Raw genomic sequence first — 60326 nt, 5'->3', positions numbered from 1 at the left:
ATTAACTCTTAGTATAAGGGATTCTATGATACTTTTACTAGGGAGAAATCCATTTACAAAAAGGGTCAAAATGACAAAAGATATAAATGTTGAGGATTAATTTTGATATTATATCGACTACCCTAGTTTAGCTTGCCTAAATGACCCGTTTTACTACTAAAAGAAATGCTAAAATAAATTTTTAAATAGTAAAACGAACCAACTCAGATCAAAATTAACCCAGCCCAGGCCATCAACACCCCTAATATTAAGGTGGATGACGAGATTAGGAATCAGCAACAGCATCGGTCCACTGATGAGTTCACGATTTGACAGATGAGACTGTGTATTGTTTTAGTTAAGGACATGTGTCCTCTCTGCCGATATTGGCACTATAACCTTTGTTTTTTTCTTTCCCTCCACACATCGTATCTATGCAGGTTTGCTTACCTTTACCGATTTCCCCATAAGCCTAAGGATATATAGATTTAATTAAGTGAAATATTTTATGAGCCTGCTACTTGTTCAAAGTAACCCTTAAAAAAAATATATATATATAATTTCATCAAATATTCTTTAAAACTCTGACTCTAGTTGATTGAGTCTTAACTCGATTAATATGGATATTGTTATTAATGGAGGAGGATGTGGATTTGAATGTATTGAAGCGCATTATCCTCCTATTTATGAGTTGAGAGAGGGGTTATAGGTAATTCTAAACACTGTGTCAAAAGAGTTGATATGATAATAACCTATAATGAAATTATTAATAAAAAATCTCATTATAAAATTATTAATTTAATAGTTAAATTGAAGGTTAGATTTTAATTTTGAAGTTTTTATAAAATTTATCGTTTATTTTATTTTTAATTTTAAAAATTATGCAATAACATTTTACTTTTAATATAAAAATTTTCTAAAATTTAAGTCAATTTGTTAGTTTTTCGATGGTTTAATTATAGATCTCATTTTTTTATCTGTTCGTACATTTAAAATTTAGTTTATTTACTTTTAATTTTAGGAATATAATTGTGTTATCCTTTTATTTCATAAATAGAGTTCAATTAATAATGAATTCTATCAAATTGAATTATGTGGCATTTTCAAAATAGGATCTTTTGTTAGCACTATTTTATAGAAATAAAAATAAATGTCAATAATTTTTTATATAATTTTACGGGGATTTAATTTGATTGTACGAGCATATTTTTTAATAGTGTTATAAGTTAGAATTTAATTGTTAAATTAATTGGACCATCAGTAATCCTAATGGGCCAAAGTTAAAATCCAGAATAAGTATCCCATAGTCGGCCTTCCTCTAACCAACGGTGCTATTCGATACACTGGGCCTTGATTTTCTCTTTTAATAGGTAACCAAAAAAATAAAGAAAGAGATAATATAATTTTTGTTACATAGTATATAGGGGGTGGGGACTAAATGTAAATAGTCGAAGCGGAAGGTTGTTTTTTTTTTTTTTTAATGAATAAAATTTTACTCTTTTAAAAAAAATAAATTTTGGGTAAATAGATTTATTTTAGACTCTAAACTTGGAAAATATATAAATTTAATGATGTAATATTTTGAGATTGTACCACACCATCACTTGAAAAATAAAAAGTTCATATAAATTTTCAAGTGACGACGTGGTACAGTCTTACGGTGTCACATACAGTATTCTAATAACTAAATTAGTGATTGAACTGGTCAGACCATTGGTTCCCGCTTCAATTGGTTTGATCAGTTTAACTGCTAGACTAACAATAATTAATTAATTAATTAATTAAAATTCATAAAATAAAAAAATTATTAAACAAGTTCAACTACTAGTTCTCGTCCTAGTTTTCGGCTTTTCTAGTTTTGAGCAATTTTTGATTCAATTTGTTCAACCATTTTGTTTGGACCAATATACCAATCAGTTCTTAGTCTAATCAATCCAACCCACCCAATCCAACCATGTTCCAAATGGTCACGTAATCAAAATTTGACGGAATTTAAATTTAGGGACCGAAATAGATTTAGTTTCCAAGTTAAGTTCTGAAATGAACCAAAAAAAGTATCGATACTAAAGTGAACTTAATTGCCAAGCTCAGGGCCAAAAATTATATTATCTAAAGAAAAATAATTTTAAAGACATTGGGTATTCCCAATTCAAATTCAAATCTCTGAGTTATCTCACCGTCTCATGAAAATACACTATTGTGGTAACTTATCTAACCATTTCACGGAAATAACAATCCATTCGTAAAAACATATGGGGGGACTAGGAAAAAAATTGGGCATAATAAATTGCATTTGGTTTGTTATACCACCATCTGTGTAAGGATACGTGACAAGCCAAAATGATACCTGAATAGTAAGCCAATTGGCAGCAAATCGAGAAGTCACCCACATGTCTTTCCTTCCGAAGATACCACCTGGTACCTAGGTCTTCAAGCTTTCATTGGGAATATGAAGTCATTAGTCACCAAACACCACGTGGACTCAACTACTCTATACCATCAAGTTAAAGTGAATGTTAGGGTTTATCCCATCATAGACATCATCATCCCATCGATGACATCTACCCCACACATCCTATAATCATAACTAGATGGAAAATTCAACATGTTAACATCATCTTACATGGGACCCTCACCTATAAATACCTCAAAGAACGATGAAGAAATGATCGACTCTTCTGTGATACTGAACCAATACTCTATCAACTCACCTTCAACTCTCAGCTTTAGCACTCTCTTCGCCTTCAATCCTTTCTACCTCCAACTTTCTGCCTAGACTAGGTGAATCGGTATTCGCAACAACTACCACTCTTTCCTTCATATTTCCTTGTTGTACCACTGTATCGACATGGTTAAATTATGTTATTAGTTTTTGTACTATATGCAAATCATAGATTTAGTTTGTACTCTAAATTACTTAATTTTAGTTTCTCTAATGTTAGGCCCGAAAATACCAAGAAGGGTGAATTGGTATTTTAAAAATCTTTACAAACTTTTCAAAATGATAAGAAAATGAAATAAAAGCTCGGACACTTTAGTTTATAGTGGTTCGTCCCAATTGTGTCCTTTACTACTTTAGCTTTCCACCACTAAGGATTTCTCAATTCATTATTAAAATTAATATATTTCAAGGAGAAGATATAACACTTACAACACTATCTTTTTCTTAAGGCCTAGATTGAACCTTTCCCCCTAGCTTTTATGGTTAAACTAGAACCCTTCTTAGTTTTTATGCTTCAACTAAAACCCTCCCAATTTAAAATTAGTGATATGAAAGAGAGTAAACAAAGAGACCTCTACAATGTCTATGTTTACAGAAAATTAAGTTCTCAAAGAAATGAATTGGGAATGATAAATGATCTAACAATAAGCTTCTAGAGAATATTTACAAGAGAAATGAATGAATAAAGGTTTGAATACTTTTCTCTTGATCTTGATGCTTGGATATCTCTCTTAAGTCTTGAAGTGTTATTGAAGTGTATTTATATCAATGAACAAGTTTGTGAATGTTTATGGCCATTGAGGTTGGATTCTAGAAGTTAAAAGCATTAATTTCAAGCTTAAAATTTGCCTCTGCCACGTATGTCTAGAGCTTGCCTGAAAAATGGTGATTATATAACCATTGGCAAGTCATGTCTCGAGACATGAAAAGTATCTTTCGAGACAATTTGTCAATTGTCTCTAAACATACTGAACAATGTCTCAAGACATATTGTTATATAACCATTGGCAAGCAATTTAAAACATATTTTTGAGTATTTTACAAGCCTTTGAAAATGCTTTAAAAATGTTTGATAAAAATTTTAATCACATTCTTACCAAATGATTTAGAACATATAATACATATAAAAATTGTCTTAAATGTTGTTATAACAAAACCTCGAGACATCAAAGCTAAAATCTAATTTTTATATTTTTAAATTTCAGTCTTAACCTAAAAAAATAGCAGTTAAATATGTCGATCAAATCTTAAATTATTCTCAGTATTATCGTAAGTTATGAACTTAATTTTCTCCAAATTGATAATTTTTTTTATTTCTTACACTTTTGAAATTTAAAGTCTCGATCTAGCATTAATTAAATTCATTAAGTAAAATGATATGGTTTTATTTGTAAACATTATGTGGAAATAACAAATTAGTATAACATTCCATGTGTCTGATATATTTATTATATAATATTTAGAAAATAATAAAATTTAACATAATAAGATTAATGAATGTCATTTATGTTAGGATTATAATTTCAAGATATAAAAATCATAAAATTTAAAAATAATTAAATTAAAATATATGAATTAAATCCACTTATAAAGCAATAGCTAATTCGCTATTAATTTTCTTGTACACAATTTAATTATAATGAAAGTAACTTATTTATTATTTTATTTATTTGTTTGGTGAATAAAGGACGTGGCTAAAGGCATAGAGAAAAACCTCATTTACCGACCTTCTAGAACTGTTAGTACATTTTGCAATTTACACACTCAATAAATAAATAAGTTTGCTCAAAGTCCTAACCCTTTAGCTATTGCGTTGAAAATGATAAAAGGGTTAATATACCATTTGATACCCGAATTTGATTTTAATATTTAATTTGATACTTAAGTCTTTTTTATTTCAATTCGGTACATAAGTTTAACTTCAATGTTCAATTTGATACCAAAACCAAACAAAAACATGTGGTCAGGTGAATATTTGACATGTGTGCCCTAAGTAAAAAAAAATATGTACTTAATTCGTAAAAAAGAATCTCAAGTATCAAATTAAACATAGAAGCCAAACTCATATGCTTAATTAGGGAAAGAAACTCTTGTATCAAATTGAAAAGAAATAGAAACCAAATTGAATATTGAAGCCAAACTTAGGTACTGAATTGGGACAAAAAATCCAAGTACCAAATTGAAGATTGAAGTCAAATTTATGTACCAAATAGTATATTAACCCAATAATAAACAACGTGGAGCCCATCACATCTTCCGGTTTGGTCTAAAATCTTAATTATTATGGGATTCAAGGTCTCCGCTTCTAGTTGCCTTATAAATTCAACAGGACGAAAAATAATTTTAATATTTTATTATTCTAATATAATTATTTTACTATTAAAGTTTTGGCTAATCAAATCAACATGACATATGTGGTGTGTTTATCGATAAATATTAATATGAAAATGATACTTCAACGAGTACAATAAAAAAATTAAAATAAGTTTCAAGGTTCTATAACTTTGGTATATTTAAAATTTAGCCCTCTAACTTTTTATTTTCGATATTTAATCTTTTTAAATGTACCTTCACCATTTTTTTAACAGGCTAATCAACCGTTCAATTCAGCTCCATCATTACTTAAGGGAAAATTGCACCCAATGTCATTAAAGTATTACTAAATTTACGTTTTGGTCACTTAACTTCACTAGGTTACAAAATGTTCATCGAACTATTCAAAAGCTTTCATTTAAGTCACTGAACTATTTGAAAATTTTTTATTTAAGTCACTGAGTTGTTAAGGTTTTTTTTTAAAGTTCGGCTAGCGAGCTCTAAATGATGATTCGATAATCGGTACGTTAGACCAGTATTAATTGACGAGTAGGATACCTTAGATCCAAGTCGAAGATCAGAGAAGAAAGTTATTTGGGTATTGGTTTGCAGATTTGTGACGTTCAAAATTATTTTATTAAAAAGCTAAAAAAGCTTAACTATAGAAGAAAAAGGAAGAAGAACTTTCTATTGATACAAGTGCTGTAAATAAAGAAGGTCATATAATAATGATTTTAATAATCCGATCACTTAATGAAAACTTTCAAATAATTCAGTAACCATTTTGTAACTTTTGAAACTGAGTAATCAAAACATAAACTTAATAATAATTTAATGATCTCGAGTGAAGTTTATCTTACTTTAAATATGATGACTTGACATGAATAATAAATACATATTAATATTAATATAATTATTAAACCATTTTCATATATTTTAAATAGTAAAATTACAAAACAAGCTCCCAAATAATAATATTTAATTCAAATGGAGATAAGTCATAAAATATTTATGATTTACATTTGGGTTTTATTATTTTGACTAATTCAAAGGAAATTAAATCCAAAAACATTTGAAATTAATATTTTAAAGATTCATATATCATTAAAGCATTAATTTATGCATTCTTTGAATCTTTTGACAGTGTGAGCTTGAAGACTTTTTGTTTACCAAGAAATAAAATTCAATAAAAATCAATTTTCTTCTAGGTTTTCTAGAAACTTAAATGGGGGAATGTCAAACCTAAAAAAGAATAGGTTTGGTGCAATATCATGAAAGCTTTTAAGATTTAGGCAGCAAATTAGGAAGTGCAACATACTTTATGACTATGATAATAATGGATTAATCAGTTAAATCAATTACATTGAGAATTAATTAGTATATTAATATGGATAAATGGAATTAAATCGACCTCTAAGTGAATTATTTGAAATTGATAAAAACTAGAAATTAAGACAAAATTAACGATTATTATTGAACCGATTGAATTGTGAACTAGTAGTTTGACTAATTCAACTACTAGATAATTTTTAAAATATTAAGACTCGAATATTCTAATTACTATCTATAATATTTTCATTCCGATTGAATGCTATCTACAATACATCGAGTGAATGTATATATTAACTCTAAAATATACATTATTAAAATTCATTTTAATTTTTTATTTTAAAATATTTACATATCCCATGAATAATGATATTTTTAAATTCAAATATTCAACTAATAATTTAATTAATACGAATTTATAATAATAGGCTTATTTAAATTTTAAAATAAATTTAGGAATTCAAATTTAAATTTTATAAAAATTGCATAAATCTAACTTGTTGAGATGTTTATTTATTGGCATTGATTGAAAGCTTTTAAAAAGGCTATAGAACCAGGGGGCAGCTTTAATTACTAGCTTTAATGCCAACTTCATGAAGTTGGGTTAATTTGAATTTGTCTTAACTAAAAAAAATTATTAAAAATTCAACAGATAAATATTTAAAGGGTAAATTTCACCAATGGTTATGTTTGTTTACTTCATGTTATATTTTAGTCATTTATGTTTGTTATGTTTTAGTCACTTACATTATCGTGTTGTAACATTTTAGTCACTGAGCCGTTAATTGTCGTTAACGATATAACGGTAAGCTGACGTGGTACGTTAAATTATCACTTTAAACAAAAAAATTAGGTTAAATTATACAATTGGTCCCCATATATTTTCATTTTGAGCAATTTAACTTTTTTTTTGTTCTTTTAACTTTTTTTTTTAATTCTTTATTTTCCATTCTCTTTAGTTTCTTCCTTTGTTTTTCTACCTTCTCCATTTCTTTTAACATATTAGGAAGTCGAGTTGGCAATGAAGAAAGAAGCATTGTATGGGTTTTTGGATTTTGATTATAGGCAATGATGGCTGTCGACTTCTTGCTTCTTTTTTCCCTACCAATTCGACTTCTTGATATGTTAAAAGAAATGGTAGGAAAATAAAAGAAAATGTAAAATAAAGAAAAGTTTAAAGAACATAAAAGAAAAAAAATAAAATTGCTCAAAATGAAAAAAATATGGAGAGCGATTGTATAATTTAACCTAAATTTTTTGTTTAAAATAATGATTTAATATGCCACGTCAGCTTACCGTTACACCATTAACGACAATTAACGGTTCAGTAACTAATATGTTACAACACGATAATGTAAGTGACTAAAACATAATATTTCAAACATAAGTGACTAAAATGTAACGTGAGGTAAACAAAAGTGACCATGGGTGTAGTTTACCCATATTTAAATTATACATTAACTTGGATCTAATCAGCAATGTTACACATGAATTTTGATCTCGGGTGAATATATATAATTTTAATTTAATTAAAATAAAAAACACTAATAACATTATTGAATTAACACTATTAATATTACATATACAAACACAATTATATTAATCAAATATGAAAATAAATATATGTATTTATTTATTTAAATATTTACAATTGAACCCAAATCAAAATTTTGTGTATACATATGAATAATAATATAAATTTCATGTGTATAATTACACAAAATAAAAAATTATGTATCAAATTATACATTAAAATAAAATTAATGTATAAATTTGATATTAATCCTAAAATTTAATGAAACATGTTTTTTATAATTAAAAACGCATTTATAAACAGATTTGTACAAAAATTAATACATTTCAAAAATCTGACTGGATACACCTTTTCTTTGTCCCGTCAGCTTCATGCAAAATACGTTTGGTGGACCAAGTTTTCCAACTCTCACAAAACTCGCCACTTTTAGAAATAATTGCACCGAACATCTCAAACTATCACTTAAATTCTAATTTGGTCCCTATGTTTTAAAAAGTTCTAATTATATCATTACAATATTTATATTATATCAATAAAGTTTTTCATTTGTGTAGTTGTCTGTTTAGACATTAGATGTCAGTTCAAATTTAATGTGAAGTATTCTTAAAAGTGTAGATAATATTATAAACACTATGTAACTATTGTATTGACAATTAGATCGGACATGTTAAAAAGTAGACATTTTCATTAATATATTGGGGATTCACATGTATTTGTATTTTGGCCAATGTGTTTCAAAAAAATCCGTAAATAGGGCATTGGTTCCATTCCAAGCCATGTGCAATTAAACATAGTTCGCCTTCTTAGACACTCAACCTAGGTGTTCATGTTTTGTGAACCCACCATCTCTTTAAAAGAAAATTTGTGTCTTTTCAAAATACACATAGGTACCTATTGGTACCTTATATTTAGATACAAAAAATGAGAATTGGTATAGAATTGAGTTCAATTTCGAGTGAATATTTGTTTCTTTATTTTTTAGTATCTCTCTAGATTCATTCTAATTTGTTAGAATAATTCGAATGCAACCACATTGTTTTAACCTGAGATAAATGCATTAAATTTTAAGAATAGCACTTCATCTTGCATGATAGAGGGGAAATAAACTATTCTTAAGATAGTTTCTACAATATGCCTTACATTTATAACTTTATAATTTTTTATGATTTCCGAATCCACAAAATTTTTATACAACAATAATCCCCAATAGGGATGATATTGAACTTCGACTGAGCAGATGACACTTTGTATATTTCTCTCGAAAAAGTAAAAAATCCCTCAATAGCTTCACTCAAGATTTGAGTTAACATTTAATACCCATAGGGAGGTTGACGGAAGGACCTGAGTGATATCATAACAATAATTTGAATATTCAATTAAAACATTTTTTGAAGTTCAAGGATTAATTTAAAATCTAAGCCATACTTTAGGGATGTCTGGTGAACTTAACCCATAAACAAAAGAAAACGAAAAATATTTGGCGTAGTTTTCCCGGGTCAGGTTCCCCATTTTTGACGTTTTGCGCTTAAAATATACAAAACAAATAAATAAAATAAAACCAGCACTCTGGTCTCTCCTCTCGTCTCTTATATAGCGAAGATATCCCCCGCCTTCTCTCTCTCTCTCTCTCTTTCTCTCTGCCTCGCGTGAATTGAATGACGCTTTCATAGACTTGTAATCTTCTTCACTTTCTCGCTTCTCAGCACAAAATCTGTTCATTTCCCCCCTCCGAAATCCTCGATATTATTAGGTAACCCTTTAAACATGTTGTGAAGTAGATCTATCTGTTTTGACTGAATTTTATTTTTTTTTAAAAAAATTATGTTGATCAAAATTCAAAATAGTTCAAAGAAAATATTGTTTTTATCGAAAATTCATGCAGAGAGAGATTTGTTTTTAAATCTATGTTTATTGAATTTTTCAAACTATGAAAAACGCTGCAGTTTTTGTTGCCTGTTGAGTTGATAAGTAATTTTAGTTTTTTGTTAGGTAAGAACTTAGCTGATACGCTGCTATAACTTGCAAGTAGGTGTCATTAATAATCAGCGTTTTTGTATTTATTCTGCAAAACGTAACAATTCTTTGTTTTTCGTTTTAATTTAAATTTTTTCCTTCTTTCAGATTGTAAGATTGTGTTTTGATATCTGTTTGCAGTTGAAATGTTTCTTCGGAGAAAACATTCACAGAAGGATGATTCCGATCAACGAGATTCAAAGGTAACATTTTTTTTTCTTCATATTTTATTTTAATGGTTGATAGCTTTATCATTGTTTGTTTGATCAAAAGATTGGAAAAGACTAGGAATTATCGAGTGGTAAAGAGCTCGATGCTGCTTAAGCAAGGTTCGAGCTTGTTCGGGGAGTTTTGCTTCCTGTTTAGGGTCTGTTCCAGTTTGACTTTGGATTTAATCGGTGCTTAACGTGATTAACGAATACTAAGAGACTTGCACCAATTTTTGTTAACTAATGTTGTTGTGACTAAAAAGTGCATGTGAACCCTAAATTATTCGGTTGATATGCAGGTCAGTGAACTCAGGACTGCTATAGGACCCTTGTCTGGTCGCAGTGCAAAGTACTGCACTGATGCATGTTTGAGGAGATATTTGGAAGCTCGGAATTGGAATGTTGACAAAGCAAAGAAAATGTTGGAAGAGACGTTAAAGTGGCGATTGACTTATAAGCCTGAAGAAATCCGTTGGGTATGTTAGATGAATCCCTGCCTTAAAAGATTTTTCCATTTTGGTACTGTGTAACGAGTTTTTGATATTTCAAAGCTTTTTATAGTTCTAGAAACTTTATGGATTAGGTTGAGTTTGAGACTTCTTAAAACAGTTTCGGCATCTTTAATTTTGATGATTCTGAAACTTGGTCATTGTCCCTGCATTCTACCTTGCTCAGAGGCCATGTGCTTTATTGTGTATTTGCATATGATTTACGTTACTTAAATGCAACTCAAGTGTGAGTGACGGATACGAGTATGTATCCGACATGGATATGTTCAGTTTTATCTAAATTATATTTGGAGGATCCCTTCAAGTTCATAACTGGGAATCTGGGGCAGCTTTTGGTGATAATTGCTTTATTTTTGGTCGCTTTAACTCACCTTATGACATATTCTTCTCCAGCACGAAGTGGCACATGAAGGTGAGACCGGAAAAGTTTCCAGGGCAAATTTTCATGACCATCAAGGAAGGACCGTGCTTATAATGAGGCCTGGAATGCAGGTTTTGTACTCATGTTTCCTTTCCCTCTGTTTGTAACCAAGCTTTTCTGAATTTGCTTTTTTTAACTTTTCCACCTATATTTCTCGGCAGAACACGAAATCAGCTGAAAACAATATCCGACATTTGGTCTATCTTTTAGAAAATGCTATCATGAATCTTGCTGAGGGCCAGGAACAAATGTCCTGGTTGATAGACTTCACCGGGTTTTCGTTGAACACCAGCATTCCCATCAAAGTAGCTCGTGATATTGTTTACATTCTACAAGGCCATTATCCGGAAAGACTTGCTGTTGCTTTCTTGTGTAATCCACCAAAGATTTTTGAAGCATTCTATAAGGTTTGTTCTCCTACCTTTTCTAGTCTAGCTATATGGAGTCCAATTCACTGATCATTCTTATTTTTAATCTTTGATAGATTCATCACTAGACCTGTTATGAATCAGTACCAACTTTAGATGTTGAATCTCGTCCGAGTAGTTTGTTCATTGAGTTGTAATATGTTGGTCTTATGTTACATATATTTTTTTCCGTAGGCTGTCAAGTATTTTCTTGATCCGAAAACAGCTCAGAAGGTGAAGTTTGTGTACCCTAAAAACAAAGACAGCATGGAGCTCATGAAATCATACTTTGACGTCGAGGACCTCCCCGGTGAATTTGGTGGAAATGGAACGCTGAAGTACGACCATGAAGAGTTCTCACGATTAATGGCTGAGGATGATGTAAAAACCGCTAAATTCTGGGGAATTGACGACAAGCCTTACCACATTGCCAATGGCAATGGGCATTCAGCAGCCGAAGTGGCACCTGAGCCAGCAGCACCCATTGCGCAACGAGTAAGCTAAGCAAGCTGATCCTGCCTGCCTGCCTACTTGGCTAGAGGGGCCGGACTTCAATATTTAACGGATTAGCATCAAATATGAATCAACTAATGGGCATTGCATATTAATATTGCCTTCCTTGCTTAGAGGAAAAAACTTCATAACTTCATTTGAGTTTTTAAAATTAACTGATTATATTAATTCTGGGATCGAGATATTTTGAATTAGATCATTTTTGGGTTTGGGTTGTTTGGATATTGATTGTATGGGTTTGAGGATCAAATTTTTTGGGTGCTAAGTTGTTATAAGTTCGGCTTTTTTTTAAGTTTTAGTCGGTTTAGATTCAAATTATCTTAGATTATTTATTTAAGTTTAAATTCAACAGATTTAAATTAATAGAAATGGTTGAAAATTAGTGTTTAAAATTGATTATAAAAAAAGAAGAAGATTGAACCAATCAAATGAATCAAGTTATGTTGATTTATCAATTTATTTGGGATTTAGAATTAATTCTTTCAAAATAAAACAAATTAATTTTTAATTCTTTTAACGGTAATTGAATCAATTATTACTAAATACTCAATACTAGAATTAGTATTTATAATTTTACTTCATAATTTAAAATATATTATTATTATATCCGGTTCTATCATGGGCAGATTTTGCCTTGTTTGATTCTTTATCTACTTATTTTTATATTAGTTTAATTCTATTATATAATTTTTGAAGGTATATTTATAATTGTTTTGCACCAATCCACTAAGTCATCAATTAAGTAAATAGTTTGATTTTCCCGTGTGATTATTTGTAAAGTCTACTTGTATCGTAATAGTTTGATACTTATGATTTACTCGATTGTATATTTTATTTTTATTTTGATTATATTATATTTGTAACACTTTAAAAAAATATTTTATCCATCGTTATTGAGTTAAAATTAAAAGGTCCTTGTTTATAATATTTCGAGGTCACAAAATAAAGTAACTGATCATATGATCAAGTGCATAGCGACTAATTCCACATAAATTCATTGGTTTAAAAAACCACCTCAATTAGCTAGAAGTTTAGCTGAGACGGATTATATTCTTACTTTAAGTTACTAGAGTAATTTTTTGAGTATTTCGCTTTAGGTTATTTTTTCTACTAAAAAAGTATTTTATATATTTTATTGTGATAAAATGAGTTATTTAGGCGTATAATACTTAAGTTTAAATTTTTAAACTCAAATAATAATTTGACACGACTCATGTACACATTTAATATGAAAAAAAATTCTTATATAGAATATTTTAAATTTTTACTGTAAACTTTCTTCTAACTTACGTAATTCAGTTTAATACGTCCAAAATATATTTCAGACATTAAACAATACCCAGTGTCAGTTTTGGTAAACTATACCCAAATGTTTAGTAAATTTATGTTTTAATAATTTAATTTTAAAAAGTTATAAAATAATCATTAAACTTTTTGAAAATTTTCAATTGAGTTACCGGTAGAGTCGAAGTTAGGAGGCTGGCAGGGGGCCCAACTCTCTTAAAATGTAAAATTATTATTTAGACCCTTTAAAAATTTTTAAAATTTTAAATTAATAAAGGTAAAATTACACTTTAACCCCCTAAATTTATAAAAATTTGATTTAATCTTTTAAAAATTATAAAGATATAGACTATAAAAAAATAAAATTTCATTCGGCCCCCTTAAAAAGTTGTTCTGGCTTCGCCCTTGGTTACCATGTTGTTATTGTATATCTTTCTTTATTCACATCGTCTATACCAAACGAAGCTCTCCTTCCCTTTCTTATCTACAATTCAAGTTTTTTTCATGAAATACCTTTGAACATTAAGAATTTATGAATCAAAGTCCAAACAATTTTCTTATCTGATCTTCGATATTGATCGTTAGATCGACTTAAATCTAAAATATGTTATTCTACTTGTCGATGTATTGATCCAGTGTACTAATAGTCGAATCATTGCTTGGAGATGGCTAGCTTAAAAAAACTTAACAGCCAAGTGATTTAAATAAAATATTTCGAATAGTTCAATGATTTAAATAAAAACTTTCAAATAGTTCAAGGACTAATTTGTAACATTTTAAAGTTAAGTGACCAAAACATAAATTTACTAATAATTTAATATCCTTGCGTATAATTTACCTTTTTTGTTTTAATCAGTCAGTAATCAACGCCTTCGATAACTAGTCAACTTCGAATCACTTTCCCCTGTATTCCACCGAAAAAAACCAGAGTGCAAACTACGTCAGAAACCCCCACCCCCAAAAAAAAAAAAGCCGTACAAAAGAAGAAGAAGAAGAACAAGCAATTATGACTTTGGGCTTGATCAATGCGAACCCAGTAGTTCACGCCAAGAAAGAACGAGTCGTTCGTAACGAAGATCCTCACGGTGACGACGCCGTTGATCCACTCGAAATCTATGATATCCTTCTTTTACTGTTACTACAAATATAGAGCTACTTTTTTTTTTCTTTTTTTTTAATTTTGTTTAATTAGCTTCGCTCGAATTTGAATTTGAATCTCATTTTTGTTTATTTCAGCAGTTAAATAGAGTGATTCCGTTTTTGCTTTTTCTCTTCCTCTTGATTTCTTAATAATGAATAATCGAAAAACGAAGTAACAAAAAATATATAAATGTTGTGATCTTTGACTGGAAGTGCAAATTTCGTGAGGGATATTAGAGATCCTGAACATCCTTATTCATTGGAGCAGCTTAGTGTTCTTTCCGAGGAATCAATCACCGTTGATGAGAAGCTCGGCCGTATTCTGTGAGTAATTTTTTCTCACTTTGATTTTGGTCTAAAATTAGTCAGAATTGAGCTTGACGTTAGTAAATTTTGGTTTTTTTAAGTTCAATTTCTGAAATTTTGGTGTTAGATTTATCGTTTAATTTAAGCTTTTTTTTTAGTCTGTTCTTTGGTATTTTCTTTACTATGTGGTGATGTGGTTGATCAATTGTTTTTAGGATAACTTTCACTCCCACAATTCAGCATTGCAGCATGGCGACTGTAATCGGTTTATGCCTAAGGGTTAAATTAAAAGAATGTTTTCCTCCGCATTTTAAGGTCAGTTTTCTTTTTGGTGCTATGATCAAAGTTTATGATACTTTATTTGATTTTTCTGTCAATTAATTATCAGAAAATGGAATTCTATTGCATTGTTGTCATGGAAAAAAGTACTAGTAGGGATCAAATTCAGATCCCTCTTTTCTTAAGCTATAAACCGCTGAAAATAAGCTGTTTGATCTTGGAATCTTCTATTTTCTTCTTCCTTTTATGAAAAATTGAAGTGAAATTTTAGAATATGAGTTATGCTTAATGATTTATCTTTATAGGTTGACATTAAAGTCGCCCTGGGATCTCATGCTGATGAAGAATCAGGTGATGATGTTCGAAAACCAACGCTTGTAAAGTTTACTTATCATTTTTGTGAAAATGAATGTGTCATGTTTGAAGTATTCAGGACTCTTTGGTTATGTTCATGTTTGAAGTATGTTCGAAACAACAAGTCTTGATAATACATGCAATGCCTATGCTGAAGTGAAAACTCACTATATTAGTATATTTTATCTGCAATTCTTACCACTCATTTTTCATTTTCTTTTTGGTTCTAAATGGATTTCATTTACCTGGCATTGCAGCAATTACCGATAAAATGTACCGCTAAAAAGATGTTTATAGATTCATATAGGTGGTCTTCCTTTAATGGAATTTCTTTGATATGAATTAGACATACGGGATTTCGATGTTTTAGCTTCTTCTTTCTTAACAAAAGTTCAGGGATTTTCTTTCGTGGAAAGACGAGAGATATAATAGACTAAGAGAATATGTTATTGGGATTTTGGTGTGAGTGTTGGATATGAGTATGGATTTGGAACAGATACCTTCAATTTGTTTGAAGGGTCTTTAGAGGGTTATATTTTTCTATCTATGTCAAGGTATTTTTTTTTTTTGGGGGCATATGTTCAATTTAGTTGCTTTATTTAACTATTGTAGTAGTTTTTTCTTCATTGCTATAGTAAGTTTTTGTATATTAAAACTAGTGGTAAAAGTATCATAGAGGTCCCTGTACTAGGAGTTAGATTGCATTTTGCCCTTCTACTAAAAAATGAGCAAATTAGCCCCTGTAAGTTAAATCAAATAGTAAATTGTTCCTTTATTTAAAAAATTTCAACCATTTGTACGGTTAAAAATTAACGTAACTGATGGAATAACCAAATAACCACGTGTACCTCGTGCTGATGTATAAGAACCGGTTTTTAACAATAGAAATAGATAAAATTTTTAATAGAAGGATTAATTTGCTCTTTGATTTAATGTACGGGGACTAATTTGTTCATTTTTAGAGTAGAGGGGGCAAAATGCAATCCGACTCTTGGGACAGGGGCTTTCATGGTACTTCTACCTAAAACTAGCATATTATGCGATGGATTTCTAGCATGTAATATGTTTTCTTACCATTCTATCTCTTAGTCTTCTTGATCTAATCATTAAGAAGTTCACTTTGTTCATTCCTCAGTTAATAAGCTGTTGAATGATAAAGAACGAGTCGCCGCTGCCTTAGAGAATCCTAACCTTCGCCAACTTGTGGACGAGTGCCTTTATTCCAATGAACTTTGAAGCCAAGTACTAATCTTCTAAAGCTTATTGTACAGGTCAAAAAACATCAGCATCTCTAATTCAATAAGAAATAACATGGCTGCAATGTTTCTTCTCATTTGCAGAATGTATATGCTTGTGTGTTGTCGTTTTACTTTGCAGAAGAGTGCATGTGCGTCTAGGATATCTCTATGTTTTTTTTAATTATTATTTGTCTGCAATGGCGTTTTTTCATGTGGCTATTCGAAACTCTCTTCCTCTTGATTTCTTAATAATGAATAATCGAAAACGAAGTAACAAAAATATATAAATGTTGTGATCTTTGACTGGAAGTGCAAATTTCGTGAGGGATATTAGAGATCCTGAACATCCTTATTCATTGGAGCAGCTTAGTGTTCTTTCCGAGGAATCAATCACCGTTGATGAGAAGCTCGGCCGTATTCTGTGAGTAATTTTTTTTCTCACTTTGATTTTGGTCTAAAATTAGTCAGAATTGAGCTTGACGTTAGTAAATTTTGGTTTTTTTAAGTTCAATTTCTGAAATTTTGGTGTTAGATTTATCGTTTAATTTAAGCTTTTTTTTTAGTCTGTTCTTTGGTATTTTCTTTACTATGTGGTGATGTGGTTGATCAATTGTTTTTAGGATAACTTTCACTCCCACAATTCAGCATTGCAGCATGGCGACTGTAATCGGTTTATGCCTAAGGGTTAAATTAAAAGAATGTTTTCCTCCGCATTTTAAGGTCAGTTTTCTTTTTGGTGCTATGATCAAAGTTTATGATACTTTATTTGATTTTTCTGTCAATTAATTATCAGAAAAATGGAATTCTATTGCATTGTTGTCATGGAAAAAAAGTACTAGTAGGGATCAAATTCAGATCCCTCTTTTCTTAAGCTATAAACCGCTGAAAATAAGCTGTTTGATCTTGGAATCTTCTATTTTTCTTCTTCCTTTTATGAAAAATTGAAGTGAAATTTTAGAATATGAGTTATGCTTAATGATTTATCTTTATAGGTTGACATTAAAGTCGCCCCGGGATCTCATGCTGATGAAGAATCAGGTGATGATGTTCGAAAAACCAACGCTTGTAAAAGTTTACTTATCATTTTTTGTGAAAATGAATGTGTCATGTTTGAAGTATTCAGGACTCTTTGGTTATGTTCATGTTTGAAGTATGTTCGAAACAACAAGTCTTGATAATACATGCAATGCCTATGCTGAAGTGAAAACTCACTATATTAGTATATTTTATCTGCAATTCTTACCACTCATTTTTTCATTTTCTTTTTTGGTTCTAAATGGATTTCATTTACCTGGCATTGCAGCAATTACCGATAAAAATGTACCGCTAAAAAGATGTTTATAGATTCATATAGGTGGTCTTCCTTTAATGGAATTTCTTTGATATGAATTAGACATACGGGATTTCGATGTTTTAGCTTCTTCTTTCTTAACAAAAGTTCAGGGATTTTCTTTCGTGGAAAGACGAGAGATATAATAGACTAAGAGAATATGTTATTGGGATTTTGGTGTGAGTGTTGGATATGAGTATGGATTTGGAACAGATACCTTCAATTTGTTTGAAGGGTCTTTAGAGGGTTATATTTTTCTATCTATGTCAAGGTATTTTTTTTTTTTTGGGGGCATATGTTCAATTTAGTTGCTTTATTTAACTATTGTAGTAGTTTTTCTTCATTGCTATAGTAAGTTTTTGTATATTAAAACTAGTGGTAAAAGTATCATAGAGGTCCTGTACTAGAGTTAGATTGCATTTGCCCTTCTACTAAAAATGAGCAAATTAGCCTGTAAGTTAAATCAAATAGTAAATTGTTCCTTTATTTAAAAATTTCAACCATTTGTACGGTTAAAATTAACGTAACTGATGGAATAACCAAATAACCACGTGTACCTCGTGCTGATGTATAAGAACCGGTTTTTAACAATAGAAATAGATAAAATTTTTAATAGAAGGATTAATTTGCTCTTTGATTTAATGTACGGGGACTAATTTGTTCATTTTTAGAGTAGAGGGGGCAAAATGCAATCCGACTCTTGGGACAGGGGCTTTCATGGTACTTCTACCTAAAACTAGCATATTATGCGATGGATTTCTAGCATGTAATATGTTTTCTTACCATTCTATCTCTTAGTCTTCTTGATCTAATCATTAAGAAGTTCACTTTGTTCATTCCTCAGTTAATAAGCTGTTGAATGATAAAGAACGAGTCGCCGCTGCCTTAGAGAATCCTAACCTTCGCCAACTTGTGGACGAGTGCCTTTATTCCAATGAACTTTGAAGCCAAGTACTAATCTTCTAAAGCTTATTGTACAGGTCAAAAAACATCAGCATCTCTAATTCAATAAGAAATAACATGGCTGCAATGTTTCTTCTCATTTGCAGAATGTATATGCTTGTGTGTTGTCGTTTTACTTTGCAGAAGAGTGCATGTGCGTCTAGGATATCTCTATGTTTTTTTTTTTAATTATTATTTGTCTGCAATGGCGTTTTTTCATGTGGCTATTCGAAACAATGAAGAGGATGGGAAACTTTGGTTTTTTCTTTTTTGTTTGTAACAATGAAGAGATGTTCCAGTAATGGTTCCGTCGTGCAATATTTTTCTTTTGGTTAAAATATGTCATAAGTCCTTGTACTCTTTGTAAATTTAGAATTTAGTCACAATCTTTTTAATTTTAGGAATTTAGTTTCCTTACTTTTTCAAATTTCAAAATTCAGGTGCAATTCTTAATATCGTAAAAGTTATTTTGTTAAATTCAAGTTCATTACTGCATTTTTAATTACATTTTTACCAAATGGATTTTCTTTTTAATGTCACACTAATAAATTTAATTAAAAAAGTAATTTTACAAGTACATATGACATATTTTACATTTCCTTTTTAGTTGTAAACGTTCATAAAGATTTATCTAGTTAATATTTATCTTTTGTCCTAAATTTTACAGCTATCGATAATTTCTGTAAAATCGAATTTGAATATGTAAAATTTACTTTAAAATCCGAATATGTTTATCTATATTAAATTCGAGTATTTTATTTGAATTTGATTTAATTAAATTATAATTTTATTCAAATTTTAATACATATATTTAGTATCAGTAAAAATTAAGAGGGTAAACTATGCTCAATGTTATTAGTTTATTAGTAAATTTATATTTTAGTCACTCAAAAAGTTATAAAATGGTTTTGAAAATTTTCAATCAAGTTATTGACATATTTAGAAATTTTTATTTAAGTTATTGGTTATTAATTTTTTTAAAAAATTCTTTAGTTCTGATTTACGATGTTTAAAGTTGTTTTATAAAAACTAAATTATAGAAGAGAAGGGAGGAAATGAAAGCTTTTGATTGGTATAGACAATACGAATAGGGAAGATCACACAACAACGATTTTAACATTTTAGTGAGTTAGATGAAAACTTTCGAATAATTCAGTGACCATTTTATAACTTTTTAAAATTAAATAACCAAAACATAAACTTAGTAATAGTTTGATGACTTGAATATAATTTACCCAAAGTAGAAAAAAAAACGCGGTTATTAAATTTGGATATTTGAATCCATTACCAGTGAAATAAATTAAATTAAATATGGCTTAAAATAATAATCAGAATATCTAAATTCAATCAATACTTATTAGAGCAAGTATTGAATTGTAAAGAGTTTAACGTATTGCAAGTTATTAACTTTGTGTTTTATGAACGGAGAGAGCATCGAAAAGAATTATCCACTCATTTTTGGTTGACTTTGAATTTCAAATATAAAAGAGTTTTGAATTAATTTTAAAATTTTAAATACTATTAATTAGGTAATATTTGTGAATTATTTATTAATAAGTGAAATTATTATATTCAGGAGTAAAATTAAAATTTTTTATGGAATTTATAATTTTATTATAATAAAAATATAATTTTACTATTTTAATAAGATATATTTTATAATTTTTAAAAATTAAATTAAATTTTTAATTTTACTGTTACTATTTTAAAATTCTTAAACAAAACTGAAAATTTTTCATTTTAGTTCGCAGGGTATTTTCTGTAGTTTTTGAGACTGTTTTTAAATCCGCCGCTTATTGAATGTGACGTGGCGGGATATAAATTAGATTCTATTACAGAAAAACGCGGGACCCCGCGCCAACGCATCGCATAGGCCCCAAATGTACGCTTGAATTTTAACGATGTCGTTTAGTTACTCATTCCATACTAAAGCGAAACTGCAGTGATTTGAGAAAAGGCCATAAGCAAAAACCGAGGAAAAAAAAAATGGTGCATAATGCCTATGATTCCTTCAAGCTTATTAACAATTGTCCCACTAAAATCGACGCCGTCGAATCCTACGGTTCCAAGCTCCTCGTTGGCTGTTCCGATGGTTCCCTTCGAATATACGGTCCTGATTCCTCAATCGCCGACCAATCTCCACCGTTCGATCCTCTCACGTTACGGAAAAAACCTTACGCACTGGAGAGAACCGTTGAATGGTTTTCAAAGAAAGCTCTGCTTTCAATGAAGGTATTGGAATCGAGAGGGCTACTTTTGTCGCTCTCTGAATCAATCGCTTTTCATAGGCTTCCGAATTTTGAAACTATTGTTGTGATCGCTAAAGCTAAAGGCGCTAATGTCTACTCTTGGGACGATCGTAGAGGCTTGCTTTGCTTTGCTAGGCAAAAAAGAGTTTGCATTTTCAGGCATGACGGTAATCTCTTTGATTTTCCTTCTTTTATTTTTTTTTCAATTTTCAGTCACCAGTAAATCTATGTTTCTATCTAACCGTAATTTTTTTTGAGAATTTTCTGTTTAAAATGGTTAAAAGAAGAAAAAAGTGAAGTCTGTTTGAATAACTAAGAAAATAGCATTTTTAAAGTGTACTATTTCTGTTGCATAAATGCATGATTTAACTGTGATATTGAATAATCAATTTGAATCACTGTGCCATTCGAATCATAGTTTTTTGGGTTACTATACTATTTGGTACCTGTACTTGAGTTTTTTTTGTCAATTTGGTATTTGAGTTTGATTTCAATGTTTATTTTGGCACCCAGTCCAAATGATATCACGTGGCTTGACGGTGTTTTCTAGTTGAAAAAATATAAGTAGTTAATTGGAAAAAAAATGCTAAAGTAACGAATTGAACATTAAAGTACTCGTGTACTTAATTGGGACCAAAACAAACTCTAAGTACCAAATGGGAAAAAAAACTCGGGTTCCAAATTGAACATGGAAGGAAAACTCAAGTATCAAATTGGGAAAATAATATTGAGGCCAAACTCAAGTACCAAATTAAAAAAAAAACACTCGGTACCAAATTAAACATTGAAGTCAAACAACTTAAACATGGAAGTAAAATTCAGGTACCAAAATGGAAAAAAGCTCAGGTACTAAATTAGAAAAAAATTTATCACATCATCAAATTTTGAAGCCATTAAATTATTATTATGCACCCATTCATATTCAATCTACTCTCCTATTTAGTTAAATTACTTAAAACATAAGTAATTAAAATAAAAATAATTTATAAGTAATTTATATGATTTTGAAATTAAGGTTTTTGTTTTTACAAATTTTTATCCCACAGTTTGCCTTATCATTTATAAAATTTTGATATTATTAAAAGAATTTCTCAATCAACAACTTCATTCACAATAAAACTAGAATACAATCATATTATTAAGAAAGTCAAATTTCATATTTTAAAATTCGATGATGTGACCAAAACTTTTTGGCGCCTAAACCTTAGTTTTCAGTATCATCCTAATATGAATTATTCCTTTTTAATAATTTATTTATAGTTAATCAGTTCTTTTTTTTTGTGAAAAAAAATGCAAATAGCAAAAGTAACTATGTAACAAGCCTTATTGATGTGAATTATTTTGAGATTTTGGATTTGATGATTGGATTTAAATTTTGAGGAATTAATGGTTATTGCCTGCCTTACCGTTGAATGAAATTGATTTGGAAAGTAATATGCATAGGACATGGATTCTTGGAGGTGAAAGAGTTTGGTGTACCAGATACAGTGAAGTCGATATCATGGTCTGGTGAGAACATATGTGTAGGTGTTAGAAAGGACTACATGATATTAAACGCCACGAATGGCGCATTGTCAGAGGTTTTCTCTTCGGGGAAGATAGCGCCACCATTAGTTGTTCCTCTTCCTTCTGGGGAACTTATTCTCGGGAAGGTACTGACCTTAATGATTTATAGGTAGCATTAGAGTTCGTCCGGTTAAGACTAATGTGAAGTGCTGTTTATAGGAAAATATTGGAGTCCTTGTGGATCAAAATGTTAAGCTTGTTCAAGCTGGTAGGATATGTTGGTCAGAAGCTCCTATTGCTGTTGTTATCCAGAAGCCATATGCAATAGCTCTGTCTCCCAGGCGTGTTGAGGTCGTATGACTAAATGTGAAAGAAGACTGGTTTTTGCCTATCATAATGTTTATGCACTTTCACTTTTTTATTCTTTGCAGATTCACTCCCTCCGAGTTCCATATCCTTTAATACAGACGATTGTCCTCCATGATGCTTGTCATCTTATAAAAAGTAACAATGCCATTGTTGTAGCATCAAACAATTCAGTTTATGGGCTTTTCCCTGTTCCTCTTGGTGCACAGGTACTTTTACCAAGTTTAATGCTTTGCATCATAGTTTGCCTTTGTAACTATATATATTATTGTTACATGCAAATGCTAACACCGAAGAAGTGCTTCGGTTATTACATTAAGAGATTCATACTTGCATTGCAGATTGTCCAATTAACAGCATCTGGAGAATTTGAGGAAGCGTTGGCTTTGTGTAAGCTGCTTCCACCTAAAGATGCAGACCTTAGAGTTGCAAGGGAGCGTTCGATTCATACAAGGTGGATATTTCTCCATTAACGGTTATTATTTTGGTCAACTATATCAAGTTAAGTGGCTTGTATTATGTTTATTAAGAATTTCTCACAATGCTCATTTCATGTTCAATAAGAATTTCTCACAATGATACATCTATATCTTACTTGAAATTCGTCCATTTTGCGGGTATGTTCCTCAGGTTATACATTGTGGTTAAACTGTAGTGTCGCATTGTTGCAGATATGCTCATTATCTCTTTGACAATGGTTGCTATGAGGAGGCAATGGAGCACTTTTTGGCATCTCAAGTGGATATTATTTATGTTCTTTCTTTGTATCCATCCATTGTTCTTCCCAAAACAACTACAATTCCCAAGCGCCTCTCTCCGGATGATTCATCCTGCCTGTCAGACGATCTGGAAACCTTGCTTCCACAACCATCAGACTCTGATGAGAATGCAGCATTCGAGTTCAAGAAAACGAGCCACAATACTCTCATGGCTCTTATTAAGTACCTACAAAAGAAAGGATACAACATTGTAGAGAAAGCTGCTGCCGAGGGAATGGAAGAGGTAGTTTTAGATGCCATCGGGGATAACTTTACTTCAGCTAGGTCTAAGAAGTCAAATAAGGTGAGGCTAATTTCACTTTATCATCAATGCATGTTAAAGTGAAGCATATTTTATGATTCTATGTGTACACCAGAGTTCAATTTTGTGCTGAAATGCTCAATTCCGATATTTCCAAATTTTATATAACCTTTTCTTTTTTAATTAACTAACACTATGCATGTTCCCCTAGCGGCACGGTAACATTCCAATTAACTCAGCTGCTAGGCATATGGCAGCTATACTTGATACAGCCCTCCTCCAAGCTCTGCTTCTTACTGGACAACCATCTGCAGCTTTAGAATTGCTGAACGGTCTTAACTACTGTGACGTAAAAATATGCGAGGAGCTTCTTCGAAATGGGAATCACTATGCTGCTCTGTTAGAACTATACAAAAGTAACTCAATGCACCGTGAATCTCTTAAACTATTACATCAATTAGTTGAAGAGTCGAAAAGAAACCAATCACATGCTGAGGAGTTCGGTCCTGAGGCAATTATTGAGTATCTCAAGGTCAGTTTGTCGGTTGGTAGGAATCTTTGTTGCTCTTTTTGCATTAAGTGTGTTTGTGTTTTGGGAGCATTGGGATTTTTGGGCAATCCATGTTGTGTGGGATGTGAGAAGACATAACTTTGCTGTTGCTTGGTTTTACAAACCACAACCAACTTCTTTTAGCATTAAGCGTATATATTGCTCTTATTTGATGCGATGTTTATTCTTTTGGCTCGATAACATTCTGTGATTGATGAAAACTTTTGCTGGTTTTATCTGCAGCCTCTCTGTGGCACCGATCCGATGCTTGTGCTTGAGTTCTCGTTGTTTGTTCTCGAAAACCGTCCAACACAAACCATTGAGCTATTTTTGTCTGGAAATATTCCAGCAGACATGGTCAATGCTTATTTGAAGCAGCATGCTCCAAACATGCAGGGCAGGTACTTGGAACTTATGCTCGCGATGAATGAAAATAGGATCTCAGCGAACCTGCAGAATGAAATGGTAAAGCCATTTTGTTGTTATCAAAAGGGTTAAATCACTTTGAGTCTAAATTTAGCAACTACTCTCGCACAGGGGCTTGAACTTTTTTTGAATCCAAGCTAATCCCTAAACCTGACAATTGTTCCCACATTGGAATATTGACTTTTTCTAGTCCAAGATAGTCCCTAATATTTTATTAAAAACTCTAAAGTAAGTTCAAGCTCTAACGTGGGAAAAATTGCTTAATTCAAGCTCCAATATTACTAGCAAATGGCAATTGTAGGTACAAATCTCTCTCTCAGAAGTACTTGAATGGTATTCAGAGCTAAGTGCTCAACAGATGTGGGATGAGAAGGCTTATTCTCCGACAAGGAAGAAATTATTGTCTGCATTAGAAAGCATCTCGGGGTACAATCCGGAGGCTTTGTTGGAACATCTTCCTCCAGATGCTTTATTCGAAGAGCGTGCAATTTTGTTCGGAAAAATGAACCAACATGAACTTGCGCTATCACTATATGTTCATAAGGTAGTTTCCGACATTCATCCAGTTCCTTTGTGGTAAAATCTGTTGTTTTTCATTGTAAATATGCTCCAAATAAATGAACACCTTTTTATCTTTGTAGCTTCATGTACCTGAACTGGCACTGGCCTATTGTGATCGGGTTTATGACTCTGCAGTTCATCGACTCCCGGTAAAATCCTCTGGCAATCTATACCTCACTCTTTTACAGATTTATCTGAATCCTCAGAAAACAACCAAATACTTTGAAAATAGTATTATGAATTTGGTATCATCCTCAAATACAAGCACGCAAAAGGTTAGTTCAGTGGCTTCACTGAAATCTAAAGTAGGACGTAAGAAAATTGCGTCAATAGAAGGTGCGGAGGATATGCGTATCAGTCCTAGTAACACCGATACCACCATCGAAGAATCTAGTGAGGAAGGAGGCTCTACTATCATGTTCGATCGGGTACTTGATCTTTTGAGTCGAAGGTGGGATAGAATCAATGGAGCTTATGCACTCAAAATCTTACCGAGGGAGACTAAACTACAGGTATGTCGTAAAATCTTGAGTCCTTCACAAACGTTAATTTTATACTGTCAATGGACATCTAAGTTGTTCCGAGGATGAATTGCAAGTTTCGTTCTTTAAAGAATTTCGTCTTCCACCTGCAGAACTTGCTTCCATTTCTGGGACCTCTTGTAAAAAAGTCCAGTGAAGCATACAGGAACTCCTCTGTCATCAAGAGCTTGAGGCAGACTGAGAGCCTACAGGTATGTAAATTGTTTTACGGTCACTTTGATATTTAAACTTGATAATTAGAGATATTTTGGTCCTTGAATTTGGCTTCTTTCAAGAGTTGTCTGTTGGGCTGATTAGACCGAGAATTGATTCGAAACAGATAAAAATAAAAAACCTGTTTAATAATTTTTATAAATTTTTAATTAATTAATTAATTATTATTGGTTTAATAGGTGAATTGATCAAACTGATTGAATTGAAAATTAGTAGTCTAATTGGTTCAACTACTGATTCGGCATTTAGAACACTGAATATATGTGACATTCTAATATTGTATCACGTTGTCATATCATCACATTTTTATATTTTTTAAATTTATTGGCTAAAATTAATCTGGTTGTCAAGTTAAAAGTAGATAAAAAATGGATAAAAAAAATACGATGGACCTAGTTGTAGAGTTTAGGGTAAAAAAAATTATATTATGCCTTTACGTGTCATATGTTTGTGTATACATGGGTATTTATATGGTAAGCTGCTCAAAAAGTACATTTGGTTTTCCGTTTTTCTTTTCTCGAATCATAATCGAAACAGGTTAAAGATGAACTCTACAACCAAAGAAAAGCTACGGTAAAGATTTCGAGAGATAGTACGTGCTCTCTCTGCGACAAGAAAATCGGAACAACCGTATTCGCCATCTACCCGAATCGGAAAACATTGGTTCACTTTGTTTGCTTTAGAGATTCACAAAATAAGAAAGTTGTAACCAGAGGCTCATTACTAAAGAGCGATGATGTTGGAGTGTATGCATAATATGATGTATATAGCTCTTAGCGATGCCAAGTTGCAAACTCAAATGCTAGAAATCAAAAGCTGTAATCCAGTTTGACTACTGCTGCTGCTTGTGTGTTGTATAATATTGTTGTATTGATGTGAAAGTGTTTTTTCATGATTGGAATTGATGTGTCGTAAAAGTTAAGTTTACTTTTTAATTAATAGTATATTTATGGTATAGTTATGGCGAATATATATATCGTTTATCTGAAGATTAAAAATATTAGTAATTATTTTTTATTTAATCGATAAATTTAAGTGATTGATTAAATACTAAAATCAATTAAATTAATTATTAACGAACACGACAAAAAAATGAATCAGGAAAATAAACAATTAATACCAAGAAACAAAACTAAATACTCCAGAGAGAATTCATTTAGGTTTTATCCGTTTTGTACTTAGTAACTTGTTTTGTAAAAATATCTAAATTATGTAAATCTCTCTTTCGGGAGTAAGAGTAATTGATTCTAAATTGATTAATTGGAATTTTTTTTAAATTAAAATTTGTATTCTCGTATTAACTCGTGCTGTGGATTACCTTATTATATTTGACTCTAATTCGGTAGATTTATATCGTTTTATTTCTAGGATTGCATGTAACTATACTCAATCACACAAGATCTACTCTTAAATATGGTTTATTCATCCTTTTATTTAAACACATTAAATATGGATCAATAATCTAAAAACATCTAACCAATAATTAAACACACATAATTGAGAACAAAATTTAAGTTTTTATTGCGTAAAATATAAATCAATAGACAATTTACCATAAGGTTTATCTCCCTAGATATTTTGAAAATTAGTTCATACTTGCAAATAAAAACATTTAAGAGATAGTACAGCCGAAAGAACTAAAAAAACTCATGATAATTTTCTCATAAATTAAAATGCGAAGCTTCAATATTGAGGAAAATCTTTTTCAGAATCAACTTTAATGGTGTTTTTCGAGTTGTTTTTTTGAATATTCTATGACGGCTCATTCTTATTATCTTATTTTTGTTATATATATACATCTTAAAATGCTCTAAAAACCTAAAAAATACGATTTTACGTAGTTAAGAGTGCCAATTTACAAAATTGACACGACCTACCATATGGTCGTGTGTATTAAATTTGAGTATTAATATTTGAATTTAATTTAAATTAATTGAACTATCTATGAAACTCAATTAATAAGTCACATATTTGAACTTATATTTTATTAAAATAAAAAAGGAAAAATAAATTTGAATATATTATCAATAAAAATGAAGTAAATTTAAATAATTAATATATATTTATATTATGGCTTAAAAGAAAATATATATAGATTATTTTTTAATTGGAATTAAGTTATTTTTTTAAGGTTTAAAAAATAGATCAATTTTGAAAAGGATGTGAAAACGCGTTTAAGTTTTTGCGCTTTCTACAAACATGTCAGGAAAAACTAGTTTAACTGGACGAGCTTCTCGCACAGTTGATAGTAAAACTCGTTCAGCTAGATATGCTTTCACACATTCTTTTCAAAATTGACTTATTTCTCTAAATTTAAAAAAAAAATATTTTCTGAAAAAAAAAAAAAAGGACATTTAGCGAATTAAAAAAATAGTAATATATAATATCAGAATCCTAAAAAGAATTTAAATCAGATATCTAACTATGATTGCGACCGGTGGAATAATTTAAACCAATTATTGGAACTCTCAAATGATGAAAATAGAATAACTGCTGAAGCAAGGAATCTTTTCAATCCATTTTTGGTAAATCATCAAACACATATTAAACAAAATTAGATTAGACAATTATCAACTCCAATTAACATAGAAAAAGAAGAAGCAAACCATCGAATTTAACACACCAATTTCATCGACTTCGTCGACAATTTTTTGGTAAATTCCCCAAATAAACAACAATCAAACATTAAATTTTCCCAATAAAAGCATAAACAACAACTCCAATTCGAGACCCTTCTTTGGGAGGATCTGTATGTAAAATCTCAACATCAAACAGTTTCTTTGCTTTCTTGAAGAAGACAGAGTCCTTTTTCCACCTTCTCAAATGAGCCATAACGAAAACTCTCCTTTTTGTTCCTCCATTCAACAGCAAACGCAGCGTTTTAATCAACGGCTCAAATAGATGATCATGGTAAACCACATCAGAACCCAAAACGAGATCAAATTCCCGCCCGATAACCTCCACGTCATCATCTTCTCCCCATCTCAACGGTGCCACGTCAACGGTCCCACCTCTTTTAGTCACCACGTCAGCGTTTGCTTCCGCGTTGAATTTCAAATTGGGGATGACGTGTGGCAAGTCTGTCACCGTCACGTTAGCTCCCAACGTGACGGCCGCTGCGATTCCAACGAGACCGGTACCTGAACCGAGCTCTAAGATTTTTAGTTTCCGGTCAGTTGATAGGGTGGCTGTTAGAGGGCTTGTGCTAGGGTGACGGAGGTAGTTATCGAGGAGCGTGACGAGGGTAGTAGCAGCTGGCCAAAGCTGGAATGAAAGCCCTTCGGAAGGGAGTTGTCTAATCACAACCGTTGATTCGATTGAACGGATGTAATGCTGCTCCACTTGTTGACTCGCTGCACCGTCGCCTACCGTAGTGAGCTTCTCCGGTTCACCTTCTTCATCAGGCAAGATCATTTTAACGGGATCTATATCGGCTTCATCGTCTTCGAGAGTAGCCATTTGTTTTGACACCGTTTTCTTTGGCGCCGCCAACGTCTTAATGCTTGCTCTTCCCCTCCATTTTTAAAGCTGGTATCCTTTTCTAGGGCTGGTCCAGAAAAAGATGACGTGGATTATTATATTTTATATGGTCAATTTATTTTTTTAGTCCTTATACTGTGATTAAATTTGAGATTTAATTCCTAATTTGGTCTTTCTATTTTTATAATATCATTGTTTAGTCCAAATAGTAACTACCAATAAGGATTTAACCATTCCAATTAGAATAGGCATACTACCAAATTTAATGTTTACCCATTTTGTCACTTTGGCTCTAATTTTTTTTTATCATTTTCATTATTAACCTTTAAAACCAAGTCATGTTATTATTATTTATATAAAATTAACTGAAGTGTTAAAATTTTAACAGGATTGATGTGGTAGTTTGTATAATAGTTTATGTGTACTCTATTGTTGGTGTATGTTTTAAAAAATTTGTTGAATATTTAATATTTTTTGAATTTTTATGAAATACAATTAGATTGCAAGACTAGTTAATGGCCCGATAATTTAACTAAATTTTAAAAGATTAATGGCCAAAATGATCAAATATAAAAACTAAATTAATCATTATATTATTGTAAAATTAACTTGAAATTCATATAAAAAATTTCACTATAACATGATAAGTTGAAATTAGTATTTTAAGAAAAATTCATGCAAATATTTTTAATTAAAATAGTTCAGTATGTTAGGGCAAATTCAATAGATGTCATCCAATTATGATTTTTTTATCATCTAACTACAATAACGTTTTTTTTCCCGACCATATTTCCAATTTTTAACCTTTGAAATTCCATCGTTACTATCGATTGGCTGAAGACCTTTTTGTCCTTTCGTAAATTTCAGAATATTATATATTTACTTGATGTGAAATTTTAAATTTCAGAGATCCAAAAGCTCTGTTTGGTTTTTAGAGCGAGAGAGTGGAGCGAAAATGATAAAAGCTGTGATGGTGATGAACACTCAAGGCAAGCCTCGCCTTGCAAAGTTTTTCGATTTTCTGGTAAACTTCGCTTTTTCTTTTTGAGATTTTTCTCTCATTTGATTCCTTTTTTTTTCCTTCTTAATTTTAAAATGAATGCCGTGATGTTATTAATATTAATTAATTCGATTTCCTTTGCTATCCACGTCGCTTTGAATTTTGTTGAAATCAGCCAGTGGAGAAACAGCAAGAACTTATACGCCGCGTTTTTGGAGGTTCGATCTCTCACCTACTTCTACTTCTTCTTCTTGAGTTCGTACTTGGATTTCTTTTTTTGCTTTCGATTTTGATTTTGATCTTCTAACAGTCTTGTGCAGTAGACCTGAGAATGTAAGCAATTTCATAGAAGCGGAATCAATTTTTGGTCCGGTAATCTCATTTTTTTCTTGATTTCTAATTTGAATCTTGTTAATCACTGATATAGCTTTATTTTACCTCTGCTTTTGTCATAGAACTCTGTTTAATTATTATTTTTTAATTCTCACTTGCAGGATAGTTGCCTTGTCTACAACCATTTTGCTACTCTTTACTTTGTCGTTGTATTTGATAGTTCAGAAAATGAACTAGCCATGCTTGACTTGATACAACGTAAGCTTCTAATATTTTTTGTAAAGTTACTTATAATGGAGTAACCATCTATGATCTTCTCAAAGTTAGGGGTTGAATTACTCGATTGTTTGACATGTCTGAATATTGAAACCTTGCATTATAGATGGGAAAAGTTTTCATAAAGCTGAATACAGCCTGTTTGATTATCTTTGTGATCATTTGAGGACTGGAATCAATAATCATTGATGTATTATCAAATTTAGTTGAGTTTTAAGTCAGTGTCTTCTAGGTGGTAAAGGTTAGATCGCAGCAATAAGCTTTGTAGATGTTAATTGTATATAACCATTTTTTTTGTTTGAGTGTAAGATTAATGGAATTGTTGGCTCTAAAATCACATGATGTCTAATAAGATCAACATACCGGTTTTGTCATGCATGCTCTTTACAAACTAGTAAGTTGCATTTTGATTGAACTCTTTTATGAAATAGATTTTTTCATTTGAGGACTGGAATCAATGATCATTGATGTTGTATCATCAAATTTAGTTGAGTTTTAACTCGGTGTCTTTTAAGTTGAAAGGTTAGATCGCATCAATAAGCTTCGTAGATGTTAATCGTGTAAAACCATTTTTGTCTAATAATTGCATATTGTCTAATAAGATCAATGTACTGGTTTTGTCATTTACTTTCTTTACAAACTAGTAAAGCTGGATTGTAACGATAATTGCTGATATTTTATTTCAAATATTGGATAATTTTACTTACTTTAGATGTGATGCATTCAGTTCTTGTGCAACAAACATTGGAAAGATGCTTCAAGAATGTTTGTGAGCTTGACATTGTGTTCAATTACAGCAAGGTTGTGTTTCCTCTCATCACTTTATAGATATATATTTGTATATATTTAGTGCCATGGAATGTTAGATTCTACATGTAAACGAGATTTAGTGTCTTCATTGGAATAATAAACATAAAGTACAAGAGGATAGCACCTAGGTAAATAGGAGTTGATGTTGGAATATATAAATATATGTGGGGAGTATACTTTAAGATTTTAGATATTAATTGATGGCAAGGGAGGCTTTCTTATCTATGTTACTTGGACTCAAGCATAAGTGTTGGGTTTGGGTACGTGTCTTTTTCAATTATTCAGAGGGTCTTTGCAGCGATGAATCTTGAGACTAAGTTTTGGGGCCTAATTAAAATTTTTAAAAATTTCAAAAGTCTAATGAGATTTTTTTTTTCAAAAAAAATTGAGGGTCTAATTAAAAATTATAAATTTTTTGTAAGATTAATGAGAATTTCGAAAAATTTAGAAGAGCTTGATTAAAATTGTCAAAGGGGCCAAATTAAAATTTTCAACAAGTTTCAAGGAAAAAAATTACGGTGTGCTTCATATCCATTGTCTAAATATAAGTCAAACACTATAGAAACGAAAAGTCGGAATAAAATAGCTTTCTTATGGTGCTTGGTGCTCTCTGCAATTGAGCTTGTTAGTTGCTCAAAATTAGCTTTTGCCTAATTTCCCGAGTTACTGGCAGAGTGGAGCATTAGTGTCTTTATGCCCTGTTAGCCAAGGATTACTTTTTATGACATCATTATAAGGCCTTAGGTGTACACTCGGAACTGATTTAACGACTATTAAAACACTTTATTACTACAATATTTTTATTTAAATCTATCAAATGATTGCTTTTGTTTGGTGCTCTTATCACCGATTTGGCTTTCTTTATCTCTTCATTTTTGTTCAAAGCTTCAATAACTGTTATTCAGATACACACGATCTTGGATGAGATAATTTTGGGAGGCCAAGTGCTTGAAACAAGATCAACAGAAATTATGAGGGCAGTCGAAGAGATATCTAAGTGCTCTCTCTCTCTCTCTCCTCTTTTTGTGTGTGTGTGAAGCATACTATATGTTTGCTTAAGCCTGCCTATATTAAATCACTAACCTAAATTTGGTTTATACAAGCTCATATTATTTTTAATTTAATATTTAATATTTTAGATGGTTTTTGTTTTTTTTTAATTTTAAATTAAATAACATATTCTTTAATGTTTATACAGTATTATATATTTAATTTTATTTGATTTAATTATGTAATATATAAAAATATATTCTAAAAGTATAAAACGGGATGGGCTAACTTAAGCTTGGAATGTTGATGCCTAAGTCCGGCGCAGGCTTAATTTTTGCCTAAGCCTATTATTCAGGTCTTGTATGTTTGTCTAAATTTTTTCATATTTCGGATGGGTATTTGAGTAACCCAATCCATAAACAAGTCTACTGAAGGGGAACATATACACATATCTAACACTTAAAAAAGGATAGTAAGTATATACATTCATGCGTGCAAATTTGTTTTATATATCTTCCTCATTGTATTTATATACTGATTAACTGATGACCCTTAAACCATAATGTAGGTTAGAAGCTGCAACAAATGCTATCTCATTCATCCCGAAATCTGCTTCCAGTTGGCTAAGTAGGTAGTTCTTCTGCATTCAAAGAAAGTTTAAATCAACCCTCGAATTATTTTCTTCTCAACGTGAGTTTACTTTTAACCAACCTTTTTTGGGTTTGTATATTAGCTTAAATGCTTGAATGAATCTATTTTCATATAGATCCACATAATCACAAAAGTTTAGATGGATGATTAAAATTATTTTCTGCTTACAACTTCTAATATTTGTCCTGATGTTTGCAATTCTTATATGCTTTTAATCTGAGTTCCTCAAGTTAGTGTTTATGACTTTTTAGACCATTGGTTTTTGCTCTTTCTTTTGGGGCTAGAGTTCAATTGCAAGTATTTTCATAGGGGTATGCAAGTTTCTTTGAATGGTCCAATTCCTTTGTTGTTTGAACATACAAGAATATGTACTGCTTAAGCTGTCTTTAATGAATCCAACTGAACCCTCGTGCATATAATTACTAATTAATATAATAAAATATTAAATTAAATTATTATATAATAAATAAAACAATTAATACAATTATTCTTAATTTAATAGTAGGGTTTAGAGTTTATTATGGAATTTAAACTGTAATAATTATTTAAATTATATTAGACTAATTTATTAAAATATAATCATTATATATGGTATTTAGGTTTTATAATATACTTATATTATTACTAATTTAATTAAGATTAATATCCTATTCACTGCTGCTGCAGTATATAAGGAAAATACAAATTAAACAACAGGGATTTATGATAGTTTCTTAACTTTGCTTGTAGGTTGGAAACTTGGAATGAGTACTATTGATTAGGAATCAATAATTTTATTTTATATGGATTGTGTACATTTAATTAAAAATTCTAAAATTTTAAAAATACAATTAATAGTTATATATGTAATTAATAATGGTTAAAATTCATTGTGGAATTTATATAAATAAAAACTATTTTTAATTGATACATGAATTTAGTTTTAACCATTAAGCAATTTTTGTAACGTGGAAGTTTTTTAATTATAATTATTAATTATATTCATTTATTATTATTTGAAATATAAAATACATTAAAAAATGTAATTAGTTTCATATGAGATTAATATAATAACACTGAATATTGTAATAACAACCATTAAATTTTTAATTATGCAATAAATTAATTAAAATTTTACTTCATTATGAAAATGAAATTACTTTATTCATTTAGCTAATTGGTTTAATTATTCATTAATATTATTAACTTTTTTTTAATATATATGTTAGCAATTATATAATTTTATTACCAAAATGTTACAAGAATTATTAACATTAAAATGTCAATTATACAGTAAATATATTAAGCAAAAAAATACATGATTTATGAAAATAAAATTATATTACCAAATAACTAAACAAATTAATAACTATAGTAAATGGCACTTAATATTTAATAATCAGATAAATTATAAGTGTTTTGTTATGAAAATAAAATTACCCTATTAATTTAGTTAATTGTTTTTATTTTTACTATATTATTGACCTTTTAAAAATATATAAGTTGCATTTTAGAGTAATAAATCTTTTATTGCCAAATATTCGTTAATTATACAAAGAAATTATACTTAAATATGAACATAAAATTATATTACTAAATAACTAAACAAATTAATAATTATAGTAAATTATACTTTTAATATATTAAAAATATAATTATATTAATAAATAAAATAAACAAACTCTGGTTATATTAATTAGTATAATATAATTAATCTAAATTATAATTAATTTATTTAGTTAACTAGTATTAGATAGTAATAATTAGTAATAATCAATCAGGCATTGTAGTCATAAATTAAAAACAATTTACGTGAAGGACTAAAGATGAAAGGATATCATTTCCCAAATCATAACGAAAAAAGCAGAGCTGATCTTGATTTTCTTTTTTTCTGACAATCAATTCATTTTTTTCTTGAAATCTTCAAGAACCAGCTTTGCTGCATTGCGGCCGGGTGCACCCATCACACCACCGCCTGGATGGGCACCACTCCCGCACAAGTAAAGACCTGGTAATGGAGTCCTATAATTCGACCTACATCCATCCACACATTTTGATTATATATCAATTAAAATTTGATATAAAATTTATACATGCATTTTTCTCTTCTAAAAAGATTAATAAAAAAAAATGAGAAAGGGAAAGGAGTAATCAAATTTACCATCCTTTAACAGGTCGCATGAGGAAAAGCGAATCTAATCCCATAGCACCATGAAAGATATTTCCTCCTAATAACAATGAATGTCAGTGACTTAGAGTCCATGAGTTATTTTTCTATTAGATGGTAAAACAGCGGGTCATGTATCTACCATTTTTGTAAAGTTCAAATCAAAATATACTAATCTGCTTTAAAATTCAAATCTATGTATTATTAAATTATCTGTCAAATATCTAAATCTACAACAAAATTTTAGAAAGTAGAGCGGATACCGTAAAAGTAAGAACGTTCAAGGTAAGTCACGAGTAAAAATCAATGAAGAAGTTAAACAAGGAACAGATTAGCAGGCTCAAAGGACTATAGATATGAAGAACCTGTCAAGCCAATTTCCCTTTCAAGGTCTGGAGGAGTTAGCATGTCGTAGCCAATGACCGACGAGCTGAAACCCGGTGCATATTCATCAATCAAGTTGAAACATCTTTGTGCAAATGATTCCTACAATATTAAAGATACGATTATTACGAGGAAACAGTCAGCAATGGAGCAATGATACCTTGCATCTTGCCCCAAAAATAAGCTTATGGTACCCAAGCCAAAAACGAGTGTTAGACACGGATAGTTTAGGGAAAATAAAGGCTCCCATGTATCATAGCGAATAAGAACAAGTTTGATACTAGAAAATACACAAACACGGCATAAATACATGAATTGCCAGTTCTAATGCTAACTAATGGCCAGTTTAGGAGTGCTTTTGGGACAAAAACATTCCTAAACAAGCTGCTTTTTGAGAGAAAAAATGCTTCTCCCAAGCCAAAAATTTTCCCAAAAGCACTTTTTTCAGATGCTGAAAATTTTAGCTTCTCCCCAAAAGTGTTTTTTTCGAAAAAGCACTTTTGATAAGCATTTTTAAACTAGGCCTAAGCTTTTGGAAATGGATAACTTGAACAAAATTCTACTCACCCTGTAAACAGGATCATCCCAGCTGCCGTCGGATGGATTATAAGGGGTATATTGGATGAACAAGTTGATGACATGCTTACCTGTGAAAACATATAAGATTCTGTCAGTACTATTAAGTAGCAAATCTCATAATGGTCTAATGTAAAAAACGTCAGTTTAAAATATGAGAGAGAGACAGAAGAAAAGGATCTAACAATGTGATGATACAAAAATTCCCAAATTAGGTACCAGGTGGAGAAATCGTCTTGTCCAGTATTGATGGAATTGTCATTTCAATGACTGGCCTTCTTGATGGCAATCCATTGACTGCATCTTGACAAGCTGAATCGATCTCCTCCATGCTGAAAAAATCGCACGATATCTTTGAGTTTGAACTTTGGATCCAAAACAGAGACGATATAGTGAAGTAACCATTATGATATTAGTGCCAGGGTTAGCATTCTAAATGATGATTTTCTTTGCATGGACCAGAAAACATGCGCAAAAGAATAGCAATATACCTCTCAGAACCGATATGAATGGTACCGGTGTACTGAAGACCATCAATCGACTTGCAACAATGGAAATCAGGCAACTTATCAACAGCTACGTTTATTTTGGTAGTTCCCTGTTTCAATAAATGATAGCAAAATATCTTTAGCACATAGCAGTATAAATACATTTTGTAGACATGCTTTATCAGCAGAGTAAATTGATCCCACAACATATCCATGCTTGCTGAATATTAGAAACCTATGCTGCTCAGACTCTTTAGCTGTGGCCAACACTCATGTTCGACACACAAATATAAGGACATACATACAGCACTCACACAAGTCTGAGTAACATAGTTAATAGCTGATTTATCTTTTGGCTAGTAATTGTATGTATAGCCAAGTATGTGATGTAAAAAAAATTACTAAGTTGCGTTAAATAAAAGAATTAAAGAGAGGATCTTACAGAACTGTAATCAGAATACTTAATAGAACGTGTGAAATCATCAGGAAGAACATTTTGTGGCACCAATTCCTACAACAGATATTAAAACATGAGCAAAAAATAAATAAAAGTACATTTAAAAGCACAATTTAATTACCAAAATAAACAGGCGGTAGAGTTTTACCATGAAAGTTTTGTAAGGTGTCGCATTTGATAAAATGTTTGAAGACTGCACCACCGTACCATCAGCCAGCAACACCTAAATAATGTTGGTCATATTTAAGAAAATGAATTACTTTGATTCAAGTTTAAGGATCTGTTACATTGCAGAAAAAACGGGTACGAAAACTAACCCCATTTGCTTTGCCCGAGTCATCAACTATCAGCTGTGAAACCTTGACAATATAACAGCCAACATAGTGAAGGTAAGAATTGAAGCATAAAGTTTAAAGCCAGAATCCACATGATTTGCTCAACATGCATTACTAGAAAGCATAAACATCAAAAGAAAACTAGAGATTTAATTGCATGACAGTAACCAAAATAAATCCAATTTTCTTTTCTTTTTTCCTTTTTGCAAATTCATATTCATAAATATGACTCGATGCAGTTGTACAATCACAAAAGAGATCAAATAAAACTTCATAGAATAAGTTCCCTTCATCCATAAGGAGAGAAGGGAGTCAAGCAACTGTACCCCTGCACTTGTGACAATATGAGCCCCAGCTTCCCGGGCAGCATTGCCAATAGCCATGGATACTGACCCCATTCCACCTTCAACATATCTACAAAATTGTTAGTCTTTGGGAGCATTGGTTGCTTAAGAGAAAGCTTATCATGATAGTACAATAGAATAATCTGAAAAGACATTGTCTCTCTCTGGAATAAATGTAATATGAACATAATGAAAAACAGAGCCCAGCGAAGGGAAAGTCCCCATAGTATATAAGTGCAAAATAAATAAGTGTTCATTATAGATCATACGTAATTTATGAGCATGGTAGCACAGACCCTAACAGAATTTCACAATGTCAAATTACAAGAGACTAAATTGCCCAAGTTTGAAAAGAGTAGTGGCACCACTTGGTTAGGAAGGAACGATATGAAATCTTAATTTTAGGTCGTAATTCAGAAGTAGCATCTTGATCACATTACTTTTGGTCTCTCAAGAAGAAACAATAGGCTCGCTCAACAACCAAAATGAACAATTTAGATGCCATTGCAGAAAAATTAGATGTAAATTCAGATTAATCATTGGAAAGCATCAACGAATACCTAATTTTCTCCACCATTTTGTTTCTTTAGTAAAGATAAGTAGTATAGGAAGTTCTGTGATCATATGCTTCTAGATATGCAAGTTGCATCAACTGTCAGAAGAGCATTTGAGTATATCTAAAAGTAAAAACGCACCAATAGCCAATGCCACTATAAAATATTGGCACCACTTTTATTGTAATGAAATAACCACAACAGGTAACTTACTAAGAGAAAGATTAAGAAAAAAGGCAAAAGAATATTATAGGACGCATAACTTAGTTACCCCATATTGTAGTCAGGTAATCATTCTTATGCTGAGTTGGTTAGACTAGAACCACAAAATTTTGTTACCAAGTTTTTCTTCTTAAAGGCTCTCTTAAATCCAGACATACAAAGTAGCTTGTGACCGTTAGTAAATATATAGTAAAATATTCTAAAGAATGGGAGAAGGATAATGAACCAATTCAAGGCTTACTAGGTCATTGATTCACAGCAAATCAAGCAACAAAATACTTACGACCAAATTCCATGATCACCATCAGTTTCTCCCATCACATGATGCAGCAGTACATATCCACTCCCTGGTGTGTTGACACTGGCCTACAAGACAAATTGAAGGAGAAGATATAAAATAACCCACAAAGTAAAAATTCATACCTTAACATATCACTCCAGTAAAAGAGGATGCCTGTTAAATTGTACAACGTGTTTAGGTTATAGCATTTATCCCTCTATGACTTATTATAGAGACTAATTTAGATTGAAACCATGGCATTTTACTACTTTTGTTAGAAGTTCTTACCGTACTCCCTATCACAGCATCTGTTGCAAGGGTTGCCTTCAGAACATCTGTCTGTACATATCACAATCAACAAAAAAAACTGTAAACTAAAGAGCATAAAACTCAATTTATTTTTTATTAATACGACTATTTTGAAATTGGTCAAACCTATATGCGATCCTTTAGCTACTGCAGAGAATGAAATAAGCATCCAACCGGTTTTAGTATTTGTCTAAGTTATCTTGTTTCAGGCTAGGCAAAGTATTTGTAAAACAAAACAAAGCTGAAATCACCATAAATCAATTTCTTTATGATATTGAAGGAAATAAACCAAGTTTCCTGATTATTGTAAGCAATGAAGTTAAAAGGATAATACAAATGGGAATTAAAGGATCAAACAACAACCTCAAACCAGTTATTCAAAACCTTCGAAGCTGGGGACAATAAAAGATCCATAAAATCCCTGTAAAAGAAAATAAAAAGACATGACGTAAGGCTTAGACTGAATTCACTGGAATGGACTGACAGACTTCACAAATGAAATGTGCAAGCACCTCAAGGTAGGTAGTTATTTACTTTGTACGAACTAGACTGCACAAAGTATCCCTATAGATAAGTTTCTAACTACTTTTATATTTGCAATTGCGACATTGACAACATCAGAAGCCATTTCAACTTAGAGAAAGGAACTCTTACACCATGTCTTTCTGCCCCAAGGAAGCAGCCTGGTGCAGCAAACGAGTCCAAAATACAGAGTTGTGTACTTTATTCTTGAGACGATCTTGGAGAGATGAAATACCTTGCAAAGATTCAGGAGGCGATGAATCCAAAATTGGATCCATGAGTGTACAGAATCTCTCTAATTGACTCTCATATCTATGAAATTAAAAAGAAACAATAAAACAGATTGTTGAGAAAGAAAAAGAAAATCAGAGATCGCTGTTTGAACTTGCTACCACTAGAATTCATCTACAATTTAGAGTAATCTCGTTTCAATACTAGAAATTATATAACATTATTCACAAATAAATTTAAGCAGCAAACTCGAATTTTTAAAGGAAAATTAGGAAATTAAAACCAATACGTACTTCGGATAAGCATCGGCATCTCGTTTGGAGAACTTGGAGATCTCCCTATGATTAAGCACTTTAGTAGGCCCTAGCAAAAGATATCGCCCATCCAAACAAGGCGTAAACGATGATGGATTCCTCTTCAACAACTTCAAACCATGTCTCGCTAACTCTAGTTCACTAATAAATTTAAACATGAATAAGAAGAAGATAGCCTCATTTTAATCTTTAAAAACAACGAAAAAGTTCAAAAATGAAATAAATCAGCAGAATAAAATGTGCTTTGAAAACCTGATAACGGAGGGACGGAGGAGGCTCTGGAGGTAACTGCATCGAGAGAACTTAAAGCCAGGGACCAGTTCTTCAGTCACCGCCGCTCCACCGATAACGTGGCGTCTCTCGAGCACGGCAACAGAGAGACCGCCGCGAGCTAAGTAAGCCGCTGCCGTCAAACCGTTATGGCCACTTCCGATCACGAGCGCGTCCCACTTCTTCTCTTTCAGAGCGTCCACCGCGTGACTGCTGGTACCGAAGCTCCGCCGCCACATTTGCTCTGAACTCTAAGCTCACCTTAGCTTGTTGCTGCAGCGATTTTGAAATCTGTAGTGAAAAATGACAGTGGAGTAGCAGCAAAATGCTGGTTGACAGTGGAGTAGCAGCAAAATGCTGGTTTTGGCAGCGTTTCAAAAGGTTTTTTTCGAAGAAAGGAGAGAATCGAGACAAAGGAATCCGCATCGGTATTCAGTCACTGATCAATATTTTATATATCTAATAATCAAAGACAATGATTTGTTTGTATATTATGGATTAGAAATTTTTTGAAATTCCAAGCATCCACCACTACCAAACATACTTTTAGATAAATGGAAAATGAAAGCGTACTTTTTTAGATACTATATCAGCTTGTACTCACTATAACATATTCAGTCAAAGTGACACGCGCCCCCCATATAAAATTACATTTTAGTTTAAAAATTTTAAATTAATAAAGGTAAAATTTTATTTTGGCCTCTTAAAATTATAAAAATTTAATTTAATCTTTTACAAATTATAAATATATAGACTATAAAAAATTAAAATTTTATTCGATTCCCTAAAATATTTTTCTAACTTCGCCCCTGGTGACACGTGTCAGGCCCTCGAATCACAAGCTTGGTTGAATAATGAATAGAGGGGTGCTATATAGCTTACCTAATCTTCGCAAATTTAAAAATTTATTCAGTGATTTAAAAATTCGATAAAACAAATATTAGACCAATATAGGGGGATAGGCACAGGGATTGCAAGAAAAAAGAATTTGAAGCAGGTATGCTATGCCAAATACAGGCCTCTCCTTTTAGGTCATTCAAACAGGCACTACCTTTTAGTTTTAAACACTTAATTCAATAGACATATGCTATCCTCAGTAATATTGCTATCACTGATCAGAATTTTAATATTTATGTTGTGCAAGATCCATTATATGGCAAGCATAAATCATACTCTATTAATTATTCATTGTTAACTCATCTATAGTTTTTCTGAGAAGAAGAAGACTTAGAGAAACAGAGAAAATTTAGAAAGCTATGAATATAAAACACACTGATATTTTATTGATAGGAAACTCAATGATCCTTACACACTGATATCATCTCCTTTTATAGCTGAAGGAGGGATAATACAACAAAATAGTAAACATTAGAAAATAGTAGTTATTATGACATAAAGTAAACAGTACAACAAACATTATTATATAAAGACAACAATACTGGAGACATAAAGTAGCTAAGTATGAGTGACATCTTTCAGCTGTTAGCGTTTGAGTGGGGATATTGGGCACTGTCCATGGAATCTTCACTATTTGCTGTTATATCTAGGTCTTCATCCATATACTCATTATCATTATCGTCTTGTTCTTGATGCATCTTTGAGAGACTGATTTGACTACAATACCAAGGGTATTATTGAGACCATTCTGAGGGATTTGGGATGCTCTCATAATAATCCTGAATGGCTTTTAAAATTCCTTTGTGATAAGGTTTATATCTTATTGGCCATGTGTCCTAAGGAGCATCAATGTCTGGAGGAGGCCATATCTCAAATGGGATAACTTTGTTGAGCTGGCAAAGGAACTTTTGTATAGTCCTGTAGTGTAGATCAGATTTTCTAATATCTTCATCAAGAACTTTGTGAATCCACGCAGTAGGAAAGGATCCTAACTGAGTTGCTCTTTCTTGTTGAACCAGATATTGTGGCTTGTGATCATATAGTTCCCCTTATTTTTTTGATAACATTGATCAATCATGTTCAACCATTGTGTTAGAGGATGGAACCAACACAAAGAAGTGAAGAAGTTTTGATGTTAAAGTTCAACATTTCCTCTAATGGCTTTTATCAGAAAATAACAGAGATCAGGGATGAGGAATTGAATAGCTATGTGATGAAGATGAGTGAGGTACCACAAGAACCATTTTACTTCATCTAGTTGTTCCACAAATTCAAACTTGATGGGATGAATGAAAGGATAATCAGGATGTACACCCCATGGTTTTAGGATAAGTCCTCCAAAATTTTTAAAGACTTGAATTTGATATTCAAACACCATGTCTATAGTTTTTGGGTGGAAGTTTCCTCGTTCGATCAGAATCATTACTTCAGGTGGAAATTCTGGATTAAGGTTTGGAGCAACAGGATAAGGAGTAGGGAATGAAGAAGATGAAGAGGAAGATCTATACATCATAATGGGTCTGGCTGGAAAATTCTTCTGTAGGCAAGGATTTCAGTTTTGGGCCTAGAAAGTAAGTCGGCAAGGACATTTTGTTTTTCTTTTATGTGTTTGGTATCAAACTTAAATTGAGCAAACCATTCAGCCCATCTGAGAAGTTGAGGATGAGGGATTATTTTCTGAGCATTCGTGGAAAGGATGACATGTCCATTTCAACAAGAAAATAATATCTCGCAAGATGAAATTTAAAATTTTCAATACCTCTTTTGACAACAAGGATTTCTTTAAAAGTGGAATGATAATGGATTTCTGCATCTGAGAATCTTCTACTTTTGTATCCACACAGATGTTTTTTACCATTTCTTTCTTCAAATAAGATTGCTCCCCAATATTTATCACTGATCAAAGGTTCTACTAAACAAGTAAGGGAATATATTCAAGCCTCAAGGTTTGATAGTTATCCCATCACTGTTGCCTCACTAGAACAGTTTGTCACACTAGAAATTCCAGCAGAATTTCCAGCAGAGTGGACACGTGCAGGATATACTCATATCCATTTTGGAGCTATTCGACTTGCTCTAAATTATCATGGCACAGTTGGAAAACCCGTAGTGGCAAGAACTGCCCTATTGGATTCCAGATACTTGGAATACCAAAATGCATGTATTGCAACTATTAAAGCAACCCTGAACTCTGGCCTTGTAATGGTCACTTTGTTTCCCAATTTCACCATGGTATTGGCAGATCCCAACCTGACCACAGCTTTGAAAGTCCAGATTCAAATTGCAGGAGCACCATAAGTAGCATCAGTCATTGCTGCAACCCTTCATTACCAGATCGTTTACAGAATCCAAGATCATGCCTTTAATCTTTCGAGGCATACTCCCTACTTATCTCAGTAAACACAAATAATCAGCTCCATTTTATTCATGTTCTAAGGAAGATTCCCAAGAAGGAACTCATTAAACTTCTCCCAGAGAAATAGATTACCAGTTATGAACAATTACTTGAACATAGCCAACCAATCCAGTCTATTTCTAGCAAAATTACTTCAACGGGAGATGGAATTACTGAAATCAAGTTTGACCACGGTCATCTTCAAAGTCTAAAAAATCCTAATATTTTCCCGACCCAGTTAATGATGCAACCAATTGAAAGTCCAGCACAACTACATGATCAAGAAGATCCAGACTATTGCTGCCCGTTGTGTGAATTTAGCCTAGAATGAAGCCTGATACAAAGTTTTTCTGCAGATGAAAAACCTTTGTATATGTTTAAAGACCCTGTAACAGGATATTGTCCTTGGGCTCTTAATTGCTCATGTGAGCTATGTGCTGGTGATAGAATGGCTGCCTGGATTGATAGCATGGACAGAACTACATTAAAGCCAGGAAAGAAAAAGAAAAGTAAAAACTCTACTCAATCTGAGTTTTACAAGATATGGATAGAAGGAGATCCGGATATTGGTCCATTTGGAGAGGATAATGGTAAATTTGTTTACCTTGTTGATTATTCATCCCATAAATCTCTACCAGAAAATAAGGTTTCCCCAAAACCTTGTAATCCTCCCATTCTTCCTTCGAAACCATCCACTTCCCCTTCTCCACAAAACCCAAAACCATCAAAACAAAAGCTCTTCCCTCAGCCCTGTTATAGAAAGATAAACAAGTGGGTTAAGAAAAACCCAGACTTGCTTGTCTCTCAAGAACCAGTTCCTACTGTATGTATGATGCAGCCTATTGCATCCTATGACAAAGATTTTCCTCCTCTTGAAGAATATTTAGATAAAAATTACACTCATGCACTAAAAATCCCTTCAAAAATCAAGATAGATATCTCTGGTGCACCATAAAAAATAAGTGCTGCACAAGCGACCCTGAATTGGCAGACAGAAAATGCTATTGCCAAAAATCATGCCTTGAAAAAGATTGATTCAAAGATCTCAGCCGTTGAAGTAAAGGTAGATAAAGATCTTATCCATCTTTTACAGAAAAAGATTAGATGCAGTAGCAAGAGAACCAGCAGCACTAGGACAAGATTTCTTTTCTCATCTTGTTCAAAGAGAAAAAGAAATTCAGAAGTTAAAAGATCAAATCAAGACTCTTCAAGAAACAGGAAAGATTCCTGAGCCAACCCAAAAAGTAGAGACAATTGAGCTGTTTCCTTCTATCAGACTGAGTAGTTCTCTTCCAACAGAAGGAGTGAGAATTACCTTTCTAGAATTTCCAAAACGTACTAAGCCAAGTACATATGAAATTTTTCTAGAAATTAAGAAGCAGGAAGCTAAAAAAAAAAGAAGAAAAAAGTCACTGAAGAAGCTAAAATACCCAGTGAAAGTGAAGCTTATCAAATTGAAAAGAAGCTTGGAAAGAGGCCAATTTTAGAAGAATCTCCACCAAAATCGCCTCCTCCAAAACAAGTTTCAAAGTCTCTAATGATCCAGGATGGACATCAAAATCCTTTAACAACCTTCTTAAAGGATTATACAAAGTCCACAATCCCAAGAATTTTAGCTTTGCAAAATCAAGAGCAAGAATTAGATGATACTGAAACAAATTCATGGGAAAATTCAAGCACGCCAGAAGAATCTAAATCTTTATCAGAAAAAACAGAAACAGAGGATGAAGATCTTCTGAAAGCTTTCCAAACAACTAAAGTGGAAGAACCAAGTGATGAAAAAATGCAAGATATGCCAAAATCATCTTCTGCACTTCAGAGATAGATGCCAAAAACTTTCATTGGGAGAACTACTTTTACTCTTGATGATTTATCACCAGCAAAATGGCTAGAAAAAATCCAGGAGTTCCATTCCTAGTTAGAAACTCGCAAACTAACTGAAGATAGCAATTACAACATTCTCATGGAATTTGTTTCCAGATTCACGAGAATGTTAAGAGATTGGTAGAATGCTATCACCCAACATGATCAAATGCAGTTTCTAGTTTTCAAAGATTTGGCCAAGCCAATCAGAATCATACATAAACATTTTGTAGGAAACCCTGAAGATTTGCTAACATTAAAGAGAAGGGAATTCTACAAAAGAAAATGCTGCTCATACAACAAAAATGATTTAGCTGTAATACCCCGAAAACTTTTACAATAAGATATTATCCTTGATATAGTAAAATAAGGAAATAAATTGACAAAAAGGGAAATTTTGAGTTATGTCAAAATTGAGAAGTATATTATGATATATTAATTCAAGAAAGAACTAAATTGTAAAAGTGAGAAAAGTTTTGTTGCACAAGAGTAAATACTCAAAATTTGAGGGGTTAAAGTGTAAATATAAAAAATTTGAAGGACCAATAGTGTAAATATTTTAAGAGTGGAATGATCTAGAAACTAAGGAAAATGGATGAATTAGGACCAAATTGAATAGGTGAAGAACTATGAGGGACTAAATTGTAATTTTACCAAATTAAATGATGACTCAAGGATGGAATTTTAAAAGATAATAAAGGGCAAAATGGTCAATTGGAAGAGAGAAATCTAGAAAGCAATGATGATGTTGGAGATATTTTAGATTAAATAAATAAATAATAGTTTATTAATATTTTAATTTAATTTTTAAATGATATTTTATTATTTTATTATTATTTTATTTAGTATATATAAGGAAAGAAAGATGAAGAATCATCATCTTTTCCCATGCACCCAACGTATGAAGAGAAAAGGAAGAAAGAAACTTTCTTTTCTTTACAATTTGGTCCTTCTATAAAAAATTCACGATTTTCACCTAAAAATCAAAAGAATTTCCTTAGCTACCAAGAGAGAAAAATGTTAAGGAGGCTATGGGAAGTTAAAATATCAAGTTGGATTCAAGAAATGGAGGCTGATGGAGAGAGAAAATCAAGATGAAGGTTGGAATCAATAGAACAAGGTAAGAACATCATGATTTCAATATATTTTTAAGTTTGATATTATTGAAAAAGCTTGGGATTGATGTTAATGTAGAGTTTCCTTACATATGGTCCTATGTTCTTGATATGTTAATGAAGAGAAAATAAGAGAAAGTGAAGAGAAATAGTGTAGAGAAAGAAAATAAGGGTGTTATTAACATGGTAATTAATATCTTGCACTAAAACAGTTCTAGACTGCAGTAGTATTCTAACTTTGAAAAATCACCATAAATTTTAGAAATTGAATTAGAAGATTAAAAAAATATGGAATTAAATCTTATTGAGTCTAGGTTCTCATAGAAGAAACGGTGTAAGCAATGGATTTGAAAATTTTGAGATATAATGAATTTTGTGAGACAAGGTCAGAATAAATTTGGGTTCCCCTGTTTAGACTTTGAAAAATCATAAAAAAATGAATAAAAATAATTAGGGGCTTAAATTTATATGTATAGAATCCTGAATGAGTCTAGTTTTATTAGAAACAAACTAGAACATAATTTTAATTATGTACATGGAGATAATTAATTTTTAGTGAAGAAGGGTCAGAACTGTCAGACAGCAGAATAGGGGTGACTTTAATGAATAAACTGTACTAATTGGATAAACCAAAAATTCTGAAAATTTTATGGTAAGAATATATGTGAGTCTAGTTTCAGATAAAATTTACAGATCTTAATTTTGACTTCTGTAACTCAAGAAATAAATAATTTAGTGACTATGACTCAAATGGACAGCTTTGAATATACATATAAGTAAATGGTGAAATTATTGATAATGTTACTTATAAGCATATTATATAAATTTAAGGATGTGGAATGGAGAGGAGGAGGAGGAAAATATATATGAATATTCAGCAAGCATGACTAATTTGCATGTTTTAGGCTTAAGGACTAAATTGAATAAAAGTAAAATTTTATGGGTAATTTTGTAAAAACGTCAAAAAATGACCAAGTTGCATGAAATGGATTAATTTTATTATTTAAATTGCAAAATTGAATGAAATTATTAATTTAGTTCAAGATAGGGGGAAAACATGTTTTAGGGATTAAATTGAAAAGTGTTGAAATTATGGAAAAATTCTGATATTTTATAGAATTCATGGATTGTTATCAATATGTATGAGAATAATAGCTGGAAATAAGGATTAAATTGCAAGAATTTTATTTTCTTGCCCCTAAGGATGAAATCGTCATTAATTAAAAGTTTAGGGGCAAAATGGTAACTTTTCCTAGAGCATTAATTAAATGCATTAGAATATGAAATGAATGAAAATGATGATCAAATTTATTTATAAAGATCCAAACGACTCAAATATGAGACTTGATCGTGGAAAAGAAAAGATATCGGATTAATGAAATTATAAACACAAACAAGCAATGAGGTAAGTTCGTAACTTGAATTATATTCTTAAATGCTTGAAATGCATGTTTTGATATGAATATGATTTGAATGTTCATTATATGAAAATTAATGAAACATTGATATATTTGATAAAATGGGAAGAAATCCGGTTGAATGAAAGGAAAATTCGATGGATCTCGAAAAGGAATTGACGGTAAAAAGGATCTAGCCGGACGGGTGATCCTATCTGATATAGCCCTCCGAAGAATATGTGTAAAATGGATTTAGCCGGACGGGTAATCCGAATTAGGTCTGAATTTAGCTTTGACTGGTAATTGGATCCAAGCTCATTAGAGTAATTGTCGTTGCGAGGATTTAGCTGGACCGTAATCCCGACAATACTCTATGAGTTTATATTACTGAGGATTTAGCTTGGACCGTAATCCCACCGTAAGGATGAGGTTCACGGGAGTGTGCTCTCTGATATGAAATGTGTAAGACCATGGTTGAAAGATACCATGGCAACCTGATATGAAATGTGTAAGACCATGGTTGAAAGATACCATGGCAACGTGATATGAAACGAATAAGACCATGGTTGAAAGATACCATGGCAACATGACGGGAAATGAATAAGACCGTGGTTGAAAGATACCATGGCAACGTGACATGAAAAGAATAAGACCATGGTTGAAAGATACCATGGCAACATGACAGAAAATGAGTAAGACCATAGTTGAAAGATACTATGGCATCATGTCAAAGATAAATAAGACCGTGGATGGGAGACGCTATGATATCTATTGAACAATTGATATTCGTGTAATACGATTAGATGACGAATGGTTACATGAAATGGTTGTGTGAAATGTTTACAAGAACTGGTCATATGGAAATATATGTACAAAATAGTTGTATGAAATAATTATGAAGATAGATAAACAAAATAAGAATAAGTACATGGAATATAATTTATGTTAAGTTTGATATAAACTTTACGGAATAAATATACTTAAAATATATGGAAATGATGAAACATGAAATATTGATATAATGAAACGATTGATATATACTTATAAAGAAACGGTAATAGAATTAATATGTTTCATGACATGTACATATATGATTATTTGATACGTTGATACAAGGAAATTATGTAAGTAAAGACAATTATTAAACTCAAATGTGACATGTCGAGAAAATAAGTATATCAATGTTGAATTTATATGAAATATATGCAAGTATACTAACAATGATGTGGCTTGACACTTAGACAAAGGACAAGCTATTGATTGAATGGTAATATGTTTAATTACAAGAAGCATTGAAATGGTAAGTACTTAGATGAAAATAAAATTTAAGATTTTGCGAATTTTTTTTTATAATCTCGATTTAATTCCATTTGGTTTCTAGTGTATGTTTGGGGCTTCGAGGGCCCAATAGAGAGACGTTATGATTACTTTCAAAATCTGAATAATAAATGACTCAGAATTATCTGAAAATGTTCAGTAAACTCCGGTAATGCCTCGTATCCTATTCTGGCAATGGATACGGGTAGGGGGTGTTACATTAGCAAAGCACTTTAAAATAATGACCAAATTATTTTGTGCTTTAGGTTTAAATCCAAATCTCAAGCCAGTTATCCTTACATCTCTCCCAGATCTGATTCAAGTTGCAGTCAACCAAGCTCTTCAAAAACAAAATAAAGACATTTTTCAAATAACAGTTGGAGAACTTCAACAAGAAGTCTTTATTGCCTTAGAAGATATTTGCAACAAAAGAAGGATATTCAAATATTATCTCCATGGTGACAAAAAGATCGATAAAACATGTGATGACTCTTATCCGAAGTATAAATGTGCAAAAGATTTATTATGTGACTGCCGCACAAAGAAAAAGAAGCATTTCAAAAAATATTCTTTTTCAAAAAATACTTCAAGATAGAAGAAAAAGAAAAGGGTCAGGCCTCAATAGAGATCTCTCAAGAAAAAAAAGACAGACGACGAAATCTTATCGCTGCTATATCTGTAACCAAAAGGGACATTTTTCAAAAAATTATCCAAAAAAACAAACATGCCAAGAAGATTGCACAGATGGTGAGACAATTAGGGATTAAAATACAAGAAGAAGATGATATAGAGTATGTTTGCTCCATTGAAAATGAGCCTTCAGACAAAACAATTTGTGCTATTCCTGCTTGTCTTAGTGAATCTCCAGAACCAGAATCAGATTACTTAAATATACAGATGATGCAAGCCAAAGTCCAGAATGTTTCTGCTGATACAGTCCCAGTTCCTCATGTGCCTGTGAAGATCTATTTAGACAAATATAGTAAACCCATTACTATAATTGCCTTTATAGATACTGGAGCATCTAAAACTATCATGAATCCAGATGTCTTACCTCCAGAATGGTGGAACCTCATATAATAAGGTACTTTAACTCTGCTGCTGATCACCCTTTCGCCACTCATCTGATTAGTAAACCTATTACTATTCAATTCTTCCCAGGCTGTTGTGTAAAAACTACAGTACTTGGTTCAAAACTCCTAGGAAAAGTTATTGTAGTAGGTTTTGACCTCTACATAAAAGCCCAGCAGTTAAGAATACTCCCAGATGGAGTAAGATTCAAAAATCTTTTTCAACCCTTTATGAAAATACCAAAACTCTTTTCTATTCAATCAGAAAAAATCCTCAAAATCATTCAGGAATTGAAAACTCAATCATGTGCAGACTCTCATTCTGAATTCCTAAAAAAATGCCCAAATCCTTTGTGGTAAAACTCAGAATTCTTCATTCATCTTCCTTTCAAGAAAAATGAAGATATCAATCCAACAAAGGCCAGTTATCAAGGAATAAATCCAGATCACTTATTTCTGGTGGAACAAGAATGCAAGGAACTTCAACAGCAAGATTTGATTGAACCTTCAGACTCTCAATGGGCATGTGAAGCTTTTTATTCCAATAAAAGATCTGAGCAAATTAAAGGAAAATTAAAATTTGTAATAAATTATCAACCTCTTAATTATTTCCTCCAAGATGATAAGTTTCCTTTGCCAAACAAAGATTTGCTTTTTTCAAGTTTGGCTAAGGCAAAAGTTTTCTCCAAGTTTGATCTCAAAGCGGGATTTTCGCAACTAGGAATACATCCTGATGACAGTCCAAAAACAGGATTCTGTATTCCTAATAGACATTTCCAGTGGAAAGTAATGTTGTTTGGATTAAAAACAGCTCATTCTCTCTTCCAGAAAGCAATGATAAAGATTTTTCATCATTTGATGAAAAATGCTTTGATCTACATTAATGATATCTTGCTTCTTAGCCAAGATGATGAATCTCATGCTCAGCTCCTTGAAGTCCAAAGATTAAAAGAATTGACCCAGAATTTGCCTCCACTCCAAATTCTTTCTGATGGGAAAAGAATTTTACAAACAGATGCCAGTGATAAATATTGGGAAGCAATCTTACTTGAAGAAAGAAATGGTAAAAGACATCTGTGTGGATACAAAAGTGGAAGATTCTCAGATGCAGAAATCCATTATCATTCCACTTTCAAAGAAATCCTTGCTGTCAAAAGAGGTATTGAAAATTTTAAATTTCATCTTGCGGGATATTATTTTCTTGTTGAAATGGACATGTCATCCTTCCCACAAATGCTCAAATTCAAGCAAAAAATAGTCCCTCACCCTCAACTTCTCAGATGGGTTGAATGGTTTTCTCAGTTTAAGTTTGATACCAAGCATACAAAAGGAAAACAAAATGTCCTTGTCGACTTGCTTTCTAGGCTCAAAACTGAAATCTTTGCCTATAGAAGAATTTTCCAGCCCAGACCCATTATGATGCATAGACCATCCTCTTCATCTTCTTCATTCCCTACTCCTTATCCTGTTGCTCCAAACCTTAATCTAGAATTTCCACCTGAAGTAATGACTCTGATCAAACAAGGAAACTTCCAACCAAAAACTAAAGACATGATGTTTGAATATCAAATTCAAGTCTTTAAAAATTTTTGAGGACTTATCCTAAGACCATGGGGTGTACATCCTGATTATCCTTTCATTCATCCCATCAAGTTTGAATTTGTGGAACAACCATATGAAGTAAAATGGTTTTTGTGGTACCTCACTCATCTTCATCACATAGCTATTCAATTCTTCATCCCTGATTTCCGTTATTTTCTGATAAAAGCCATTAGAGGAAATGTTGAACCTCAACATCAAAACTTCTTCACTTTTTTATGTTGGTTCCATCCTCTGACACAATGGTTGAACATGATTGATCAATATTATCAAGAAAATAAGGGGAACTATATGATCATTATCTTTTACAAGCCACAATATCTAGTTCAACGAGGAAGAGCAACTCAGTTAGGATCCTTTCCTACTGCATGAATTCACAAAGTTCTTGATAAAAATATTAGATAATATGATTTACACTACAGAATTATACAAAAGTTCATTTCCCAGCACAACAGAGTTATCCCATTTGAGATATGGCCTCCTCTAGACATTGATGCTCATTGGGACACATGGCCAATAAGATATAAACCTTATGTAACAACCCAATTTTGGGCCTAGTCAGAACAGTAGTTTTGGAACCATTTACTGAGGCCAGATAAAATTATTTTAGTATTATTTTATGTGTTATAATATAATTTTATAAGTACATGTAAATTTTGGTAAGTTAATTTTAGCAATTTCTAGTCCAATTTCGAAAAAGGATTAAATCGCGTAAAAAGTAAAAGTTGTGTGTTAATGCCTAAATGTGTTAATAGACTAGAGAACTAAAATTAGAGGCATTTAAAGGGCAATTAGACCCTTTTTAAGTGTGTGGCCGGCCAAGGGGAGACCAATTGGTCAAAAAGCCAAAATTTGTGGCTTTTAGGTGTTTTAATTGACTAATTTGTAATAAAATAAGGAAAAGAAATAAAATGTCATTTCTCTTTCATTTCTTCTTCTTCCTCACGAAAATGGCAGCAAAGAATAGGGGTTTTGAGTTTTAAAATTTCATCCACTTTAAGCCCTAACAAGTAAGTGATCTTTGGTTGTTTCTTGATGATTTTTACATTTTTGGAACCCCTAAAGCATGAGCTTTCATATGAGGGGTCTAGTTTGCAAAATGATGAAGAGTCTAGGGTTTTGCCATAAGATTAAATGTGTTGTTTTCTGTGTTTTTATGGAAGACTATGAGACCTAGTTGTCTAATAAACAACTTTTGTGAAAGAAATTGCATGAAAACACCTTAAAAAGGGCTAGTTTGCCAAGTTGTAAGATAAGGTGTTAGTGTGTGTAATAATGATTTTTGTGAGTTTCCATAGTTATGAAAATGGTTTATCTAGGCTTAAGGAGTAAATAAATTAAATAAAAATCATTTTTCGAGCTTAGGGGCAATTTGGTAATTTTGGCAAAATAGAGGGGCAAAATTGTAAATTTTGCCAAAGTGTGTCAATGGACTAATTTGATTATTACATTGTTTTAATAAGCTAAATGTGATGTTTTAGATGTTGAAAATCGAGATTTGGACTTAGAACAGAAAGAAATTGATTAATGGATGATTACGTCCTTTTCACCTTTGTGGTATCGAGGTAAGTTTGTATGGTAACAATAATGCAATATCATGCTTGAATTAAAATTTTTATTGTTATGACATTAAGTGTATGACCTAAAATATTAGAAGTTTGTATGAAAGTAATGCTCAATTTCATAATGATGTGTTTACTACTTGATATTGTACAAAATGTGGATGTATGCCTCTACTGGAATTGACTTGTGAGGATTCAATGAAAATGTGATGATATGTGTGCTAGTATAAGACCATGTCCGGGACATGGCATCGGCACTAACATGAAACCTCGTATAAGATCATATTCGAGATATGGCAACGATATGTGGATCCATGTAAGACCATGTGAGGGACATGGCCTTGGGCATTCTATTCGGCGTATGATAATTCTGAACATCCTTTAGCATCTCAAGTATTCAACGGGTAATGAAATGGATGATGTGATGAAAGTCCTAAGGAGTGCATGCTAAAGAAGGTATGATTATATACTTTAATAAGAGTTGGTACAGGTATGTACTTGAGTTATGTTACAAGTTGTACAAGTATGTACACTAAGCTTATGAGTAACTTAGCCTTGACAGATTTGAGTTACTGCAGTAGTGTAACTTTGAAAATACACTAAAAATAGTGAACAATTAGTTAGAAGCTGAATAAAATATGAGAATAAAGCTTATTGAGTCTAGTTTCTTATAAAAGAAACCGTGTAAGCAAAAGAATTTCCTATAATGAGATATTCAAAGTTGCATGGGATAAAGTCAGAATGACTTCGAGATCCCCTGTTCTGATTTTAAAAAATCATTATAAATTGTAAAAAAATGGTTATAAGTTATGATTTATATGCTTAGAATCCTTAATTAGTCTAGTTTCAAGAGAAATAGATTATAACATTATTTGAGTCCTGTGATATGATATAATTGAACTTTAATACAAAAAGGTCTGAACTATTAGATAGTGAATCAGGAGTAACTTTGAGGAGTAAACTGTACTAATTGGCTAAACTAAAAATTTTGGAAAATTTATGGTAGAAAGGTACATGAGTCTAGTTTCAAGGAAAATTAACAAAACTTAATTTGGAGTTTCGTAGCTCTAGATATAAATAATTTAGTTTCTGTTGCTCAGGAAGACAGCTTGTCGTGAACTTGAGTATATGTTGTAAACGTTGATAAAACATGTAAATGAGCTGCTAATTGTTTTCATATGAACTTACTAAGCGTAAAGCTTACCCCCCCTTCTTTTCCATGTTCTCTAGGGTTACCAGGTTTGCTCGGGTTGGAGGCCGTCAGAGATATTATCACACTGTCGAGTTAACGCTATTGGTGTAAGTAAATCTTAGTGTTTCGAGTTTATGGCATGTATAGGGTTTTAATGTTGAGTATGTGATATTATGATTTAGCCAAAGGTGTTGGCTTGTGTTGATAAAATGTTGTAGCCATGTGAATTGGCCTATGTTGGCTAATGATGTTGTGGGCCTAAATGTTTGTTCATATATACGTATGATACTATCTCTTGTGATGTGGCTTATAGCATGTATGCCTAGAGATTGAAATGAGATTCATTGATGAGTTAGTAACTAATGCAAGATTATGTGATTGGTAAATAGTTAATAGTGCCTCATGAATGGTTTGTGGAAATAATTATGTATGCTTAGTGATGGACATGAGGTTTGTGATGTAATGATAGTTATGACTAGTATCTGGTAATGATGTGAGCAAATTCTATGATATTTATTGCATAAGAAAATGACTTGAGCATAACATGTTTGTAGATGTTTAAGAGCTCATTTATGCCATATTGTATGTTATTGGATAAGTATGTGTGCACATGTTGTGAGGGTGACAAATAGCTTGGAAAATAACCTTGTAATTGTCCACACGGGTAGACACACGGGCGTGTGGCTAGACCGTGTGTGACATACGGTCTGCCTCTATGGGCGTGTTGTCCAACCGTGTGTCCCCTGCACCTAATTTTTTCAAGTCAGTATGCATGGTAGTAGTACACGGGCAAGAGACAAGGCCATGTGTCTCAGTCGTGTGAAGGACACGGTCATAGGACACGGGCGTGTGCCTTGGTCATGTGGTTTTGGCAGAATGTCCAGGTTTTTGGACACGGGTTCGGGACACGGGCGTGTCCCTAGCATACGGGTGTGTGCTCTATACCTACACGGGCGTGTGAAGCCTTGATGCAAGAGATTTTCTAAGTTTTTCATGAGTTTTCGGTTGGGTCCTAAACCACCCTGGATGTATGTTTTGGGCCTCGTAACCCCATATATGGGACAGATTGCATGTGAAAAGAAAAGTTTTAAATTAATTGAAATTTTATGGCACGGTTTTTATGTGATTGATTGAGTTTAAGTCAGGTAACACCTCGAACCTTGTCCCAGCGTCGAGCATGGGCGAGGGGTGTTACATCTTATCACAAAAGAATCTTAAAAGCTATTCAGGATTATTATGAGAGCATCTCAAATCCCTCAGAATGGTCTCAAGAATACCCATGGTATTGTAGTGAAATCAGTCTTTCAAAGATGCATCAAGAACAAGACGATAATGATAATGAGGATATGGATGAAGACCTGGATATGACAGCAAATAGTGAAGATTCCATGGACAGTGCCCAATATCCCCACTCAAACGCTAACAGTTGAAATATGTCACTCATACTTAGCTACTTTATGTCTCCAGTACTGTTATCTTTATATAATAATGTTTGTTGTATTGTTTACTTTTGTCATAATAACTACTATTTGCTACTGTTTACTATTTTGTTGTATTATCCCTCCTTCAGCTATAAAAGGAGATGATATCAATGTGTAAGGATCATCGAGTTTCCTATCAATAAAATATTAGTGTGTTTTATATTCATGGCTTTCTAAATTTTCTCTGTTTCTCTAAGTCATCTTCTTATCAGAAAAACTTTAGATGAGTTAACAATGAATAATTAATAGAGTATGCTTTGTGCTTACCATATAATGGATCCTGCACAACAGAAATATTAAATTCTGATCAGTGATAGCAATATTGCTAATGATAGCATATGTCTCTTGAATTAAGTGTTTAAAGCTAAAAGGCAGTGCCTGTTTGAATGACCTAAGATGAGATGTCTGTATTTGGCATAGCATACCTGCTTTAAATTCTTCTTTCTTGCAATCCCTATGCCTATCCTCCCCCGTATTGCTTCAAAGTTATGGTCAGGTTGGGATCTGCCAACGCCATGGTGAAATTAGGAAACAAAGTGGCCATTACAAGGCCAGAGTTCAGGGTTGCTTCAATAGTTACAATACATCCATTTTGGTATTCCAAGTATCTAGAATCCAATAGGGCAATTCTTGCCACTACGGGCTTTCCAGTTGTGCTATGATAATTTAGAGTAAGTCGAATAGCTTCAAAATAGATATAAGTATATCCTGCACGTGTCCACTCTACTGGAATTTCTAGTATGACAAACTGTTCTGGTGAGGCAGTAGTGATGGGATAACTATCAAACCTTAAGGCTTGAATATATACCCTTACTTATTTAGTAGAACCTTTTATCAGGGTTCTAATAGACTTTATAGGAGAAAAGACAGATTTTCTATATGCAGCATAGGGATTTACAGTAGGAAGATCAGTAGGTTGGACTTTATCTCTTTCATCTAAATATTTTACTTCATAAAGAGAAGAAATATTTTTTGCAGAATGGGTCTTAAGGGTAAACTCAGGTAAGGAAATAGGAGTAGAAGAAGTTAAAGGTCTTGCTAACATTTTATCAGTCATGGTTGAAAAGTTTTCTTTAAATCTTTCTGTCTTAACAAAAAATACGATAGATGAGTTATTAAACCTCTGGCTCTAATACCAATACGAGGAGGATAGGCATAGGGATTGCAAGAAAGAAGAACTTGAAGCAGGTATGCTATGCCAAATACAGACCTCTCCTCTTAGGTCATTCAAACAGACACTGCCTTTTAGCTTCAAACACTTAATTCAAAAGACATATGCTATCCTTAGCAATATTGCTATCACTGATCAGAATTTTAATATTTCTATTGTGCAGGATCCATTATACGATAAGCACAAAGCATACTCTATTAATTATTTATTGTTAACTCATCTAAAGTTTTTTCTGAGAAGAAGAAGACTTAGAGAAACTGAGAAAATTTAGAAAGCCATGAATGTAAAACACACTGATTTTTTTTGATAGAAAACTCTATGATTCTTACACACTGATATCATCTCCTTTTATAGCTGAAGGAGGGATAATACAACAAAATAGTAAACAATAGCAAATAGTAGTTATTATGACATAAAGTAAACAATACAACAAACATTATTATATAAAGACAACAGTACTGGAGACATAAAGTAGCTAAGTATGAGTGACATCTTTCAGTTGTTAGCGTTTGAGTGGGGATATTGGGCACTGTCCATGGAATCTTCATTATTTGCTGTCATATCTAGGTCTTCATCCATATCCTTATTATCATTACTGTATTGTTCTTGATACATCTTTGATAGACTAATTTGACTATAATACCACGGGTATTTTTGAGACCATTCTGAGGGATTTGGGATACTCTCATAATAATCCTGAATGCCTTTTAAGATTCATTTGTGACAAAGTTTATATATTATTGGCCATGTGTCCCAAGGAGCATCAATGTTTGAAGGAGGCCATATCTCAAATGGGATAACTCTGTTGAGCTGGCAAATGAACTTTTGTATAGTCCTGTAGTATAGATCAGATTTTCTAATATCTTCATCAAGAACTTTATGAATCTATGCAGTAGGAATTGAACCAGATATTGTGGCTTGTAAAAGAGAATGATCATATAGTTTCCCTTATTTTCTTGATAATATTGATCAATCATGTTCAACCTGTAATATCCTGATTTTGGGTCTAGTCGGAATAGTGGTTTCGTGACCACAAAATCCAAGATATAAATAATTATTTTATGATTATTTTAAGGTCTATGATATGATTGCATGATTGTGTGAAAATTTCGTGAAGAAATTTTATGCATAAAGTGCTTAATTTGAAATTTGGGACTAAATTGAATAAATTGCAAAACTTGTGTTCTAGAAGTATTTTGCATAAAATTGAATTAGATTATTAATTAGAGGTCCTTAAAGAGTAATTTTACCAATTTCTAAGTCTATGGACAAAAATTGGACATGGATGGAATTTTGGAAAGTTTAGTAGTAAGGGCATTTTGGTCATTTAGGGTAAAATGAATTAAAATACAAAATTAAAGCCAATTTTGCTCATCTTCAACCCCATGGCCGAATATAGCAAGGAGAAACCATGGCTAGGGTTTTCAAGCTTCCAAGCTCGATTGTAAGTTCGTTCTAGCCTCGTTTTTAATGATTTTTACGTTTTGGAGTCCCTAGCTCGATTTAGCTTATGCTAGCAATAATTTAACCTAGGGTTTATATTTGGAAAAATACCCATAGGTGAAATTTGTGTATTTTGGTGTTTTATGATAGAATATGAGGTTTTAAATTATGTTAGACAACTTGTGCTACTCGGTTTTAAGTGAAAACGAGCAAAAGGGCTTAATCGGTAAAAATACCTAATAGTCATAAGTACATGTTAGAGTGAGAATTTGATGTTGCCATAGAAGGAAAAATGATCAGCATGTCATAAAACATAAGAAAATAGGCTGAATTTTAATTTACGAGCTTTGGGGCAAAAGTGTAAATATGCAAAAGTTTAGGGGCAAAATTGTAATTTTTCAAAAATATGATTTTGGGTCAATTTGAATAATGTGAGTCCTAATTAGACTATATTTTAAATGATAGAGCAAGGAAAACTGAAATTGGGCTAAAATGGGAAAATACCAAGTTGTGGGCGAAATGGTAAAAATAGCCATTTTCGCATACGAGGTAAGTTCATATGTAAATGTTGGTAACATAGTTATTATTTTAAATGTT

General features: G+C 31.8%; 7 protein-coding genes across 11 annotated transcripts; 5 read left to right on the top strand and 2 right to left on the bottom strand.

Moving 5' to 3' along the window:
• Window positions 1-9373: 9373 nt before the first annotated feature.
• Window positions 9374-12241, top strand: LOC108467861 (phosphatidylinositol transfer protein PDR16-like). 4 transcript variants are annotated; one of them, XM_017768677.2, is made up of 6 exons: window positions 9374-9627; window positions 10032-10093; window positions 10399-10575; window positions 11002-11100; window positions 11191-11436; window positions 11632-12241. In XM_017768677.2, exons 2-6 carry the CDS (start codon window positions 10037-10039, stop codon window positions 11938-11940), a joined length of 888 nt encoding a protein of 295 aa, XP_017624166.1. In that variant the 5' UTR covers window positions 9374-9627; window positions 10032-10036; the 3' UTR covers window positions 11941-12241. The 4 variants fall into 4 exon arrangements, with proteins under 4 accessions (XP_017624166.1, XP_017624174.1, XP_052879452.1 ...); XM_017768685.2 differs by having other exon boundaries at window positions 9999-10093; XM_053023492.1 differs by lacking the exon at window positions 9374-9627 and adding an exon at window positions 9846-9902.
• A 1929-nt stretch (window positions 12242-14170) lies between these two features.
• On the top strand, window positions 14171-16658 carry LOC108471307 (protein AE7-like 1). The gene is made up of 5 exons (XM_053025270.1): window positions 14171-14353; window positions 14594-14697; window positions 14895-14994; window positions 15264-15309; window positions 16448-16658. The coding sequence occupies exons 1-5, from the start codon at window positions 14240-14242 to the stop codon at window positions 16546-16548; spliced, it is 465 nt and encodes a 154-aa protein (XP_052881230.1). The 5' UTR covers window positions 14171-14239; the 3' UTR covers window positions 16549-16658.
• Window positions 16659-16846: 188 nt separating this feature from the next.
• LOC128289405 (protein AE7-like 1) lies at window positions 16847-19160 on the top strand (the record flags this gene model as incomplete). Its single annotated transcript, XM_053025248.1, has 4 exons — window positions 16847-16971; window positions 17171-17270; window positions 17543-17588; window positions 18725-19160. Coding segments are annotated over 4 exons (372 nt in total), but the record flags the coding sequence as incomplete, so codon positions are not given.
• Window positions 19161-20728: 1568 nt separating this feature from the next.
• LOC108471606 (vacuolar sorting protein 39-like) lies at window positions 20729-27172 on the top strand. Its single transcript, XM_017773204.2, has 12 exons — window positions 20729-21238; window positions 22515-22723; window positions 22797-22928; window positions 23009-23152; window positions 23285-23397; window positions 23615-24005; window positions 24175-24495; window positions 24757-24978; window positions 25241-25483; window positions 25581-26012; window positions 26135-26233; window positions 26793-27172. The coding sequence occupies exons 1-12, from the start codon at window positions 20809-20811 to the stop codon at window positions 27009-27011; spliced, it is 2955 nt and encodes a 984-aa protein (XP_017628693.1). The 5' UTR covers window positions 20729-20808; the 3' UTR covers window positions 27012-27172.
• Window positions 27173-28774: 1602 nt separating this feature from the next.
• On the bottom strand, window positions 28775-29803 carry LOC108482894 (uncharacterized). Its single transcript, XM_017785995.2, has one exon. The coding sequence runs from the start codon at window positions 29712-29714 to the stop codon at window positions 28941-28943; it is 774 nt and encodes a 257-aa protein (XP_017641484.1). The 5' UTR covers window positions 29715-29803; the 3' UTR covers window positions 28775-28940.
• Window positions 29804-30441: 638 nt separating this feature from the next.
• Window positions 30442-33951, top strand: LOC108472385 (AP-3 complex subunit sigma). Of its 2 annotated transcripts, XM_017773868.2 has the most exons (7): window positions 30453-30759; window positions 30911-30953; window positions 31046-31107; window positions 31230-31326; window positions 32072-32145; window positions 33060-33151; window positions 33713-33951. In XM_017773868.2, exons 1-7 carry the CDS (start codon window positions 30691-30693, stop codon window positions 33777-33779), a joined length of 504 nt encoding a protein of 167 aa, XP_017629357.1. In that variant the 5' UTR covers window positions 30453-30690; the 3' UTR covers window positions 33780-33951. The 2 variants fall into 2 exon arrangements, with proteins under 2 accessions (XP_052879448.1, XP_017629357.1); XM_053023488.1 differs by lacking the exon at window positions 33060-33151 and having other exon boundaries at window positions 30442-30759.
• Window positions 33952-35558: 1607 nt separating this feature from the next.
• Window positions 35559-41838, bottom strand: LOC108466604 (uncharacterized). The gene is made up of 16 exons (XM_017766993.2): window positions 41210-41838; window positions 40937-41098; window positions 40545-40724; window positions 40254-40311; window positions 39870-39920; window positions 39585-39667; window positions 38508-38595; window positions 38164-38205; window positions 37995-38069; window positions 37832-37900; window positions 37393-37499; window positions 37121-37233; window positions 36893-36972; window positions 36307-36427; window positions 35936-36002; window positions 35559-35808 (listed from the first exon to the last, which is right to left on the bottom strand). Exons 1-16 carry the CDS (start codon window positions 41464-41466, stop codon window positions 35673-35675), a joined length of 1689 nt encoding a protein of 562 aa, XP_017622482.1. The 5' UTR covers window positions 41467-41838; the 3' UTR covers window positions 35559-35672.
• Between the last annotated feature and the right edge of the window lie 18488 nt (window positions 41839-60326).

Source organism: Gossypium arboreum, chromosome 2, assembly GCF_025698485.1.
Source record: "Gossypium arboreum isolate Shixiya-1 chromosome 2, ASM2569848v2, whole genome shotgun sequence".
NCBI classification, from domain to species: domain Eukaryota; kingdom Viridiplantae; phylum Streptophyta; class Magnoliopsida; order Malvales; family Malvaceae; genus Gossypium; species Gossypium arboreum.
The sequence above is the reverse complement of the archived record's forward strand: the minus strand, read 5'-3'. Positions and strand labels throughout refer to the sequence as shown.

What these genes read in the sequence shown, in the direction of transcription:
- LOC108467861 (XM_017768677.2), top strand. Translation starts at nt 10,037, where the DNA reads ATGTTTCTTCGGAGAAAACATTCACAGAAGGATGATTCCGATCAACGA. An exon ending in AGCCTGAAGAAATCCGTTGG is followed by an intron (nt 10,576 to 11,001) that starts GTATGTTAGATG and finishes ATTCTTCTCCAG; the next exon opens with CACGAAGTGGCACATGAAGG. An exon ending in TAATGAGGCCTGGAATGCAG is followed by an intron (nt 11,101 to 11,190) that starts GTTTTGTACTCA and finishes ATTTCTCGGCAG; the next exon opens with AACACGAAATCAGCTGAAAA.
- LOC108471307 (XM_053025270.1), top strand. Translation starts at nt 14,240, where the DNA reads ATGACTTTGGGCTTGATCAATGCGAACCCAGTAGTTCACGCCAAGAAA. An exon ending in ATCCACTCGAAATCTATGAT is followed by an intron (nt 14,354 to 14,593) that starts ATCCTTCTTTTA and finishes GGAAGTGCAAAT; the next exon opens with TTCGTGAGGGATATTAGAGA. An exon ending in TCATGCTGATGAAGAATCAG is followed by an intron (nt 15,310 to 16,447) that starts GTGATGATGTTC and finishes TTCATTCCTCAG; the next exon opens with TTAATAAGCTGTTGAATGAT.
- LOC108471606 (XM_017773204.2), top strand. Translation starts at nt 20,809, where the DNA reads ATGGTGCATAATGCCTATGATTCCTTCAAGCTTATTAACAATTGTCCC. An exon ending in CGAGGGAGACTAAACTACAG is followed by an intron (nt 26,013 to 26,134) that starts GTATGTCGTAAA and finishes TTCCACCTGCAG; the next exon opens with AACTTGCTTCCATTTCTGGG. An exon ending in GGCAGACTGAGAGCCTACAG is followed by an intron (nt 26,234 to 26,792) that starts GTATGTAAATTG and finishes TAATCGAAACAG; the next exon opens with GTTAAAGATGAACTCTACAA.
- LOC108482894 (XM_017785995.2), bottom strand. Translation starts at nt 29,714, where the DNA reads ATGGCTACTCTCGAAGACGATGAAGCCGATATAGATCCCGTTAAAATG.
- LOC108472385 (XM_017773868.2), top strand. Translation starts at nt 30,691, where the DNA reads ATGATAAAAGCTGTGATGGTGATGAACACTCAAGGCAAGCCTCGCCTT. An exon ending in CATGCTTGACTTGATACAAC is followed by an intron (nt 31,327 to 32,071) that starts GTAAGCTTCTAA and finishes TGATGCATTCAG; the next exon opens with TTCTTGTGCAACAAACATTG. An exon ending in GCAGTCGAAGAGATATCTAA is followed by an intron (nt 33,152 to 33,712) that starts GTGCTCTCTCTC and finishes ACCATAATGTAG; the next exon opens with GTTAGAAGCTGCAACAAATG.
- LOC108466604 (XM_017766993.2), bottom strand. Translation starts at nt 41,466, where the DNA reads ATGTGGCGGCGGAGCTTCGGTACCAGCAGTCACGCGGTGGACGCTCTG. An exon ending in AGTATTCTGATTACAGTTCT is followed by an intron (nt 37,500 to 37,831) that starts GTAAGATCCTCT and finishes TTATTGAAACAG; the next exon opens with GGAACTACCAAAATAAACGT. An exon ending in GGGATGATCCTGTTTACAGG is followed by an intron (nt 36,428 to 36,892) that starts GTGAGTAGAATT and finishes TTAATATTGTAG; the next exon opens with GAATCATTTGCACAAAGATG.